Here is a 72,089-nt window from a genome sequence, read left to right as displayed (position 1 = left end):
TAGAAGTTAAGGTTCAGAGTAGGTACGTCCCAAGAATAGCACAAACCATCTCAAAATTACACACACAATTGAATTTGGAAAGACAGAGGCCTTGTTTCCCACCTTCAACATGTATAATGTATCGATTGCCCAAACTTTAATCTATTTATTTTAGCATGTGCAGTCAGTCAGAGTCCTATTTTGTTGTTTGGTGTTTATTTTGTCTCAAACATTGTTTCTTTTGGAGATTAAAGTATTCTTATTAGTCAAAAGTAAGCTATAACACCTTTTATTTCACATGCGTAACCTTCATGCTTAACCTACATTTTGTTCACTCGTTTTGGTTACACATTACATACAGTCAGTACTTGTTTGTAAATTCAATGCAAACAAAGACCACATAACTCTGTAGCCTATACTTATATATTCATAAAGCTTTAAAGCTTTAAAGCTTTGCCAAGCTGATATGCTGCAGTCATGTTGAAGTAGTAGGCCACTTGTTTTGTATGTCGATGAAAATGGTGCCAATGCATCAACATCTGTCTTCATAGTTCGTGCGCCATAGTCCGTCAGTGTGGGCTTTTACGCATGCTGCAAACTTGGGGATTTTGGAAAGTGTCCTGCTACTAGTATTTGTGGCAGACGATTATTTTCTTCGCTGTCTTCGCGCACTTTCCACAAACATATCTGCCGCATTCCGAACATACCTCAAGAGTTCTGTTCCTACAATTAGTCCTAGTCCCCTGACAATTCTTTATTTTCGCTAACTCGTTGGCAGGCAGTGTTGCCAACTTCTCAGTAAGGAAAGTAGCTATTGGCTGTCCTAAAAGTCGCTAAATGACGTCGTCACCTAATTTGCATAATTGGCCATGTGCATGTAATTGTGATGGACGCTGTAGGAGAGAGGAATAACGTCTTGGGAGAGACAAAAAGTGAGTAAAAAACACCCTAAATATGTTTAGAACTACAAATGAGCAAGCTGCAGAGAGTGGCACACATAGTGAATAAGAACCAGATATTTGAGGCCATACTCCTCCTTCAGCACTTTATGGACCCCGTTGTTAATCCCCGTCATAACAGAGGCATTGTCAGTCCCTATCCCCAGGAGTTTCTCTTTAAGACAACACTTCTCGAGGAAAGCCTCAACAGCACGGGCTATAGATTTGGCATCTCCTCCCTCCAACTCAACAAGCCACAGAAATGTTGATACAATTGTCTGCTTGGTGTCACTAAAGTACCTTATCACAACCCCCAGGTACTTAGAAACACTTACATCCGTGGACTCATCGAGGAGGAGGCTGAAACATTAGAACTTCCGGCGGCGACCGAGATGGCCGCCTCGCTTCGCGTTCCTAGGAAAATATGCAGTATTTTTTTTTTTAATGTGTTTTTCCTTACATTGGTACCCCAGGTAATCTTAGGTTTCATTACATACAGTCGGGAGGAACTACTGAATATAAGAGCAACGTCAACTCACCATCGTTACAACCAGGAATATGACTTTCCCGAAGCGGATCCAGTGTTTTGCCTTCCACCCAATACAATGGATCTGATCCCAGCCGGCGACCCTAAGCGACGCCGAAAAAGGGGCAAACGAGGCGGTCTCCTGGTCAGGCTTCGGAGACGGGCACATCGCGCTCCACTCCCTAGCATACTACTCGCCAATGTCCAGTCTCTTGACAATAAGGTTGATGAAATCCGAGCAAGGGTAACATTCCAGAGAGACATCAGAGATTGTAACGTTCTCTGCTTCACGGAAACATGGCTCACTCAAGAAACGCTAACGGAGTCGGTGCAGCCAGCTGGTTTCTTCACGCATCGCGCCGACAGAAACAAACATCTTTCTGGTAAGAAGAGGGGCGGGGGTGTATGCCTTATGATTAACGAGATGTGGTGTGATCATAACAACATACAGGAACTCAGTCATTCTGTTCACCTGATCTAGAATTCCTCACAATCAAATGTCGACCGCATTATCTACCAAGGGAATTCTCTTCGATTATAATCACAGCCGTATATATTCCCCCCCAAGCAGACACATCGATGGCCCTGAACGAACTTTATCTGACTCTTTGTAAACTGGAAACCACACACCCTGAGGCTGCATTCATCGTAGCTGGGGATTTTAACAAGGCTAATCTGAAAACAAAACTGCCTAAATTCTATCAGCATATCGATTGTGCTACCAGGGCTGGTAAAACCTTGGATCATTGTTATACTAACTTCCGCGACGCATATAAGGCCCTCCCCCGCCCTCCTTTCGGAAAAGCTGACCACGACTCCATTTTGTTGCTTCCAGCCTACAAACAGAAACTAAAACAACAAGCTCCCTCGCTCAGGTCTGTTCAACGCTGGTCCGACCAATCTGATTCCACGCTTCAAGACTGCTTCGATCACGTGGATTGGGATATGTTCCGCATTGCGTCCAACAACAATATTGACAAATACGCTGATTCGGTGAGCGAGTTCATTAGAAAGTGCATTGACGATGTCGTACCCACAGCAACGATTAAAACATTCCCAAACCAGAAACCGTGGATTGATGGCAGCATTCGCGTGAAACTGAAAGCGCGAACCACTGCTTTTAACCAGGGCAAGGTGACCGGAAACATGACTGAATACAAACAGTGTAGCTATTCTCTCCGCAAGGCAATCAAACAAGCTAAGTCCCAGTATAGAGACAAAGTAGAGTGAGCTGTTGAATTGCGAGACACAAGAGGTATGTGGCAGGGTCTACAGTCAATCACGGATTACAAAAAGAAAACCAGCCCCGTCGCGGACCAGGATGTCTTGCTCCCAAGACAGGCTAAATAACTTTTTTGCTCGCTTTGAGGACAATACAGTGCCACTGACACGGCCCGCTACCAAAACCTGCGGGCTGTCCTTCACTGCAGCCGAGGTGAGTAAAACATTTAAACGTGTTAACCCTCGCAAGGCTGCAGGCCCAGACGGCATTCCCAGCCGCGTCCTCAGAGCATGCGCAGACCAGCTGGCTGGTGTGTTTAAGGACATATTCAATCAATCCTTATCCTAGTCTGCTGTTCCCACATGCTTCAAGAGGGCCACCATTGTTCCTGTTCCCAAGAAAGATAAGGTAACTGAGCTAAACGACTACCGCCCCGTAGCACTCACTTCCGTCATCATGAAGTGCTTTGAGAGACTAGTCAAGGACAATATCACCTCCACCCTACCTGACACCCTAGACCCACTCCAATTTGCTTACCGACCCAATAGGTCCACAGACGACGCAATCGCAACCACACTGCACACTGCCCTAACCCATCTGGACAAGAGGAATACCTATGTGAGAATGCTGTTCATCAACTACAGCTCAGCATTTAACACCATAGTACCCTCCAAACTCGTCATCAAGCCCGAGACCCTGGGTCTCGACCCCGCCCTGTGCAACTGGGTCCTGGACTTCCTGACGGGCCGCCCCCAGGTGGTGAGGGTAGGTAACAACATCTCCACCCCGCTGATCCTCAACACCGGAGCCCCACAAGGGTGCGTTCTGAGCCCTCTCCTGTACTCCCTGTTCACCCACGACTGCGTGGCCATGCACGCCTCCAACTCAATCATCAAGTTTGCGGACGACACTACAGTGGTAGGCTTGATTACCAACAACGACGAGACGGCCTACAGGGAGGAGGTGAGGGCCCTCGGAGTGTGGTGTCAGGAAAATAACCTCACACACAACGTCAACAAAACAAAGGAGATGATTGTGGACTTCAGGAAACAGCAGAGGGAGCACCCCCCTATCCACATCGACGGGACAGTAGTGGAGAAGGTGGAAAGTTTTAAGTTCCTCGGTGTACACATCACGGACAAACTGAATTGGTCCACCCACACAGACAGCGTTGTGAAGAAGGAGCAGCAGCGCCTCTTCAACCTCAGGAGGCTGAAGAAATTCGGCTTGTCACCAAAAGCACTCACAAACTTCTACAGATGCACAATCGAGAGCATCGTGTCGGGCTGTATCACCGCCTGGTACGGCAACTGCTCCGCCCACAACCGTAAGGCTCTCCAGAGGGTAGTGAGGTCTGCACAACGCATCACCGGGGGCAAACTACCTGCCCTCCAGGACACCTACACCACCCGATGTCACAGGAAGGCCATAAAGATCATCAAGGACAACAACCACCCAAGCCACTGCCTGTTCACCCCGCTATCATCCAGAAGGCGAGGTCAGTACAGGTGCATCAAAGCAGGGACCGAGAGACTGAAAAACAGCTTCTATCTCAAGGCCATCAGACTGTTAAACAGCCACCACTAACATTTAGTGGCCGCTGCCAACATACTGACTCAACTCCAGCCACTTTAATAATGAAAAATTGATGTAATAAATGTATCACTAGCCACTTTAAACAATGCCACTTTATATTATGTTTACATACCCTACATTACTCATCTCATATGTATATGTATATACTGTACTCTAAATCATCTACTGCATATTGCCATCTTTATGTAATACATGTATCACTAGCCACTTTAAACTATGCCACTTTATGTTTACATACCCTACATTACTCATCTCATATGTATATACTGTACTCTATACCATCTACTGCATCTTGCCTATGCCGTTCTGTACCATCACTCATTCATATATCTTTATGTACATATTCTTTATCCCTTTACACTTGTGTGTATAAGGTAGTAGTTGTGGAATTGTTAGGTTAGATTACTTGTTGGTTATTACTGCATTGTCGGAACTAGAAGCACAAGCATTTCGCTACACTCGCATTAACATCTGCTAACCATGTGTATGTGACAAATAAAATTTGATTTGATTTGATTTGAACATCGAGGAGGAGGTGGTCACCCACATCCGCGACCAACTTTTTCAGAAAGTATGGTGCTAGAACACCATTAATAATTTCTGGGCACTTTGTCCTGTGCATTTTGAAGTGGGTAGCAGCAGTGGAGTCTGAGAAAGCATCTCTACATGCTTCTCCAATGTGATCACATGCCAGCATGGAACAGGGTTCAGCGATAGCTAATGCCATGGTGACCTCAGCCATTTTTGCAGAGTCAATTTTTTAAACCATAAATGGCAGCTTGTTTTGGGTGGAACTGTTATAAGGCTTTGCCTTTTGAGTATGTTTTGAGTTGTCATGTGTTTTTTTACATCACTAGGTTTGGCGTAGAAATCACCCTTACAATACAGGCAGTATGCCCGTGTATAATCTCCAATAAATGGCTTCAACCAGCCTTTGAATTCAGGGTTTGATTCCCACTCCTTTCTGTATTTTTGAGTGTACAGTTTAGACTGAGACATGATGAGCTACATTTACATTTAAGTCATTTAGCAGACGCTCTTATCCAGAGCGACTTACATTTTAACCTTTATTTAACTAGGCAAGTCAGTTAAGAACAAACTCTTATTTTCAATGACGGTCTAGGAACAGTGGGTTAACTGCCTTGTTCAGGGGCAGAACGACAGATTTGTACCTTGTCAGCTCGGGGATTTGAACTTGCAACCTTTCGGTTACTAGCCCAACGCTCTAACCACTAGGCTACCCTGCCACCCCAGCCTCTAGCTAGCCAGCTAGACGTTCTACCACCGTCCTTGAAATGCAAGAGAAAGGTCCCAGTTCTAGCCATCACTCTGGTTGTAATTCCGATGGTGTCCACAAGATGACAGCAATGGATGTGCAAAGTTTTAGACGGATAACCTGAAGAATGAGCGAACTACATGACATTTAGTGTGAAGTCACCCAGGTACATTTGGGCAAATCGTGAAGGAGACATTGGCATTCATATTACATTTTTCTGCAAGAATATCGTCAAATCTGTATACTTGGACTTTGATTTAGCTTTTCCAGTATTAGTAGCCATATTATAAGTTCAACATTTGCAAAACAACCAGTTTTCATAACTTCATAACTCGGAATATTCTTATAACTTTTGTCCAAAAGGAAAAGGCATGCTGTAGCAAAAGGTTAGCACCTACATTTTGCGACAGAGACAGGGTTTCCGGATATTCCCGTAAAGCCCAGCTCATTGGCTATCTAGCTAACTTTGTTGGACCCAGATTGGTGCTTATTTGACAATGATACAGTCGATCAAATGAAGACCGGCTGCGTCATCGGTGTGCCATGAAGGCGTCGCTCTCTGACCAAATTTGGTGTCCTATAGGATATAGGACACCCCTAATGATATAGTGAAGTCTGGTTACATCCTAGAATCTCTGACGAATACATTTTCACAGATTCCTTTCTTTGCAAATTGAACGAGTGGAAATAAAAAATGTATCGTGCATGCTATATGGACCTTTTTAGGATATGAAAAACAAAAAACAACACTTCATGTTATCTCTGGGACCCTTTGGATGATAAATCAGAGCAAGATTTCAGAATGTAAGTACACATTTCACCTTCAGAGGTGAATTTATCAAGCCTATCGTGGTGAAAAAAGTGTTTTGTTGTTAGGAGCTCTTCTCAAACAATAGCATGGCATTTTTTTGCAGTAATAGCTACTGTAAATTGGACAGTGCAATTATATTAACAAGAATTTAAGCTTTCAGCCGCTATAAGACACTTATATCTACCGACATTTGTCGTTTCTCTAAAATATGCGATGGTGACATAAGGCGGTGCATGATTTACAACTGTCCCATTAACAGGACGCCTATCCCTAAGAAGTTTTAATCAAGACAAGGTTCCATAAGCTTCAGCACCACACTGGCACTGTCCAGTTGTCTGGCTGTCATCCACTTTCCCCAAGTCGGGGAAACCATTCACGTGGTCAGCATCCACTGCCAGCCAGAACTTGATTCCATAACGGACCAGCTTGTTTTCCATGAAATATGAGAAAACGCACTACGAATCCACGGCAATATTCGGCCCTGGATTGTAGCAGGCGATGCTATTTTTGACAAAACTGTTCCAAACGTGTGACACGGGGGAAATGTGTCATTTTTGATACTTTGACTCTTTATTTCTTTGTGGTCCAATCATAAATATTGCATGATATCTCTAAATCTGTTCCTTGACATTGTTTGCCTAAAAAAGATGACCCCCCCATTGGTCATTCCAAAAGCTCTCCATCTTCATGCAATTGCCACTGAACGTCCCACGAACGTACAGGAGCACAATGAAGGCTTGAACCTCATCCAAAGACATGTCCAATGAACTGTCATCAGTGCATCAACATGTTGATGTCAAACAGGCAATGGAATGCGCTGAGTGGGCTGCTGTCTATGTCGCTTTTTGCATGCACTTTTGTCCCTGGAGTGGACAAAACATGTTGAGTTGCCTACTGGCCTACTGCCTCTCCAATGGTGTTTAACCTATGCCAAAGGGAGCCATCTTTGCCAGTCTCCTGCACCCCATTTTAAAATCAAATCAAATTGTATTAGTCACATGCACCGAATACAACAGGTGTAGACCTTACAGTGAAATGCTTACTTACGAGCCCCTAACCAACAATGCAGTTTAAAAAAAATACGGATAAGAATCAGAAATAAAAATAACAAGTAATTAAAGAGCAGCAGTAAAATAACAATAGCGAGACTATATACAAGGGGGTACTAGTACAGAGTCAATGTGCAGGGGCACCGGTTAGTTGAGGTATAATGTACATGTAGGTAGAGAGTTAAAGTGACTATGCATAGATGATAACAACAGAGAGTTGAAAAGGGGGGGGGGGGGTCAATGCAAATAGTCTGGGTAGCCATTTGATTAGGTGTTCAGGAGTCTTATGGCTTTGGGGTAGAAGCTGTTTAGAAGCCTCTTGGACCTAGACTTGGCGCTCCGGTACCGCTTGCTGTGCGGTAGCAGAGAGAACAGTCTATGACTAGGGTGGCTGAAGTCTTGGACAATTTTTAGGGACTTCCTCTGACACTGCCTGGTATAGAGGTCCTGGATGGCAGGAAGCTTGGCTTCAATGATGTACTGGGCCGTTCGCACTACCCTCTGTAGTGCCTTGCAGTCGGAGCCTGAGCAGTTGCCATACCAGGCAGTGATGCAACCAGTCAGGATGCTCTCGATGGTTCAGCTGTAGAACCTTTCGAGGATCTGAGGACCCATGCCAAATCTTTTCAGTCTCCTGAGGGGGAATAGGTTTTGTCGAGCCCTCTTCACGACTGTCTTGGTGTGCTTGGACCATGTTAGTTTGTTGATGATGTGGACACCAAGGAACTTGAAGCTCTCAACCTGCAAACCTGTCGATGAGAATGGGGACGTGCTCGGTCCTCTTTTTCCTGTAGTCCACAATCATCTCCTTTGTCTTCATCACGTTGAGGGGGGGGGGGGGGGGGTTGTTGTCCTGGCACCACACGGCCAGGTCTCTGACCTCCAGGTCTCTGATTGATGAGCTTTGAGGGCACTATGGTGTTGAACACTGAGCTGTAGTCAATGAATAGCATTCTCACATAGGTGTTCCTTTTGTCCAGGTGGGAAAGGGCAGTGTGGAGTGCAATAGAGATTGCATCATCTGTGGATCTGTTGGGGCGGTATGCAAATTGGAGTGGGTCTAGGGTTTCTGGGATAATGGTGTTGATGTGAGTCATGACCAGCCTTTCGAAGCACTTCATGGCTACAGACGTGAGTGCTACAGATCGGTAGTTGTTTAGGCAGTTTACTTTAGTGTTCTTGGGCACAGGCACTACGATGGTCTGCTTAAAACATGCTTGTATTACAGACTCGGACAGGGAGAGGTTGAAAATGTAAGTGAAGACACTTGCCAGTTGGTCAGCGCATGCTCGCAGTACACGTCCTGGTAATCCGTCTGGCCCTACGGCCTTGTGAATGTTGACCTGTTGTAAGGTCTTACTCACATCGGCTGCGGAACAGCTGGTGCTCTCATACATGTTTCAATGTTATTTTCCTCAAAGCGAGCATAGAAGTAGTTTAGCTCGTCTGGTAGGCTCGTGTCACTGGACAGCTCTCGGCTGTGCTTCCCTTTGTAGTCTGTAATGGTTTGCAAGCCCTGACACAGGGGCTTGCAAACCCCTGTCACCCCTGTGACACCCCTGTTTTGCTAGCACAGACTGACACGTCGGCCATTTTGTGTGAGAATCTAGCGATATCTCTGGGACCCTCAGGATGACAAATCAGAGCAAGATTACTGAATGTAAGTACATTATTTACCTTCAGAGGTGAATGTATAAAACCAGTTGCCGTGATATGTTTTTTGCTGTTGTGCACTCTCCTCAAACAATAGCATGGTCTTTTTTCACTGTAATAGCTACTGTAAATTGGACAGTGCAGTTAGATTAACAAGAAAGTTTGCCCTTACTTAAAACGTCATGCTCTTCACATTAGCGAACGTTAGCATAACCGTCCCGGTATAGGAACACTGATCCCGTAGAGGATTTTTACCACTTACGGTTAGTACCATTTTTAATCCTCCCCCACTTAACATACTGCTAGACTAGTTGGGCCCAAGCTTGCTGCACAACATTAAAACCCATTCAGTCTGTCAACAAACAGGCCCAATAGCCATCATCACTGTTACATTCTCAGAAAGCATGAGCTCCTGACTTGGGATAATCTTGTGCAATACACAGACGCATGTCTTGTATTCAAAATTCTAAATGGCCCCGCCCCACTTAGTACTCTTGTCAAACAGAAAACCCAAACCCTCTGCAGCAGATCCACAAGGTCTGCCATGAGAGGTCACTGTATAGTTCCCTTAAGGAAAAGCACATATAGTCAATCTGCTTTCTCTGTGAAAGCTTCCCATGTCTGGAACACACTGCCATCAGACACACACAATTGAAACCACTTATCACACCTTCACAAAAAACATGAAGACATGGCTAAAGGCCAATCAAACTTGTGAGAACAATCCCTAGCTGTGTATTGCCACTTTCCATGTTATCTGTTTCTTGTGAGGTATGGAAACACTTAGTTGCTTTTATGGATTTTGTTGTGATGCTTTTTGTGCTGTTGCTCTGCATGTGCTCACTGGTAATTGTTTGTCTGTATTGTTATTGGAATTGTTTTTAATAACCTGCCCAGGGACTGCAATAAAAAATTTGCCGGCTGGCTAAAACCGGCACTTTAACTGAAACGTTGATTAATGTGCACTGTCCCTGTAAAGATAAAAATGAACTCAAACTCAAACGTAAAGCTGTTTGATTTGAGTATAAAAGGCATACCAATTCATCCTGTATATACAGTTGAAGTCGGAAGTTTACATACACTTAGGTTGGAGTCATTAAAACTTGTTTTTTAACCACTCCACAAATTTCTTCTTAACAAACTATAGTTTTGGCAAGTCGGTTAGGACATCTACTTTGTGCATGACACAAGTAATGTTTCCAACAATTGTTTACAGACAGATTATTTCACTTATAATTCACTGTATCACAATTCCAGTGGGTCAGAAGTTTACATAAACTAAGTTGACTGTGCCTTTAAACAGCTTGGAAAATTCCAGAAAATGATGTCATGACTTTAGAAGCTTCGGATAGCCTAATTGACATCATTTGAGTCAATTGGAGGTGTACCTGTGGATGTATTTCAAGGCCTACCTTCAAACTCTGCAAACTTTGCTTGTGTAACAGTATAGCTTTCATCCGTCCCCTCGCCGGGCTCGAACCAGGGACCCTCTGCACACAGACAACAGTCACCCACGAAGCATCGTTACCCATCGCGCCACAAAAGCCACGGTCCTTACAGAGCAAGGGGAACAACTACTTCAGGTCTCAGCGTGACATCACCTGATTGAAACGCTATTAGCGCGCACCACCACTAACTAGCTAGCCATTTCACATCGGTTACACTTGAAATCATGGGAAAATCAGCCAAGACCTCAGAAAAAATGTGTAGACTTCCACAAGTCAGGTTTATCCTTTGGAGCAATTTCCAAACGCCTGAAGGTGCCACGTTCATCTGTACAAACAATAGTACGCAAGTATAAACACCATGGGACAACGCAGCCGTCATACCACTCATGGCAGGAGACGCGTTCTGTCTCCAAGAGATGAACGTACTTTGCTGCGAAAAATGCAAATCAATCTCAGAACAACAGCAAAGGACCTTGCGAAGATGTTGGAGGAAACAGGTACAAAAGTATCTATAGCCACAGTAAAACATGTCCTATATCGACATAACCTGAAAGGCCGCTCAGCAAGGAAGAAGCCACTGCTCCAAAACCACCATAAAAAAAGCCAGACTGCGGTTTGCAACTGCATATGGGGACAAAGATGGTACTTTTTGGAGAAATGTCCTCTGGTCTAATGAAACAAATATAGAACTGTTTGGCCATAATGACCATCATTATGTTTGGAGGAAAAAGGGAGAGGCTTGCAAGCCGAAGAACACCATCCCAACCGTGAAGCACGGGGGTGGCAGCATTATGTTGTGGGGGTGCTTTGCTGCAGAAGGGTCTGGTGCACTTCACAAAATAGATAGCATCATGGGGTAGGAAAATTATCTGGATATATTGAAGCAACATCTCAAGACATCAGTCAGAAAGTTAAAGCTTGGTCGCAAATGGGTCTTCCAAATGGACAATGACCCCAAGCATACTTCCAAAGTTGTGGCAAATGGCTTAAGGACAACAAAGTCAAGGTATTGGAGTGGCTATCACAAAGCCCTGACCTCAATCCTATAGAACATTTGTGGGCAGAACTGAAAAAGTGTGTGCGAGCAAGGAGGCCTACAAACCTGACTCGGTTGCACCAGATTTGTCAGGAGGAATGGGCCAAAATTCACCCAACTTATTGTGGGAAGATTGTGGAAGGCTACCTGAAACATTTGACCCAAGTTAAACAATTTACCTGAAACATTTGACCCAATGCTACCAAATACTAATGTGTATGTAAACTTTAAAATTAAAGCTTAAAGCTGAAATATTTTTTTTTCTCTACTATTATTCAGACATTTCACATTCTTAAAATAAAGTGGTGATCCTAACTGACCTAAGACAGGGAATTTTTACTAGGATTAAATGTCAGGAATTGTGAGAAACTGAGTTTAAATGTATTTGGCTAAGGTGTATGTAAACTTCCGACGTCAACTGTAAATACAAAACATGGTCAGAAACAGATAGTTGTAAAACAATACTAAAGAAAGGCATTTGGAAAATAAAGAGTCCATTTTAAAAAGTCCCTCATCCTATCATGAATATTGTATTTGATAAAGGGTCCCATTCCCAACACAGTGTACTAAGAGAATGCACTGGCCCATCCTTTTTAAAACCACCTGATGGTGAGTTAAGTTAACCTGAGGTCAGTTTATTTCTTACAGGGATCATCAACTAGATTCCGCCGAAGGACCGATTTAAAAATAAAAAAAAATAAAAAATAAAAAAATGTATTGAGCAGATGGTCAGATGGTCAACATCATTTTAAATTTTTGTAGACTGCAAATTGACCGCAAGAAGCCCAAACAGATATTTGACTAAAACATAATTTCAAACGATGCTTACATTTGTATTTGATCATGTGCCTCTCTATTATGTGCAGAAATACTTGGGAACAGAATTCCCAAATTAAAATGACTCGGAGCTGATTTCCTGATGTTTTTATATTTTTTTATGTCCAACAATGAAAATGTAAAAAATAAGAATAGTATTGTTTTATACATTTTTTGCTCAGAAAACATGGGGGGCCAAATAAAACCACCGTGGGCCATCAGTTGGGGAACCCTGCTTTAGGTCTTGTCTGTCTGTCATGTAGGGATTAACCTGTCTCTTTGTTTCTGCCTGTTCCTGATCCTCCTCTACCAGGGCCCAGTTCTGGACCTCCCCGGACCCAAACAAGGTGAAGATGAAAGCTCCTACGGCGCTGATCCCGGCCGACAGACAGAACACCCTCCTCCATCCCGCCAGGGATTGCTGTTCCAGGAGGGAGGGGGGACATGGTCGTAAGTATAACAGTCTTCAAGAGTGCAGTAACTTTTAGAAATGAGCCATTGGGAAGTTCTCAATTGCATACTCCTCGCGTCAAGCAGCCCAATTCTGATGTTTCTTCCACTAATTGGTCTTTTGACCAATCACATCAGATCTTTTCACATCAGCTCTTTTCCAGAGCTGATCTGTTTGGTCAAAATACCAGTATTTTTTTTTAACTATCAGAATTGTGCTGCCTGTGTCAACGCAGCCATGGTGTAATAATTTGACAGTATTTAAGTAGATATATTACAAATATTAAATTATTTCTAAAAGTAGTACAGAATGAATACATTTGATTATGAAGGAAATGTCACCAGAAAGCTTAAATCTTTGGTGAGGTAACCCGTGACGATTGGAGCGACCACACCTGGGATAGTCCCGAAAGTGTTGGTGATTCCGAAAAGCACCCCCGCATACCTGAGGAAGAGAGAGAGAAAAATAGAGGTTCAAATACATTCAAACATCCAAACATCCCAAACTCCAAACATCCAAAAGCAGTGAAAAGCAGTGAGTACGTGAGTGACTTCTTCAGTCTTCAGTGACTTAGAGTGTGATGGAATGAGTGCAAGAGAGAGAAAGTTCAGTGAAGGTCCAAAATATGCCAGAAAAGACTGGTGAGTAGGGAGAGACGTGAAGAGAAACAAGTGAAGTGACGACCTCTCAAATCGATTAAACACCCACCGTGGAGCAATGTCTATCTGGTTGATGAAGACCCCGGCTGCACTGGTGCCTCCTACAGTTGAAGAGAGGGTGAGGAAGGTCACTGCCAACACACCACTGCAGCCGGAGTAGCCCACAGCAACCAGGAAGACCTGGGGGACGAGCGGTCAACAATATACATCAATCACAGGAGGTTGATGGCTCCTTAATTGGGGAGAACGGGCTCATGGCAATTAGTAGAACGAGCTCAAATACTACATGGTTTCCAGGTGTTTGATGCCATTCCATTTGTTCCGTTCCGGCCATTATTATGAGCTGTTCTCCCCTCAGCAGCCTCCTGTGACGTCAATATACATGGTCAATGTACAAACGCTGCACTTAATAGAAACACATAGGTATGGCCATTCACACAATTAACAACAACACATGTATACAGTTTATGTGATACTCTAACTGTAAGTCGGTCTGGATAAGAGCATCTTCTAAATAACTCAAATGTAATACTCTATTAGTTCATATTTTGTTACAAAACATATTACTACAGACTAAAATATCCACTGCATGAAATAGCATCCAAAGAATCCCCAAAAAACTGTTGCATGTTTTACCAGTCAATCAATCAAACATCTGGTAAAGTCCATAAGGAACCAAGACCAGTTCTTTTCAAAATAAAAGTCCCCTCCTTGCCTGTGATAGTGAAGATCTTGCGGACCGCTGTGACACTCAACAGCTCCTTCTCCAGGAGGCTGTCTGCTACTACACCTGATATCACTGAGAAGGTCCAGCCACCCAGATAGGGCAGAGCTGAGAGAAAGGCATTCTATATAGACAGTCAGAAAGAAATAGACAATATTAACCGACAACAAAAACAACAACAGAAAGGATTGCAACTGCATTGCAGGAATAAAATATCCCGATAACATGGCATCACTTTCACCAATGTTTTATTACAGCAATGCTACAGCAGCACGGTGTAGGCCTAGGTTACAACCCAACATGATTCAAGTCTCGAGACTCCTGTTCTATCCCTGTACACCACGATATCTTAGTCATTCTCTAGTCCTACCACCTGCATACAGAGCCTAATACCAGCAGGTGGAGCTCTTACCATATTTCTTACACCTATCTGGCCTTTACAGCACTCTGGAATTGAGCGTCTCGCTCTGTCGCTCTCCTCTTAAAGGCGTCATCCATATAAATCATATGTCCATATATATCAATGATGTATGACTTAATGTATGATTTCTTTGGGTCTCACCTGTCGGAGGTCAAAGTGAAGTACCGTGTCCATGTAGGTGGGTAGTGAGGTGAGCAGAATGCAGTTACCCTAGTTGGCACACATCTGAGACACTATGATGGCCCACAGGGGAACAGAGAGCATCATGGGTAACAAAGGCACTGACCAGCCATGGGCACCACCCTGGGTTAGGAGTCAGAGAGAGAGCGAGAGAGGAGAGAGGGGGTATGCTAATTTGGTATAGAGCAGACCTAACTCACTCCATTAAATTAGTCAAAACAGGAACATTTTACATTTGGCTAGGAATTCAAAAGGAAATTATCTTAACAGATAAAAATATCCTCCTGTGTGCTACCTACAGTATATCCCCCCACTAGAATCCCCATACTTTAATGAAGACAGCTTCTCCATCCTGGAGGGGGAAATCAATCATTTCCAGGCCCAGGGACATGTACTAGTCTGTTGCAACCTAAATGCCCGAACCGGACAAGAACCTGACCCCCTCAGCACACAGGGGGACAAACACCTGCCTGGAGGTGACAGCATTCCCTCCCCCATATGCCCCCCCTAGGCACAACTATGACAACATAACCAACAAAAACGGGTCGCAACTCCTGCAGCTCTGTCGCATGCTGGGTATGTACATAGTCAATTGTAGGCTTCGAGGGGACTCCTATGGTAGGTACACCTATAGCTCATCTCTTGGCAGTAGTACAACCCAGAGTCTCTCAGAGCGTTCACAGGCAGCCCACTGACACACCTATCAGATCACAGCAAAATTACAGTCTACTTGAACAGAGCAATAGTCAATCATGAGGCATCAAAGCCAAAGGAACTGAGTAATATTAAGAAATGCTATATATGGAAGGAATGTAGCGTGGAAACCTACCAAAAATCAGTTAGGCAACAACAAATTCAATCCCTTTTAGACAACTTCCTGGACAAAACGTTCCACTGTAATAGTGAAGGTGTAAACCTGGCAGTAGAAAATCTTAACAGTATATTTGACCTCTCAGCTTCCCTGTCAAATCTAAAAATGTCAAGCAGAAAACCGAAGAAAATGAACAACAATGACAAATGGTTTGATGAAGAATGCAAAAACTTAAGAAAGAAATTGAGAAACCTGTTCAACCAAAAACATAAAGACCCAGAAAACCTGAGTCTACGCCTTCACAATGGTGAATCATTAAAACAATACAGAAATACACTACGGATAAAGAAGGAACAGCACGTCAGAAATCAGCTCAATGTAATTGAAGAATCCATAGACTCTAACCACTTCTGGGAAAATGGGTAAACCACTTCTCCAATCTTTTTGGCTCTAACAAAGAACAAACAGCAAAAACATATACATGATCAAATACAAATCTTAGAATCAACTATTAAAGACTACCAGAACCCACTGGATTCTCCAATTACCTTGAATGAACTACAAGATAAAATAAAAACCCTCCAACCCAAAAAAGCCTGTGGTGTTGATGGTATCCTCAATGAAATGATCAAATATACAGACAACAAATTCCAATTGGCTGTACTAAAACTCTTTAACTGTCACGCCCTGACCTTAGAGATCCTTTTTATGTCTCTATTTTGGTTTGGTCAGGGTGTGAGTTGGGGTGGGTATTCTATGATCTATTATTTGTATTTCTATGTTTTGGCCGGGTAGGGTTCTCAATCAGGGACAGCTGTCTATTGTTGTCTCTGATTGAGAACCATACTTAGGTAGCCCTTTTTCCCACCTGTCTTTGTGGGAAGTTGACTTTGTTTATGGCACATAGCCTTTAGCTTCACGGTTTGTTTTGTAGAGTTTATTGTTTTGTCGGAGTATTCACCTAAATAAAATAAAATGTACGCTCACCACGCTGCACCTTGGTCCAGTTCTTTCAACGGCCATGGCATCTGGCATTTTAACATCATGGCATCTGGCATCTTCCCCAATATTTGGAACCAAGGACTGATCACCCCAATCCACAAAAGTGGAGACAAATTTGACCCCTGTGGGATATGCGTCAACAGCAACCTTGGGAAAATCCTCTGCATTATCATTAACAGCAGACTCGTACATTTCCTCAGTGAAAACAATGTACTGAGCAAATGTCAAATTGGATTTTTACCAAATTATCGTATGACAGACCATGTATTCACCCTGCACACCCTAATAAACAAACAAACCGAAACAAAGGCAAAGTCTTCTCATGCTTTGTTGATTTCAAAAAAGCCTTTGACTCAATTTGGCATGAGAGTCTGCTATACAAATTGATGGAAAGTGGTGTTGGGGGAAAAACATATGACATTATAAAATCCATATACACAAACAAGTGTGCGGTTAAAATAGGCAAAAAACAAACACATTTCTTCCCACAGGGCCGTGGGGTGAGACAGGGATGCAGCTTAAGCCCCACCCTCTTCAACATATATATCAACGAATTGGCGAGGGCACTTGAATAGGCTGCAGCACCCGGCCTCACCCTACTAGAATCTGAAGTCAAATGTCTACTGTTTGCTGATGATCTGATGCTTCTGTCACCAACCAAGGAGGGCCTACAGCAGCACCTAGATCTTCTGCACAGATTCTGCCAGACCTGGGCCATGACAGTAATTCTCAGTAAGACCAAAATAAGGGTGTTCCAAAAAAGGTCCAGTCACCAGGACCACAAATACAAATTCCATCTAGACACCATTGCCCTAGAGCACACAAAAAACTATACATTCCTTGGCCTAAACATCAGCGCCACAGGTAACTTCCACAAAGCTGTGAACAATCTGAGAGACAAGGCAAGAAGGGCATTCTATGCCATCAAAAGGAACATAAAATTTGACATACCAATTAGGATCTGGCTAAAAATACTTGAATCAGTTATAGAACCCATTGCCCTTTATGGTTGTAAGGTCTGGGGTCCGCTCACCAACCAAGAATTCACAAAATGGGACAAACACCAAATTGAGACTCTGCATGCAGAATTCTGCAAAAATATCCCCAGTGTACAACGCAAAACACCAAATAATGCAAGCAGAGCAGAATTAGGCCGATACCCGCTAATGATCAAAATCCAGAAAAGAGCCGTTAAATTATACAACCACCTAAAAGGAAGCGATTCCCAAAACTTCCATAACAAAGCCATCACCTACAGAGAGATGAACCTGGAGAAGAGTCCCCTAAGCAAGCTGGTCCTAAGGCTCTGTTCACAAACACAAACAGACCCCACAGAGCCCCAGGACATCAACACAATTAGACTCGACCAAATCATGAGAAAACAAAAAGCTAATTACTTGACACATTTGAAAGAATTAACAAAAAAACAGAGCAAACTAGAATGCTATTTGGCCCAAACAGAGAGTACACAGTGGCAGAATACCTGACCACTGTGACTGACCCAAACTTAAGGAAAGCTTTGACTATGTACATGTAACAGGGTTATATTGGTGATTCCCCTTGCCACTTTATTGTTAAGCCAATGGGTTTTTGGTTTTAGTTTTGTCTTGCCTTCACCTACTCAACATGGCATCTTATTGGCTGGTTTGCGTAGCTTGCTTACGAGGGAGGATGTTTCAGTTAGAATCGTCCCAGTGAACAAGCACCAAACCAGCGGTAAGTTGTTGGTTGCAAAGCACTGTACATCAAAAGTGATTTTTATACTCCCAAGTGATGATTTAAATGTACAATTTATATCAACCGGTTTGTAAATGTTATTCGAACATCACACATAAGATGCAGTGTTTTTTGGAGAATATTGGTTGTGCATTTTGTTGTAAAGAATTCCCGCCAGTACTAGCTAGCAACTTACTGTGTCTGGTGGGGGGGGTTCATATATTTTGTACAGTGCGTGAGTGCAGAGTTGGATGGTGAGCCGTGCATTGCATGACGTGCAATTTTGTGCTGTTCCTATCAGGTACATTGTTAAAGATATTATATTGTATATTGTAATTGTATTATTTTGGTAACTACATGCCCAGTGAACAAGCACCAAACCAGCGTGCGTGAGTGCAGAGTTGGATGGTGAGCCGTGCATTGCATGACGTGCAATTTTGTGCTGTTCCTATCAGAATAAATCTCCATGACTGGTGCTACACGTTGGAGTTCGTGTCGAGGATTGATTGTACACAACGCAAGAAGAGTACTGTTACATACAGACTCAGTGAGCATAGCCTTGCTATTGAGAAAGGCCGCCGTAGGCAGACCTGGCTCTCAAGAGAAGACAGGCTATGTGCACACTGCCCACAAAATGAGGTGGAAACTGAGCTGCACTTCCTAACCTCTTGCCAAATGTATGACCATATTAGAGACACATATTTCCCTCAGATTACACAGATCCACAAAGAATTCGAAAACAAACCCGATTTTGATAAACTCCCATATCTACTGGGTGAAATACAACAGTGTGCCATCACAGCAGCAATTTTTGTGACCTGTTGCCACAGGAAAATGGCAACCAGTGAAGAACAAACACAATTGTAAATACAACCCATATTTCTGTTTATTTATTTTCCCTTTTGTACTTTAACTATTTACACATTGTTACAACACTGTATATATACATAATACCACATTTGTAATGTCTTTATTCTTTTGGAACTTCTGTGAGTGTAATGTTTACTGTTCATTTTTATAGTTTATTTCACTTTTGTATATTATCTACCTCACTTGCTTTGGCAATGTTAACATATGTTTCCCATGCCAATAAAAGCCCCTTGAATTAAATCGAAATGAATTGAGAGGAAGGGGATTGACTGTGAACCGATTTACAAAATGTATGACAAAGGGTCATAAAGGATAGACTGTTGTTACCTCTTTTCCTATGGAGTTGATGATGTAATCTTTTTCTCTTGTGCTGATTCGTGGATGAGTGCCAGGCTGGTCCGACACCAGAATGAACCAGAACACTGCCCAAATGCAACCAGCACCCCCTGGTGATGAGAGACAGAGACAGAGAGACAGAGGGACGGAGTGAGAGAAAAGCCTGATTCTGTTGACATCTTCACAAAGCCAAAGGTTGTGCAGGTACAGTGTTTGTGCTGAACAAGAGAGTGTGCAGAGAAGAATTGTGAATGATAAAAAAATTGGAAGGTATTATGTGTGTGAAAACTTCACAGGAGAACAAAATAAGAGCTGAAAATGTGGGTATGCAGAGACATGCATATATGGTGTGTGTAGGGGGAATGTATATGTTTGAGGGGTGTAATGAATGTTTATGTTTGAGGGGTGTAATGAATGTTTATGTTTGAGGGGTGTAATGAATGTTTATGTTTGAGGGGTGTAATGAATGTATATGTTTGAGGGGTGTAATGAATGTTTATGTTTGAGGGGTGTAATGAATGTATATGTTTGAGGGGTGTAATGAATGTTTATGTTTGAGGGGTGTAATGAATGTATTATGTTTGAGGGGTGTAATGAATGTTTATGTTTGAGGGGTGTAATGAATGTTTATGTTTGAGGGGTGTAATGAATGTTTATGTTTGAGGGGTGTAATGAATGTTTATGTTTGAGGGGTGTAATGAATGTTTATGTTTGAGGGGTGTAATGAATGTTTATGTTTGAGGGGTGTAATGAATGTTTATGTTTGAGGGGTGTAATGAATGTATTATGTTTGAGGGGTGTAATGAATGTTTATGTTTGAGGGGTGTAATGAATGTATTATGTTTGAGGGGTGTAATGAATGTTTATGTTTGTGGGGTGTAATGAATGTTTATGTTTGAGGGGTGTAATGAATGTTTATGTTTGAGGGGTGTAATGAATGTTTATGTTTGAGGGGTGTCATGAATGTTTATGTTTGAGGGGTGTCATGAATGTTTATGTTTCAGGGGTGTAATGAATGTTTATGTTTGAGGGGTGTAATTGCTATCCAACTCTCACCAAACATGTAGAAGACAGCGGGCCAGCCCAGACTGTGACAGATGAAGCCAGTGAGGGGCAGGGCTACAAAGGCCCCAAAGTTGGCCCCTGACCCTGAAAGGGTCATAAGCCGAGACCTCTCTAGAGGGGGAGCCCAGCGAGCCCACATGGCCATCATGGCCGGGAACGTCACCCCCTGAGGACATACAAACACAGAGCGATACATACTGATATAAATGAACCATTCTTATGGCACTGAAATGAACAATATACCTTGGTGTTTTACGGAAAATAATGACCATATGGCTATATGTATACGATAAATACGGTTGTTTATACAATCAAATGCTAATCCAGTTCATTGCTGATGACAGAATGAGATTGACCCCTACTCTGCACACATGAAGCCTCTTACCTCCCCAAATCCCTCCAGTGCCCGTAAGCCAAACAGCCAGTAGGGTCCTAGCTGCGCTGCCAGGGGGGTGAGGAGGGTGAGGGCTGCGGTGCCCAGCACCCCTCCCCCCAGGAAGATACTCCCCCCAAAGTGTCCGGCCAGGTAACCTCCGGGGATCTGCGTCACCAGGTAGCCAAAGAAGAACGCCCCCAGCAGCAGGCCCTGAGTCAGAGAATCCCACAAATACAGAGGTATCTGAGCGAGAGAGAGAGACAGAGAGACGTAAATGAGCATTAGTGTTACGTATGAGTTTGTGAGTGTCTTCGCATGTGCAGTATGTCCAGTATGCATGGATCATGTTTGTGTGAAGCCTATTTATGTACTGTAATATATGAGCTATAATTAAGCAATAAGGCCTGGGGGGGGGGTATATGGCCAATATACTACGGCTATGGGCTGTTCTTAGGCGCAACGTAACGAGGAGTGCCTGGACACAGCCTTTAGCTGTGGTATATTGGCCATATATCACAAACCTCTGAGGTGCCTTATTGCTATTATAAACTGGTTACCAATGTAATTAGATAAGTCAAATAAATGTTTTGCCATACCATTGGTATACGGTCTGATGGATGTCAGCCAATCAACATTCAGGTCTCGAACCACCCAGTTTACAATATATGATATAATATGCATGTAGAGTATACTACTATAGGTCTAGTTGATACTTTGGAAGAGCTGGTACTTACCCCATCTGGTTGGTCTGGGGTTTGGCTGCCATTGCCGTGGGAGGAAACTGGGCACTCATGGCCACCTGAGCTGTTGAGAGATGGTTGGCTTTTGGTCCCATTGACCATGGCGACCATGGCAACACTTAGATTGACACGGAGACCGTAGACGACGGAGAATCCAAAGAACATCATGATGGCCAGATTGCAGCGTGCAGAGCAACATTGTGGCGGTACTGTTAGACACGACGACAACATGTGCCCAATCACACCTCACAGTCTATCTGAAAACACTTAAAGATGACTAAAGATGACACTTAAAGATGACTATTTAGACCGTGTTAGTAGTAAATCTACTCTAGCTAACGAGGAGTACATGACACTTAAATGACATATTTCACTAGCACACTGTTAGTTATGATGTAATAAGCAAAATCATAGGGGCGAATCCGAACTTCCACGTAGGTCAAATGTTCGCTTAGTCACCCACTGACATCAATGCCCCATACTGACAAAACACTTGATATGACTTCATTCAACTATCAGAAGGTTATCATTACATAATGAAGCATTACTAGCACATCCATGCTGCTGAGTGCTGACTACGCAAAAGAGCAACCAAAACAAGTTAAGACACCTGAATCATCAACATCCACCACTTCTTTTTTAAGTAGGGGTGTAGTATCTCCACTCTCGTCCAGTGGGGAGGAGTTGATGGAGTATCCATTTTGCAGAGCCATTGCAACCACCAGTCAGGTGACGGCCAGAGAGAGGAATGAAGTGAGGGTGATCTGAGGTCACCTAACCATAGTGTCCTAAGAAAATCTGCTAGATACAGAAACAGCAAGAGTCAGCATGAACAATTGCTAGACATTCAGCCTCATGCACGTACGTACGCACGCACACACGCACACACACATACACACAGATGGGTCAAGACTACAGATACAGGCTGGACAAGCATTTCGCTACACCTTGCAATAACATCTGTTAAATATGTGTATGTGAGCAATCAAATTTGATTTGATTTCGATATGAGAATGACCATGACTAGGCAGGCCAATGGTCCTTATAGTGTTCAATGTAATTGGCCGAGCATGCCAAGACAAAAGTATTTAGTTCCTTAGCTACAATGGCCAGACGACAACAACTTACTGACTTTAAAGAAATCCATTGGAGATTGTGCAACAATTACAAAACCCCTGACAAGTCAAAGAGATCCAACATAGACACACATGTATATAACATTATGTTTTGCTCTTTATATCGAGGAATGTTTAGATAGAGAAAAAGGTTTGACCAATTACCACAAATTGGATTGGATGGACCAGATAGTTATTCACTTGCGGTTATTGAGGTTCTAGACCTAGATCCTAGGACTGGAGAGCATCATATATACATTCTTCTTCAGATGATGATGATGATGAGGATGATGATGCTCCAAATAGTTTTCCGCTAGCTGGTGGTGTGGATTATCCATGTTGACCCTGCAGACAAAAACAAGACGGGAAACAAATACCAGACTGTGAGTTATGGCCTATGTAAAGTCAGTCACAGACACATGACTTGTATGATTTTTCATAGCTACTTCTTTTAGTGCTGGACAAGTAGTACGCAATACATCTGACCTCAGAATATAGGTCTTTCCACTAAATGAAATGAAGTAGTAGACTTGGCCTCTCCTCCACTCTGTGACTTGTGCAGACTGACCAAAAGCAGATGTGAACCTAGTGTATGTGCAGACAAACAAAACTTTCCCAGGTTACCACTGGAGGAACAGAGAATGTATGTTAAGCAGGTCAGCTGATGAGGGGGGTGGAATAGAATGACAATACCTCTTGACATGGTGTAGGTGAAATTTAAGGTGAATACAATTTTTATTCCGTTTGGAGTGATTAACACAATGCTTAGCATTGTTTTTCCTTTTCTGTAATACACATTCAGATTCAAATTCAGAAAACTAGAATGTCCTCAATTTGTAACTAAACCAAGATGATTTTGATTGATGTGATCAACGACTGCTCTACTTTTTGTTCACCATGAAATTCCAATTACACATGGATAGACTCAAAAATCTATGTGCAAAATCTATTTGCGTGTTTACGATTCGGAGAAACCGGTAGTCACATGACCCAAAAAAGTTTTTTTCTTCGGTGACGCGATTATGAATTTGCACCAATGACTGTATATATTAATTTGCACAAGATAAACGCAGCTAGTTTACACATTGCGTAACAAGCTGCTCCGTATGATTTGGAAATCGATGGTTATTTCCCAAGTTCCTTCCTGGTTGCATTAGTTTGTAATGTAAAAAGTTATTGCGCTCAGTGGTGGTGATTCCTGAACAGTAAGTAGCAGTTTATTGTGTAGTTTCCGTTTTTATCTGTGAAACACGACCAGCCAGAAATGTAGATAAGGCCAACTGTCAACCTATGCTGTTGTCTACTGTAGCAAACCTAACTGGTTTGTTATGAAAGTAAGGTAGCTAGTTTTTTTAATTTAACTATAAATTCTTATTTACAATGATGGCCTAGGAACAGTGGGTTAACTGTCTTGTTCAGGGATAGAATAACGGATTTTTACCTTGTCGGGGATTTGATCTAGCAACCTTTCGGTTACTGGCCGAACACTCTAACCACTAGGCTACCTGCCTCCCCATATTTACACATGATATGCAAAGATGTCATAGACTCAGTCAGACCTTTTGGGAAAATGGGTAATTGTTGTTCATTCTGGCTTTGTTTTGTTCTTGTGAAGCTCACACAGCCATATTTCATGATTTGACAACACGTAAAACCCCTACCAAACAAGAATCGCAGCTTTAAAGGCATAATCTGTCAGTCCTTGCATTCATTGCTACGTCTATGCATCTGAGAGAAGATACATTTCCCCAGCCCCATCACTCAGTTTAAAAAACAAAGTGGCAGGGCCAGGCTGTGGAAATAACATATTTGAACACATGTCCAGCAAAAAACATCACACTCACACTGTTTTATCGTTAGTTCACTAACTGTCTGGTCCTCTTCGTTACATTCATTTCAAGGTTCAAGATGACCACACTTCTTAGCTTGTTCCTCGGGGCTGGTCCACTACTGTTACTTGCCCTAAACCCAGTACATGGATCCGGCAATGCCACCCTCCCATTGGTTCTGTGGCACGGAATGGGTAAGCACTTGAGATGAATAATGCAACAACATCATGTTTCACATACAGCAGTGGTGTTTCTCAGTGTGGCAGAGTAGCAAAATAAGCAACTGATGGCCACTTCCTATATTTGCATGTGTCCCTTAGATAAGTCATGATATGACAGTTAGTGTATATGAATAGTTTTTTAACCACCCAAAACTATATCAATCAATTTTTCACATTTTGTTTTTTCATCAGAAATGATTGCTTTTGAGTTCTCAGATTTTTAGATTCATAGTTTTTGTTGTTGTTGCAAAATGCTTTATATGCGTTGTTTAGCTGGAATGGAATGTTCGTATCCTGTAATTTGACTGTGATATGTGGTTGTCTCACCTAGCTATCTGAAGATGAATGCACTTACTGTAAGTCGCTCTGGATAAGAGCGTCTGCTAAATGACTCAAATGTCAAATGTAAATGATTTACATACAGGCTCATATTACTGTATTGAATAATACCAAAATATATTTTTCAAATATGTCACAAATGTATCAGTTCTTTATCAAAAAAACTGAAGTTATTTGTTACATTTTACTGTGTAAATCCTAGTACTACTTATTTTTCTGAGAGTGAGGTGGATATGTAACATTTAGCAAAAAACACCATTTGTCTGTCATTGAACAACACCGTGCAATGATTAGATAGTGAAAAAACCAATTTCTTGAAACAACAAAAGCAAATTTACCAACATTTCTGAAAATGCATATATAGCAATTTGGATATGAAACTCTTCATATGGGGACTCTGGGTTCTTGTTTCGGTGTCTACATAGGAGACAGCTGTTGCAACCCTCTCAGCATGGGCTCCATAAAGAAGATGATCGAGGAAACCATCCCTGGAATTGACGTCCTGTCACTAATGATTGGCAAGACTGTCAGTCAGGTACTTTCCAATCTGTGGTGGACAGTCATACCCTGTGGTGACCGGTGTGAATGCTTGCCTTTGCTCCAGCCAAGCCTGATTCTACTAATGAAAGCTTTGATTGAATTTCATAAGTAGAATTGGGTGTATTACTGCAAGTAGCTTAGTGGTTAAGAGTGTTGGGCCAGTAATTGAAAGGTTTCTGGTTTGAATCCCCGAGCCAGCAAGGTGGAAAAATCTGCAGATTTGATGTCGATTAAGACACCCCCCGCACATCTCTGATTCAGAGATTAAATGCAGAAGACACATTTCAGTTGAATGCCTTCAATTGTGCAACTGACTAGGTATCCCCTTTCCCTACTGTGTGGCTGGAGCAAAAGCCTGCATCCATGCCAGCCCTTGCAGGCTAAAATCACTCACCCTTGACCTTTTTTTTTGAGATGTGGTGTTTCTGTTTGTCAACATTGTTACTGTCCCAACATGAACATCCTCATATCTACCCCTCAGGACACAGAGAATAGTTTCTTCATGGATGTCAATGAGCAGGTGTCCATGGTGTGCAGCCAGCTGGCCCAGGATCCCAAACTGAAGGATGGCTACAATGCCATGGGCTTCTCCCAGGGAGGACAGTTCCTGTAAGTAGTGTCTGGGTCCGTACTCACAAAGCCTCTCAGGATGCTTTTTGAACGTTTTTTTTTATTTTTTACATGAATTAGAGCTGCAGTATGTGCCGATTCCAGCCCAACACTTGCACACTTATTCAACCAATGTAGTTAAATCAGGTGTCTTAGAGCTGAGGTGGAACAAAAGCCTGCAGAGTTGCCCATCACCTGGTTAAAGTACTTTATACACGAGACAAGAAGCTGTAATTCTCAGTTCTTTGCCTTTTCACCCCCCCCCCCCCCCCCCCCAGGAGGGCAGTGGCGCAGCGCTGTCCATCTCCTCCAATGAAAACCCTGATCTCTGTTGGGGGACAACAACAAGGTAACGGCACCATGGCAACAGTGACATAATCCCTTGCCTTGTCTCTTTTCATTGTCTTTCATTCACTTCCTGACAGTTTTGAAATTATCCTATTCTCCACATTCGCAGGGGTGTATGGTCTCCCTAAATGCCCTGGAGAGAGCTCCCATATCTGTGACTGGATTCGCAAGAAACTCAACTCAGGAGCCTACACCGATATTGTGCAAAAACAGTGAGTGTAGAATTGATTTACAACTCAAAAACAGTGTGTAGAATTGATTTACAACTCAAAAGCAGTGAGTGTAGAATTGATTTACAACTCAAAAACAGTGAGTGTAGAATTGATTTACAACTCAAAACCAGTGAGTGTAGACTATATTTCAACTCATTCAGAGAGTGCAATTCTTATGTTTGAGACGAATCAGCAATATCCAGATGTATATATCCAACAGTATGTTATGACATAGTTACTGTACGTTTTGAGACGAGGTACAAAGAGAAAGGGCTTTGTGTATTGTGCGGTTGTTATCCAGTGAGTCATTTGGAATCCTTGTGTCTTTATCAGCTTGGTGCAGGCACAGTACTGGCACGACCCACTGAACGACGACCTGTACAAAAAACACAGCCTCTTCCTGGCTGATATCAATCAGGAGCGGGTTAGTATGGCTCTAGTATGGTGTTAGTATATATTTTCAGAATCAGACGTTGTTATTTGATTGCTCATACAGTGCTGTTTATATTCAATATTCTCCTGAGAACTCTCCATCGCTGTATTTCAATTCCATTCAATTCATCTGCTGCCTTTCACCCCACAGGTGGTGAACGAGACTTACAAGAAGAACCTCCAGCTGCTGGACAAGTTTGTGATGGTCAAGTTCTTGCAGGACAGTGTTGTGGATCCAGCTGACACTGAGGTAAATACTGGACACATTGTGACAACCTCTCTTGATGTACTGTCCTCCTCCTACACTGTAATTACTGATGCTAATAGGCAATATGTATTTTGTATACAATCTATTTGTCATAGTGGTTTGGTTTTCTGAAAACGGGTCAGGCAAAAGAGACCGAGACGCTTCAGGAGAGTGTTCTCTATAAAGAGGTAAAACCCACATCATGTTTACTCATCTTCAAACACAGACATGTACACTATACAGTATATACAAAAGTATGTGGACAGCCCTTCAAATTAATGGATTCGGCTATTTCAGCCACAACCGTTGCTGACAAAAAAAAAATCAAGCACACCGCCATGCAATCTCCATAGACAAACATTGGCAGTAGAATGGCCTTCCTAAAGAGCTCAGTTACTTTCAACGTGGCACCGTCATAGGATGTCACCTTTCCACCAAGTCAGGGCGTCAAATTTCTGCGTCAAAAGTTGCCCCGGTCAACTCTAAGTGCTGTTATTGTGAAGTGGAAACGTCTAGCAGCAACAACAGTTCAGCTGCGAAGTGGTAGGCCACACAAGTTCACAGAACAGGACCGCCAAGTGCTGAAGCATGTACCGTGTAACAATCGTCTGTCCTCGGTTGCAACACTCGCTACAGAATTCCAAACTGCCCGGGGAAGCAATATCAGCACAATAACTGTTTGTCGGGAGCTTCATGGAATGGGTTTCCATGGCTGAGCAGCCTCACACAAGCCTAAGATCACCATGTGCAATGCCAAGCGTCGTCTGGAGTGGTGTAAAGCGCGCCGCCATTGAACTCTGGAGCAGAGGAAACACATTCTCTGGAGTGATGAATCATGCTTCACCATCTAGCAGTGCGATGGGTGAATCTGGGTTTGGCGGATGCCAGGAGAACACTACCTGCCCCAATGCATAGTGCCAACTGTAAAGTTTGGTGGAGGAGGAATATTGGTCTTTGGCTGTTTTTCATGGTTCAGGCTAGGTTCCTTAGTTCCAGTGAAGGGAAATCGTAATGCTACAGCATACAATGACATTCAAGACGATTCTGTACTTCCAACTTTATGGCAACAGTTTGGGGAAGCCCTTTCCTGTTTCAGCATGACAATGCCCCCGTGCAGAAAGCGAGGTCCATACAGAAATGGTTTGTTGAGATCGGTGTGGAAGAACTTGACTGGCCTGCACAGAGCCCTGACCTCAATCCCATCGAACACCTTTGGGATGAATTGGAACACTGACTGCGGGCCTGGCCTAATCGCCCAACCTCACTAATGCTCTTGTGGCCGAATGGAGTCCCCTTCAGCAATGTTCCAACATCTAGCAGAAAGCCTTCCCAGAAGTGGAGACGAACTCCATATTAATGCCCATGACTTTGGAATGAGATGTATGACTAGCAGGTGTCCACATACTTTTGGCCATGTAGAGTATTTTCATGTATTCAACTCATATTGTAATGTATGTGATATTGTATTGAGACATTGAATATATTTTCAGGATCGTCTTGGACTGGCAGCGATGGATGCAGCTGGAAAGCTGGATTTCCTGGGTACAGAAGGAGATCACCTCCAGTTCACCAGGGAGTGGTTCAACGCCAAACTAGTGCCTTACCTGCGCTAAATACACCTAGCTACCTGCGCTAAATACACCCTGACTCAAGTTAGCATGCTCACAACTATTGCACTATCGCACAACTGTGCATTCCTATCATATCGATACCATCCTGCTGATGAATCTAATGCACAACTTATGATTTTTAAAACCCTGATTTTACCCATTTAATGTACTACCACTGAAAATTAAGTTAAGTCTTAGTTGGTTCCCAGAGATGCATGATGGTCTAATTGGGGGACGTGTATTAAAGTTTACATTTGATCATTTTTGTTTAGCGCCATTTTGGAATAAAAATGTACGTTATAAAACTTAAGGTAGTGTGTGTAATGGTAAATAACAAACTAATGATGTTAGATAATCACTGGTTCTGAGCTAATATTCACTAGTGTTGGTTTACCCAGCTCTCCTTGTGAAAAGTGGTAAACAATGGCTCTCTGGGAAAATTAGCTAAAAACATAAGGGCACATCACACAAATCCCCCCCCCCTCATTCCATATTTAGCCTGAAGCAGATGGAGAAAAATCACCCAAGACTGATTTATTATTTTATTGCAACATTTGTCTTCCTCCAGTACTGATGAGCAAAATGTTGAATTTGACCAAAATAAAGAGGCAAACGAAACACCACAGAGCATGACCGCTACAACAGGACAACCACAGATGTTGTAGACAAGAGTGGCTAGGTGGGTTGATGTGTAGGTGATGGCGACAGTGGAGTAAAGACAACTCTAGCATTAAAAAGATATGTCTATACAGATCATTACAACAGTCATTCAGAGCTTAAGGGAGGTAACCCCAAACTTAGCCAAAAATGATTCTCCAAGAGTATGTTTGTCTATCTCTAGAACCACTCACTTCCAGCTTGTGCTGAAGTGAAGTCACACTCACCTCATTCTCCCTCTTTGCCGCCGTTCACCTCCATATGTCTCAATAATATGGAATGTTCATTTAAAATGCTAAAGGGAATGTCTTGAGAACTAAACTTTTATTTTTCAATATTTTTTCAGCATTTTGATTGTATTTTTTTATTTTATTTTTAAAGACAGTGATCCTGCACGCAACTCTTAATTTCACCGATTTAAGAGCGATGACATGTGTCATAGTTAATCAATCCCTATGAAATGTTAATAACGTCATCAAAGTTGGAAGTGATAGCATTGTCGTCTGTAAAGAGGGGTTGGTTGTACATGTGCTTCACGGATGAATTGCATAAATGAAACAAACCTTCGACCCCTAAACACCTGCCCCCCCCTGACCAGAGGGGAAACGGAAACCCTATTAAATGATTGGTTGAAGGAAACAGGAAGCATAGCCTGATTGGCATAGGAGTTAAAACCACAGAGAAGGTGTGAAATAAACATAATAGCGGGAGCAAGGCTTTTATCATTTGCTGGAATGTACAGATCAAATCAGAAATGATCCTGGTTGTTGGCAAACTCATTTGAATGCGCTCACTGGCCATGAGGATAACCAAATCGAATAACAAGCTGCTCCCTGCAATTGGCTGAAGGAACGCTCCAGATAAAGCAAGCAGTCCTCTCATTGGCTGAAGGAAGAAACAGCTAAAGCTGTGATTGGCGGATAGAAAAAAAAACAATTGGGCTAGGTTGGCATCTCAGTCTACTTTGTGGTTTGGTTAGATGGTTGGTCGGTCGATCAGTCAGGTAGGCATTTGCAAAGGGGAGGCTGTTACGAGTGCTGGCTGCCCCTCTATCCAGCAATCTCTGTACAAGTGGTGACCAGCTTCTTGCCATCCCAGACAGTCTTGAACTGCTCAGGAACAGGGATCTCAGTCTAAGAGAGACAAAGGAGAAAATGTTAGTTTATCATCAACATTTCCACATAACACGTAGTCATATAGTGCCACTAGACGCCCCAAATTCTCCCATAGATGTACTCACATATTCTCCGTCTTTACCAGGTACCAGCACGTTCATCTCTGAGCTCTTGGCGCTGACGATCTCACACTCCAGCGAATCTTTGCTCAGGTACACGTGGCAACCGTCAGTCTTGTTGATGGAGATGGTGGGCACCTTGCCCAAGACCTGAACACATCAGATAGGGTTAAAGCTGCAATGTGTCATTTTTTGGGCAACCCAACCAAATTCACAAAGAAATGCGAGTTATAGATATGTCACTCTCATTGAAAGAGTCCAAGAAGCTGTATATCTGCTCCATGTATGCAATTTCTATGCTTCCTGTTAAGTTATATTTTTGTGTCTTATACTTTCGGTTTTGTACACCAGCGGTTTAGATGGTACAATGATTCTTTGCACTAAAGTTGCTTGTTTCGTCACAAACTGAAATCAGAATTTTAGCAACCAGGAAATGGCAGAGCGATGTCTGCATAGTGCATCTTTAAGAGTGAATCAACTATGATTAAATAATCTCTGTTGGGTACTGTGCATAGATAAAACAGCCACAACAGTTTGGAAAACATGCAAAGTAATGCGCAAAATGTCACGTCCACATAGTCGCATTGGAGACTTTTAATATGTAAATGTTCATGAGACAAAAGCTGATATGATCTTCTGTTGTCACCGTTGTGCGATATCGCCATGTCCATTGCCTTTGAATGACCAGGCCTTTTCACACAGTGTCCATTTCCGCATTAATCAATTTTAGAAATACACACCTGGACCTTGACGTCCCTGCAGTTGATAACCTCGATAATGCCCACAACATCGTCAAAGACCAGGCCCAGTTTCTTACAGTTGTCTGCAAGAAAGGAATCATATTAACAAATGCCCTTCGTTGACCTTTTAATTTGTTCACGCGCGGGCACAGGAACATGGGTCCGCCCTTACCTAAAGTGATGGAGTTTATCTTGCCCTTGATCTGCAGGGTGCTGTTGTTACACTTGAAGGCGTAGACCACCTGCTTGAGCTCTGTGTCGCTGATCACCAGGCCCTGGGCACCCTCCTGGTTCTCCTATAGGTCATCACACAGGCGGGAGAGCGGTTAGGAGTTAGGGAGAAAATATACTGGCTTGGGGCTGTCGTGATCAGTGCGTGCATTCAGTTTTCAGCGGCAAACCAACAGCCCACTTACCTGAAATACACCCATCATGAGTTCACTGTAGTGGAAACTCTGCTTATATAGTAGATATTTTGATAGTACAAACATTTATAAACCACTGGGTTTACTATGACCCATATATAGCCTTTAAAATTGGGTGCACCAAGTAAACCACATGGAGTCATGCACACCACTGTTTAGAAATACTTCCATGTTGCATCTGTTGGGAAACACAGCTAAGTCCTTAAAGTAACTGTCCATTGTTTCCAGATGTATGAAAAATCAACAATCACTTATTAAAATATGAGTCAAATAGTCTTCCAAACAATGGTAATTAAGTACGTTAGAAAGCACCTTTCGGTGTTGGAATGTGTGGGCGTACCCCAAAAACGGGTGGGCGTATAATGGTAATAAAAATATTAATGCGAGTAGACCGCTGATTGGCCAGCTCATCATCCTTTACATCATCCTTTATGAGGAAATAGCATTTTTTTTTTTAAAGGTTGGTTTCAAATATTAAAATAATTTTTTCTCCAATTTATGCTTTGGCCACCGATACAAGTATAGGATGAGTCAACAACATTATTTGGATATGAATTAACAAAATAATTACTTTTAAAAAAGTGAGATTTTCACTGGACAGTTACTTTAAGGGGCTGTGGAGAGAGAACATTGCCCAGAGGAACCTTTTTCCTATAGGAGTAACTGACTGTCAGAGAAGCAGATGTGGTGCACTGATGAAGCTCTCCAGGCCTGTTTGTCAGTCTATTTGTTTCTCTCTGGCTCTACCATCCATGCCCCCGCTGCTGAAGCTACACTACTTTTCCAATCCAGCTCACCACTTTCCACTTTTTGCCGTCAAGCTCCAAAACGGGGGGCAGCTTGCGAGAGGCGGCGGCGGTGACAGCCGGCTTGGCGGTAGTGAAGGGCTTGGGCCCTGTGCGCACCGGGCCGGTCTGAGTCCTCAGGTTGGGGTTCTTGTGAGTCATCTGGTCTTTGGGCACGTGCTTCAGGCCTTGGGACATAAAGTAATAAAGGTACGAGATGGGAGAACACAAATATTTACATTTTAGTCATTTACCTGATGCTATTATCAGAGTAACATACAGTAAGATGGGTGAGACATTTAAAAAATATATATTTTACCTTTATTTAACTAGGCAAGTCAGTTAAGAACAAATCCTTATTTTCAATGGCGGCCTAGTAACAGTGGGTTAACTGCCTTGTTCAGGGGAAGAACGACTGATTTTTACCTTGTCAGCTCGGTGATTCGATCTTGCAACCTTTCGGTTACTAGTCCAACGCTCTAACCACTAGGCTACCCTGCCTCCCCACATGGTGGTACTGTGCTGGTAGACAAGGAGAAATGGCCTCCTGTACTCCCACGACTGCGTGGCCAAACACGACTCCAACACCATAATTAAGTTTACTGATGACAACAGTGGGAGGCCTGATCACCGACAACGATGAAACAGCCTATAGGGAAGTCAGAGACCTAGCAGTGTGGTGCCAGGACAACAACCTCTCCCTCAATGTGAGCAAGACAAAGGAGCTGATCATGGACTACAGGAAAAGGAGGGCCGAACAGGCCCCCATTAACATCGAAGGGACTGTAGTGGAGCGGGTCGAGAGTTTCAAGTTCCTTGGTGTCCAAATCACCAACAAACTATCATGGTCCAAACACATCAAGACAGTCATGAAGAGGGCACGACAACACCTTTTCCCCCCTCAGGAGACTGAAAAGATTTGGCATGAGTCCCCAAATCCTCAAAAAGTTCTACAGCTGCACCATCGAGAGCATCCTGACCGGTTGCAGCACCGCCTGGTATGGCAACTGCTCGGCATCTGACCGTAAGGCGCTACAGAGGGTATTGCTTACGGCCCAGTACATCACTGGGGCCAAGCTTCCTGCCATCCAGGACCTATATAATAGGCGGTGTCAGAGGAAAGCCCATAAAATTGTCAGACACTTCAGTCACCCAAGTCAGACTGTTCTCTCTGCTACCACACGGCAAGCAGTACCGGAACACCAAGTCTAGGACCAAAAGGCTCCTTAACAGCTTCTACCCCCAAGCAATAAGACCTCTGAACAATTAATCAAATAGCCACCCGGATTATTTACATTGATCCCCCCCCTTTGTTTTTACACTGCTGCTATAAGCTGTTTATTATCTATGCATAGTCACTTTATAAATTACCTCTACTAACTTGTACCCCCGCACATTGACTCGGTACTGGTACCCCCTGTATATAGCCTCGTTATTGTTATTGAGAGTAGGCCGTCATTGTAAATAAGAATTAGTTCTTAACTGACTTGCTTAGTTAAATAAAAAAGTAATGTCCTTGTGTTCGTGTTTTTTAAATATTACACCTGTTGTATTCAGCTCATCAAATCAAATTTGATTTACACAACGGGTGGCCCTGGACAATGAATCTAAGGGCTGGGGTCAATCTGCTTCTTACATTATCTTTATCCTTTATTTAACCAAGTAAGTCACATTGAGATTGACATCTTTCTCAAGTTAACTCTGTATGTTTCAAAGTACTTCTTAATCAATTGAGCTTCTGATTCTTGAGAACTTTTGAGGATTCATTATTCGACACGTACCCTTGGTGACGTCAGCTCCCTTGTTGAGGGAAGCGAAGAGGGCGTTACGGGTGTCTGGTTCCTGGTCTCCGCTGCCGCCAGACGACCCGCTGAAGTTCATGGGAGGGGGAGGAGGTCCGGGGGGAGGAGGACCGGCGCGGGGAGGAGGAGCTGCAGAGGCCGAGGCCACTGGACCCTGGGATGGATGAAACACACAGCACATTGGTCACACACATGCTTGGACATGGCCATTTCCTGGTCACACACGCATGCCTAGACATGGCCATTTCCTGGTTATACACACGCATGCCTAGACATGGCCATTTCCTGGTTATACACACGCATGCCTAGACATGGCCATTTCCTGGTTATACACACGCACGCCTAGACATGGCCATTTCCTGGTTATACACACGCACGCCTAGACATGGCCATTTCCTGGTTATACACACGCATGCCTAGACATGGCCATTTCCTGGTTATACACACGCATGCCTAGACATGGCCATTTCCTGGTTATACACACGCATGCCTAGAGACATGGCCATTTCCTGGTTATACACACGCATGCCTAGACATGGCCATTTCCTGGTTATACACACGCATGCCTAGACATGGCCATTTCCTGGTTATACACACGCATGCCTAGACATGGCCATTTCCTGGTTATACACACGCATGCCTAGACATGACCATTTCCTGGTTATACACACGCATGCCTAGACATGGCCATTTCCTGGTTATACACACGCATGCCTAGACATGGCCATTTCCTGGTTATACACACGCATGCCTAGACATGGCCATTTCCTGGTTATACACACGCATGCCTAGACATGGCCATTTCCTGGTTATACACACGCATGCCTAGACATGGCCATTTCCTGGTTATACACACATGCCTAGACATGGTCATTTCCTGTTATACACACACATGCCTAGACATGGTCATTTCCTGTTATACACACACATGCCTAGACATGGCCATTTCCTGGTTATACACACATGCCTAGACATGGCCATTTCCTGGTTATACACACATGCCTAGACATGGTCATTTCCTGGTTATACACACATGCCTAGACATGGTCATTTCCTGGTTATACACACATGCCTAGACATGGTCATTTCCTGGTTATACACACATGCCTAGACATGGTCATTTCCTGGTTATACACACATGCCTAGACATGGTCATTTCCTGGTTATACACACATGCCTAGACATGGTCATTTCCTGGTTATACACACATGCCTAGACATGGTCATTTCCTGGTTATACACACATGCCTAGACATGGTCATTTCCTGGTTATACACACATGCCTAGACATGGTCATTTCCTGCTCGTAACAACTTGGTCTAATTCAATAAGGCACAATTGTTTGAATTGTGCAGATAGGAAAGGGCTGACGAGTAACAAACACATCGGTGGTTTTACCTTTGCCCTCTTATCGCACATAAATCCAAAGACAACACTTGACAACCGAGTGTGACGTTTAGTTCTGTGCTGATAGAACAGTCAAACAGAGCCCAGTCTGACGATTCCATATTCCACATGACAGATCTTCACGCATGTTCGATAAACACAATTAGAATATTTCTAATCGGAAACGTTCCACTTTCCTAAATAAGCCCATGTCATTATTTTACTCCTATGGTAACGGTTAGGATCACCCCCAGCACTACGTCTGTTGAAGCCGATAAAGTGAATCCGTCCTGTACTGACGTGAGGAGAGAGATAGTAAAGTTAAAGGACTTACACTCTTGCTCCAGGCCAGTCCGGTGGTATGGTTCTGTTTGATGTAGTTCTGCAGCTCAGTCCAGATAGACAGGTAGGCCTTCACCCAGTCCACATGCTTCTGATCCCTAAGGTGTAGGACACAAGGTAATTGAATTGAACACAACAAGAGGGAGACCAAAGGATGATGAAAATATACAGTATCCAACTATGAGAGTGTGGAGCTTACATAGGGAACTTGGCAGTAAGAAAAAAAAGTTAAAGGACAGACAGCAGAGTCCTTACTTCTCCTTGTAGTCCTTGAGAACCCGGTTGGTGTAGAACTGGGCAGCATCCTGCATCTCCTTCACATAGGGACCTGGCTTAGGAGCCTGGAAGAGCAAGCACATCATAAGAACATTGCAGGAGAGTTCCTCCTCTTCAAACAGAGCTTGTGTGGACACAGCTGGTGTGATGGCTTACAATGGGTTTTAATGTTGCTTCCACTGGCATGCCAAAGTCTAGGTTTGCCTTTGTTCATTATTCAGATTACAATGCAGAAGTTCTCATTAATATTCATTCATCAAAATGATAATTCCAGAGTTTTAACAATGATGCACTGTTGCTAGATGAACTTTGTTGAAAATTTCACTGCCAAACAACCGTCTCAGACTTCTACAGAATGAAAGACGTGTTTGTTTCCGGCAATTACACACTGCCCCCCCACACACACACTGGTGGCGGTGGAAATGTCAAGCCCCTCCTCTCCCTTCCCTCACCATGGCGACCCAGCCGAGGGCAGGCACGCTCTCGCTGACGGCCGAGAGGTGGTTGAAGAGAGGCGAGGAGCGGTTCTGCTCGCGGAACGTCTGCACCTGCTGGATCACTTTGGAGACGGGGGCCAGGAGAGCAGTCAAGGATGCCTATAGAGGGAAAACAACCATGACTTAAATCATAACATCCTAGAGATGCTAAGAAACAAATGTGTTTGTGCCTGATGACAAAATATTATATAATCTAAGTGTCAACCAGGGTGGAATAGCATGAGTAAAAAGGCAATTAATTACATGAGATAATGTGTGGCAAGAAACATTTAGGGAAACCATGCTATGGGATTGGAATTAGTTGACCCAATTGCTACACTGCTGATTCATTGCCAATACATCTGTTAATGAGACAATTACAGTATATCCACTGTTCAGTTGATCTAAATAATGACGTATTCTGCTGAAAACTCATGTTGAGGGTCAAGGGGATTGATGATGGATGAACCAACTCACATCAGAGGGTTTCTGGGAGAAGGAGGAGGTAACCAGGAGCTGTCTCTGACAGGAGAACGCCTGCTTCATCATGTCCGCCTGAGAGAGGCAGGGAGAAATTACAAAAGATCCAGGTTTGGTTAATTGTATCCTACACATCCACTGATAAGCATGACAGGAGACGTGATGAGCATCCCTAACCAACTTTTCCCCTGTAGTGCAATTCAACTTACATGCTTCTGGACGTCGCCCCCTATCTGCTGGCTGAGGGCCATGTACTGGCCAACAGATCCGGTGATGATGCCATCATAGGCCTCCACGTACGCTGCCACAACTGCAAGGAATGGGTGGCAACAGGGAGAAAAGTCAGATACCAACATTTATGGGTTATGTTTGTTCTGCTTGTGAGTCATGTTTTAATTTCACCTCCATTATGTAAGACAAAACAAACTATGACAACTGGTACTGTAAACCTGTCTTTAGCATTATTAGGACCTGGACTCGCAATGCCATCGCAGTCTTTCCATGATTTCTAGCATTCATGTTTGTGTGAAATGGGCTACAATACAGAAAACTCCAGGTTACCCCCAGAGCCGACAGCAGAGCCACCTCCATCACCCGACACGGCCTCCAGACGACCCACAGCCACCTCCAGCCGCTGCACCAGACTTGCCAACTCTGCCATTCCTGGGGAGAGACGACACATCAGCGGAGGGGGTTCAGTGGTCACTGCTTGTTTACTAACAAAGTATCACGAGCAGTCATTGACAGCAAGTGGGTTTGACTGCAGAATTAGTGATGGGGACATTCTCCCCCCCCCCATCATTTTGGCTGCACATATAAAGTTTCAATTGCATTAGTAGGCCTACATGTCTCAGCATGTTAGCCTATATTTTGTCATTCCGTCAAGTCATACACTGTCTATTAAAACTAGTGCAATTTTGCCAATAAAATCTGAGATTGTAGCCATAGATACAACTGTGACAACAAAAAGAGGGAAGACAATTTTTTTACTTTAACCCAACGTGTGGTTTAAAAAAAAAGAGGCCTGGAATGGGTTTGGGGGACATGTCAAGACCTGCTGAGTACAGGTATGCAGGTAATAAGAGAGCCCTTCCCTCCCTGATATTCCCATTTCCCAATACCCGGCCCATATTACATCAAAGTAACCACTCATAACTACACAGGCTTAGCGCTAACAGCTAAATCTATATATTCTCAACAACAGTCCTCTGTGTTGACAAAGTGGTAAGTGTTAGATCTCTACTGTTGTGAAATGCCCTTGCACGAGTGCACCCCCCCCAGACCTAGAGGCTGACATTGCATAACAGAAACCAGATCCCCTGTTCATCTGAGTGAGTGTCAGGTACTGTCACCTGAGTGGAAACACAAAGACCTCACCCCATTAATGACAGTGGATCCATGTCGCTCTATTCTTCTGGGATAATCCCCTCGGCATTCACTTTCCCAGAGCAAAATGTTGCTTGTAACATAGGGCAGGGGTATGCTAAATGCCACCAAATGATTCTATGGCTTTTGATTTGGTTGGAGAATAACATTTCAGCCTCTAAATCAAGGTCTTGTTCATGTTTGAGAAATACATGCAGACCCACTTGTTTTATGGGGAGCAGATGACAATGGCAATAGGCAAACACCATGACATTAACTATTAAGAGAGACCAGTAATAATCAGCCATCTGCGTTTCCCATCCGGTTACTTGCTTGTCACTTTGCAAATGTTTGTGCTGCCAAGCCGGGCAGAGATGCAGTCTTCATTTTAGATGTCCATAACATTTTGCTGCCTCAGAGACACTAACTCATGCTTTGGAAATATGTTAAGAAAAATGGTTAGCTCTACTATTAAGGGGCTAGGGGTCAAGCAGACAGGTCTGGAGGTCATTCATGATATATTATGTGTTTTTATGTATGCAGTCACAGCACACCATACCTATCCTTGACCTACATGTATGGGCTAGGCCTGTGCTTGGAAGATTGGGTCCACCAGCCCTTATATAGCCTGAGTTCAACTTGTATTTTACTTCCTTGTTGCCATGTCAGTGCCATGCCTCAACCAAGGCCTGCTCCTGTGGTTAAAGCAGGATGGGTCAACTTTTGTTGCTTACATTGACAGTTAGAAAACAGTGCTTAAAGTGCACTTGGAAAGTAGGAAGAAGTCTTACTGCAAACTGCAGCTAAACATCTGTTTTCCAAAGGCTGTGCAGCCTCGGGGTCGCCAACAGCCTCGGGTAGAGCGCGGTTAAGGTGCGTTCAGACATAAAGGGAAAAGGCACTTAGGCGCAGTCTGCTGTGTGTTCTAGTCTGGGATAAAAATAAATAATAGAAAACAGGTCATTTCTGCTTTAGTAAGGAATAAGTAGGGCAAATATACCCCGGCGTCTTGTGCCTACCGGTATCCATAGCCAAACACAGTTTTTGGGATGCCCAATGTTCCATCTAGCTATCATGGCTAGGTAGCTAGCGAAGCACTGCTAATCTTTACAAGCCGATGACAATGATATTGGGACTCGGCCGAGGTAGTTAACTATAGCTAGCAAGCAACAACGAAACAGCTGAGGTTAGTTGTGGCGTATTCATTATGCCGATTCTGTTGCAAAACGTTTCTTAAACGGAAGCAAACGAAACGGGGATGAACCTACCTGAATTTGTCCAATAGAAACTCTAGCTTTGTTTCGTTCGGTTCTTAAACTGTAACGTGAACGGTTTATGTAATGAATAACCCCTTTTACATGAAAAGGGTTGGTTAGCAAAGTAAACAACTACCAGTTAACGATTTATTCAGACAGATAAGAGTCCCGAACTCGACCAAAATACTAATGGGCAAAAATACTCCCGTCCCTCTGTGTTTCGGCATTTCCTGTATTTTTTTTGCACACCCCTCCCTTGTTGCACTAGTCTGCAAAAATGAATCACTTCACATTTGGATTGAAATATTCAATGCATCAAAATATTGCAACCATGGAATAATGTCTTGTTACTTCAAATTGACATCAGCCAGCAATCTACCTTGCATCACGCTAAATCATAATTTCTGAATGATCAATGCAATGGAGTCGGAGGCGCATTATGACACGGACTAGTGTGCACTTCTAAGACAATTTAGGAGGAGTAAAATAAGGTAGCATATGCCCAAAGAGTTATAAACGTCATCCTTACCTGCTAACTTGGACAAGCAGCACTGATTAGGTATTTAATCACCGTCAATTGTCTATGGGAGAGTGCCGAGCTAGCGGACTGACTGCGCTGCTTATTCTTCCTGTATGAGTGTAGCAGTTCCCAGCTGTCACCGCGCGGCGTTTCCGCCCTTATTCGCGCAACCATTCCTTTCCCTTATAAGGAGAAGAGAGTGAAGATAACTGAAAGACAACACAAAACATCTTTCCTTCCTCTTCTTCTGAACTAAACATTTCCTCCCACTTTCTGGTCTCAGTTGTAATTCACAACATCTGTCATTGTTCCAAACACTGTATGTCCCGATGCCCTATAACTGTGATACATTGCTCATTATATCATACTGTACATCAGCGTCTGGTTTGTAGGGTAGGCCTACTGATGTGACGTCCATACTCCGCTCTACTCCTCAGCCTCACCACAATTTGACTGTCAGCACAATTTGGGGGCAGTTTTGAGTACCTATATAATGGAGGTGGTTCAGTCAACCACACTTGCTTGATTAATGCTCTTGCCAGTGAGACCTGAAGGCTTGCGCTAGCTCCCTGGCCAGAAGCAATGCCTAGGCTTTATATCAGTGGGCTAACAGTCTTGTGGTGTACAGACAACCGAGTTCAAACCCAGACAGTCACATTGGTGCTGTGACCTGGATTCAGTCAGTTGATGCCACCAATAACAGGTAATTGTGAAGAGGAGACCTGCAGAGTGATGACCAACCTTGCCTTTAACCTGAAGAGGTCAGGTCTAAACTCAGAAGGCATTGAGATAATCAGCTTTATTTTGAAATGTTTTTTTATTGGCCAACAGTCTTGTTGAACCCGGTTTCAAACCCAGTCAACCAGAAACACACATCCAGCTTATAAATCCCCACTGCCCTTCTCAGCATAGGCTGGCATTAGTAATGGCCATCAAATATATTTATTCAGTGTCACAGCCAGTCACCTGATAGTGAAAGGATGCCATTAATGACCTTAATGAACTGATTTGCTTGGCGTTAGTATTTTCATGAGTGGCAAGCAATTGGTTAATAAACATTTGTTGCAAGTGGTGTGTGAAATAGTTAAACACAGTGTACCCCTAATTCTCGTCTGAACACGTCTCTGTTGAGTTGCTGTTTCAGATGAGGGGATCGCAACACACAACTGAAATAATGGCAGTGTTTGAGAGCATTAGCCAGTGGTGGAAAAAGTACCCAATTGTCATATCTATACTTTAACTACCTTAATAGAAAGTTACTCAAGTAAAAGTCAGCCAGTAAAATACTACTTGAGTAAGTCTAAAAGTATTTGGTTTTAAATATACTTAAGTATCAAAGTAAATGTAATTGCTAAAATATACTTAAAATTAAAAGTATAAATCAATTAAAATTCCTTATATTAAGCAAAGCAGACAGCACCATTTTCTTGTTTTCAATGGATAGCCAGAGGCACACACTCCAACACTCAGACATTATTAAAAAAATATTCATGTGTTTAGTGAGTCCGCCAGGACAGATGCAGTAGGGATGACCATGTGTTCTCTTGATTAGTGCTTGAATTTGACAATTTTCCTGTCCTACTAAGCAATCAAAATGTAACGAGTACTTTTGGGTGTCAGGGAAAATGTATGTATTCAAAAGTACATTATTTTCTTTAGGAATTTTTTATTTTTATTTAACTAGGCAAGTCAGAACAAGAACTTCTTAATTACAATGACGGCCTACCCCAGCCAAACCCGGACGACGCTGGGCCAATTGTGCCCGTCCTATGGAACTCCCAATCACGGAGGATGTGATACAGCCTGGATGTAGCGAAGTAAAAGTTGTCAAAAATATAAATAGTAAAGTACAAATACCCCCAAAAACTACTTTTTACCCCACTGGCATTAGCGACTATGCAGACTGACTGGTCTACAAATCCCCTTGCATCCAAATAACTCATTGTAAATCCGTCCGTCCATCCATCCATTTAGTCAGTGATCAGACTGTGGCATTGATACTCTCAAGCACCAATGTTTGTTAGGCCGTCATTCAATCTCTGATGTGAGTTAGATTTAAAGACATGCATGCTCTGGAATTTTGGCAGCTACTTAAAAATTATTTTCAACATTTTCTCTAAACCTCTGGGTTGAATGTGTCAATGTGGAGTTCCTACATGCATAATCTCTGAGCAGAATTACTGTTTTACCTTAATTTGCCAAGAAATCCCTAGCCGTTTCCCCAACGTGGACCAGCCCCCTAGCAATTTGAGTTCTAGCTAATGAGCTTCAGCCTCTCACCATTTGAGTGACAGCTAGCAAGATGCAGCAGAGTGAGCAATGTTGTGATGCCAAAAGTGGTCTCCGATGTGTGCTAGTGTGCACTACTTTCAGAGCTACTGGCTAAAAAGTATACAAAAGTATTAGATCATCTCTATCTCATTACTGACTGGGTATTCAAAGCCGTTAAGTCAACACTTAGTGGTGAGGTGATTAAACAGACTTACACACTGCACCCGGTCTAGTCTATAGAGAGATCAAAGTCAAGCAGGCTGAATAACATTAAATGGAGACCATCATCATCTAAGATGGCTTTATCTCATCAATTAGTGTTATGGAGCACTAAAGGGAAACCACAGTCCGTAATGGTCAGCCATAAAAGAGAATGAAATCTGTAAGTGGCAACAGAATAGATAGCTGTGTAGTAGCGTATGCCATTACAGCAGCGTTTCCCAAACTCGATCCTCGGGACCCTAAACTGATTCAAAACAGCTGATTCAAATGATCAAAGCTTAAAGATTAGTTGATTATTTGAAATCAGCCGTGTAGCGCAAGGGCAAAAACCAAAACGTGCACCCAGTTTGGGGAAACCCTGCATTAGTGTTGTTTTCTCAAATGGGTCACAGTTGGTCTCTCCTGGGTCAGAGCGCTAAAGGCTTATTTAGACTTGTTGTGACGGGAATAAACAGGATATGTTTAGGGTAGGTCACAAGACTTTTGCAGATGTTTTAGGTTAGCCATAAACCTAAAATACTTTGGGAGTCTTGACAACAACAAAAACAGGTGGACAAATTAAAACATTTGATTTTAATTTACTGATAATCCAGTTTCATCAGGTCTGGTCACATATTGAGGGGAATCCTTCACAAAACAATATTGTTATTAAACAACTTAATTAACACAGAATCCCTTCATTTTGTTGCTGATCCCTGTCTGCCTTCACAGTGGACTCCATGTCCCAGAATGAACGCTACCCATCTTTTATCAAATGTGCTCAACTAGTGCAACGGAGAAACAGCATGAGTGCTTATTTCACAGAGCGTTCCTCTGATTAGATGGGGGCTTTCCTCTGAAAAACATTCAACAACCAAAACAGTAGCTAAAGTCAGAATGAAGGGTCAGGTTCACAGTAACCTACATGCAAAGTGACAACACCATTCATATTTGGAGGGAGGTACATGCTGGGCAATGGAGTCCCACTCCGAATCTACGGCTGAACTGAAGAAATTCCCAATCATTGTGTGGATCAGCACTTGTTCAGTTAGCAGCCTGTGAGAGCAGTGGAGATGCAGACATTGCCACGGTGAGCATGAAAAACAAAGTGCATCAAAATCAAAATAAATCATTCAAAAGGAATCTTAAAAACAGACAAGATGTTAAGTGGTCTTCCAGACTCGAGCAGTCATCTGAGGAGTGAGTAGGAAGCGTTGTCATTGGTGTCATCATCATCATCAACTCCCAGGAACACAGTCATAGTGGTTAGGGGCGTCAATGTTGTGTAGTCCAGTGTGTCATCCAGTGAATTCATACAGTATGAGGCATGGCTCTCGTAAAACAGCATTTCCCAGGATCCTCTGACCAACATGGCTGGCAGTAGCAGTTTCGACTCAATGCTGGTTAAGTGTCAAACAAACACATAACCCTTTTCAGAAACAAGATGTTTTGGCAAAATGGCCAAAAGCACGCATATTCTGATTTTAGACACATTCGGGCACACACAACATGGATAACTCATGCAGACCTAACCACCATTCAAACATTAATACATATACATACGACTGCAGCCGTACCGTCTCATGCACAGATATCTAGATTTGTTTTCATCTAGACAAGTCACTTGTCAATCATATTGTAACCTATGTCAGAGTGGAGTTGGCCAGCGTTGAGTTTTGCCTAACAGTACTTGGAAGTGTGTTGTGTCAAGCATCCTGGGAAGAGGTGTGTGTCTTAGAGGAACTCTGTGTGTGTGTGTGTGAGAGACGGGCTCAGTTTCCATGTGGTTCACATGACATTGGAATGGAGTAAAGTTCCTGTCTGAAGGGAACAGGATCACCTTGACTAGCAGTCTCCCGTTTCTTCCTTCTAGAAGTGAGGGGGGGTACATTCATGTCTCAGGGGTGAACAGCGCTCAACCTGACATTCGTTACCCTATCAACTCCCCCATTTTTCCATTAAATGGAGTGACCTTCTCAAAGGTTAAACCTCATCTCCATCTTGGCTCAGTGTGGGCGCAGGGACATTTTAATACGGGGGTGTGTAGCTTGATCCCGTGTCCAACAGAGTACTCTCTCATTCTCCAGGATCCATGTGTCTTAAGTGTCCTATGGGTGGAGAGGTGCACGGTTTGTGTGGTGGAGAAGAGCGAGAGAGAGGGGGTGGTGAGGGTTTCCCCCACCCTCTGTCGCTATAGCTGCTCCTCTCTTTGCTTTTTACTCCTGGTGGGACCCTGGCCGTTTTTCAGGGTTCCGTTCTGGGGTCGGAGGAGGTGTCCTCGTTCCCGGTCCGTCCACGGGACCCCTCCCTGCCCGTCGTCACTGTCCAGGTCAGAGTCAGAGTGCATGAGGGCCGAGGAGGAGGGAGCGGGGGCTGGCTTCATTCTGCCTGGTGGGGGAGGGATTTGCGGTTTTCGACTTATTCAAAGATAATAGGGTACAGAGAGTAGGTAGTGTGTGTGTGTGTGTGTGTGTGTTACCAGCTCGGGGTGGGTGTAGCTCCAGGCTGTCCTGCTCTTCGCCATTAAGCATCTTATAGCGGCTTTTGCTCTTGTGGCGCACTTTACCCTTACGCCTGCTCAAAACACACAGTCCTGTCAGTCTGCTTATTACACATTACTGGAGGGACAATAAGTATGTTTAAATACAGAGTAGTACGCCATGCAATGTAAAAGAAGCAACATAATATTACTATGCAATATGTAAATCTCTTACCTGCGGTAACAACATACCATACCCCAGACAACGGTCGCGATGACAACCACAATCATGAAGGATGCTATGGTTACGTACAGCACACTCCATTCTGAAAGAGAGAATCAATAGAAGTCGCAGGTTGTCAGAATGAGAGAGCTTGAATTCCAGCACTTTCCGCGCTAGATATTTCCACGACAACGCTCCCTACTGTGTGTTGAAGTAAAGTCGGGAGGTCACATGACTCCTCACAGTATCCTAATATACAATGTCATAATCTTCAATTCCATGAGTGTCCACTCTGCTCCTCACCACAGTTTCTTTCTTGGTCCCACAACTGTGCTTTGATAAAATTCTCCATCCAGAAGGGGTGGCAGACGCAGGTCCGTGTGAATGAGTCACAATCCCCGTGACTAGAGCAGTTCAGCTGGCAGACTGCAGGGGGAGAGAGACGTGAATTCCGTCAGGCCACAGGTTTTCCAGTGTCTTTCTTGACATCTTCTTGGTCAAAGACCACAAACCTATCCTAACTCTCTAGTAAGATTAGTCTCTCTCACCTGGAGAACAATACAACAACTAAAATATTCAACTTGGAAGTTAGAAAATAAGGAAAAGTCAAAAGAAACTAAATTGCCCATATACTTTACATATCACAAACGTAAAAACAATACACTAAACAAATCATTTAAATCATAGAGCATGTTCAATTTCCCAGCAAACTCTCTAAGTGCTTTTTATGTAACTCAACTAAGCTTCAATTCATTAGTCCTAATACATTACTCCATTCATGTATTCCTTTTCTCTTCTCTCGTGTCTTAATACTCACTGACTGTGTCCACCCGCCGTGCCTTGAAGATGAGGAAGTCGTTCTTCTGTTTGCGTAGTTTGTTGCGCAGCCCCAGAGCCACACTGTGACCGGACAGAGGGGGGCGACCCGGACCCCCAGACACCAAGAACACCAGACGAGTACTGAGGAGAGGAATGGAGGCGAGAAGAAATTAACAGATTCGCTCAAGCTGAGGACAAATCAATAGATTCACTCAACCAGCCTAATTATGACATTCTTAGTTATTCTAACTATTGCCTCATGTTCATACCATGTAAGTGTTGCAAAAAAAATAAATGAAGTTACATTGTCCATACAACCCCAAATAGTGTTATCAACTGATTTAAATCAGAGTCAGATGGGCCAAAACAAAACATGCTAAAATATGATGTGCATGTCAGAGAAAGTGTATTCCTGTGTTCTTGCACTCACATTCGAATATAATAACTTATTGTGCCAATAAAGTTGAGTGAGTTGAATTGAAGAGACCGAATATAGTGGAAAGGAGCTGACCTGTGCTCGTTGAAGGCGCTGACCTCCCGTACGATGATGTCACTGTCAAGCACGCCCAGCAGCACGCCCACCTGCCTGAGCAGCATGTCTCTCTGGCGGTGGGACACCTGGGACACAGACACCTCCAGCACCAGCTCCACCAGGTCACGCTGCCACACGTCTGACAGGAGAGAGAGGGAGGAGGACAGATTAAGAGAAGAAGACATTGGGATAACGATAGTGTGTGTAGGAGCCATTTTTGCTGTGTGTGTGTGTGTGTGTTTATATATACACTGCTCAAAAAAATAAAGGGAACACTTAAACAACACAATGTAACTCCAAGTCAATCACACTTCTGTGAAATCAAACTGTCCACTTAGGAAGCAACACTGATTGACAATAAATATCACATGCTGTTGTGCAAATGGAATAGACAACAGGTTGAAATTATAGGCAATTAGCAAGACACCCCCAATAAAGGAGTGGTTCTGCAGGTGGTGACCACAGACCACTTCTCAGTTCCTATGCTTCCTGGCTGATGTTTTGGTCACTTTTGAATGCTGGCGGTGCTCTCACTCTAGTGGTAGCATGAGACGGAGTCTACAACCCACACAAGTGGCTCAGGTAGTGCAGCTCATCCAGGATGGCACATCAATGCGAGCTGTGGCAAGAAGGTTTGCTGTGTCTGTCAGCGTAGTGTCCAGAGCATGGAGGCGCTACCAGGAGACAGGCCAGTACATCAGGAGACGTGGAGGAGGCCGTAGGAGGGCAACAACCCAGCAGCAGGACCGCTACCTCCGCCTTTGTTCAAGGAGGAGCACTGCCAGAGCCCTGCAAAATGACCTCCAGCAGGCCACAAATGTGCATGTGTCTGCTCAAACGGTCAGAAACAGACTCCATGAGGGTGGTATGAGGGATCGACGTCCACAGGTGGGGGTTGTGCTTACAGCCCAACACCGTGCAGGACGTTTGGCATTTGCCAGAGAACACCAAGATTGGCAAATTCGCCACTGGCGCCCTGTGCTCTTCACAGATGAAAGCAGGTTCACACTGAGTACATGTGACAGACGTGACAGAGACTGGAGACGCCGTGGAGAACGTTCTGCTGCCTGCAACATCCTCCAGCATGACCGGTTTGGCGGTGGGTCAGTCATGGTGTGGGGTGGCATTTCTTTGGGGGGCCGCACAGCCCTCCATGTGCTCGCCAGAGGTAGCCTGACTGCCATTAGGTACCGAGATGAGATCCTCAGACCCCTTGTGAGACCATATGCTGGTGTGGTTGGCCCTGGGTTCCTCCTAATGCAAGACAATGCTAGACCTCATGTGGCTGGAGTGTGTCAGCAGTTCCTGCAAGAGGAAGGCATTGATGCTATGGACTGGCCCGCACGTTCCCCAGACCTGAATCCAATTGAGCACATCTGGGACATCATGTCTCGCTCCATCCACCAACACCACGTTGCACCACAGACTGTCCAGGAGTTGGCGGATGCTTTAGTCCAGGTCTGGGAGGAGATCCCTCAGGAGACCATCCGCCACCTCATCAGGAGCATGCCCAGGCGTTGTAGGGAGGTCATACAGGCACGTGGAGGCCACACACACTACTGAGCCTCATTTTGACTTGTTTTAAGGACATTACATCAAAGTTGGATCAGCCTGTAGTGTGGTTTTCCACTTTAATTTTGAGTGTGACTCCAAATCCAGACCTCCATGGATTGATACATTTGATTTCCATTGATCATTTTTGTGTGATTTTGTTGTCAGCACATTCAACTATGTAAAGAAAAAAGTATTTAATAAGAATATTTCATTCATTCAGATCTAGGATGTGTTATTTTAGTGTTCCCTTTATTTTTTTGAGCAGTGTGTATATGTATATATATAGATATATATAGATATATATATATATAGTGTGTGTGTGTGATCCAGTCTTAAATAGATTATTGCTCCTACTTCCCATAGATCTGAATGGATTGGATGTAAGGAATATGGTGGAAATATAACGCTATCGTACCAAAAAGCTAGCTGAAGCTATAGCCACATCCATTTGATTCTTTCAGACCTAGTGTCTAGGGGTTGATTTTGCACTGGGCATGTGTGTTTGTGTGTATGTAGACCATGAGGAGCCCACTGACCTGGTTTGACCTCTAAAGTCCCTCTGTCTGAGCTGCTCTGACCCTTGCTGTCTGTCACAGTCAAAGTGAAGCTGTACTTTCCCTCCACCAGGTTAGTGAGAAACAGCACCGCCTGGTGGTCAGAGTTGTTCAGTACATCCTGGAGGATGGAACACAATTAATTCTTCAGACAAGATGCATTTTATTTGCATGTGATCAATTACAATTATATTGTCTCGTGCTGATGACACATTTCTTAATTCAAAGTCTGATTAAGACATTGAATAATGTGATAATTGCAGAATGTATTTTCTAGCTGCATGCAATGGCCTACATTACTGAAAAAATAAATGTAGAACAACTTTTGTCTGAGCAGAACACATTCTTATTCCAAATATTTCCAAGTAGGTCATTGTATGCAACTATTATTAAGCAGAATGTTAATCATGAGAAATGCAAGAGTATGATAAGAATGCTTTTACTTAATACAACATGAAGAAGGAAATGCTTGCTAGATTGTATTTGTTTGTTTACTTACTATGGGTTCATTGTGCTTGCCTGCCACAGTTCACCTAATACTTCATCATATTTTCTGTAAATATTTATGTTATTCGTTATAGCACCACTGAGTGGACTCGGTCTCTCACCCCTGCTGCAGGGCTACTGTCGTCACGGGTCCACAAGTAGCCGACTCCGCCCTTGTCGTCTGTGGAGTGGGAGCCATCCAGGGCTGCAGTCCGCAGGGGCAGAGAGATGGCCGGCCTGGACTGGACATGGGCTACTGGGGGCTGGTCCAACTCTGGTAGAGAGCAGACAAGACACATTTAAGGACATTGCAGTGCCAAAGAGTATTCTGAAATACTCTGTACGCGGTTTCCATGCACCTGGTAAAACTATAGGTGTGGGAGTTATACTTAGGTTATACTTTAAAGAGTACTGCCATTCAGCTCGACTTCAGTTGACAAAATATTTCAGTGCATCTCGTGTGAGACCATTACCTTGTCTAGCCTGTTTTTGAAAGCTTCATATAGTTCAGTCTCTGATACATTTCCTTGTAGGCAATTCTCTATTAAATAACTGTGTTTGTCTGATAAAACTCATCTCAACACCCAGAAGAAAAAAGAAAAAAAGAGACTAAGGAAAACCTTACTCTTACGAAATCAGAAAACCGAATTTAAACAAAAACACAGAACAAATAAACACACACACAGAGGACAGTTACCCTCTCGGACGATGACTGTGACCGTTTCGGTGCTCGCCAGATCCCTCTCGTCCGTCACGGTCAGGCTGAACTCGTACTCGCCCACCTGCAGCCCCGTCACCGTGGCAACGGCGCCGTCGGCGTTCTCGATCTTCACTCCGTCCGGGCCCCTGAGAGGAGAGAGACGACCGTCACAGAGTCAGACAGGTGGAGAAACAGCAGCTCCACTGTCACCACAGAGCGCTGAACTGCACCATATAACATGAGGTGGAAGAGAAGAGGGCTCCAAAGTGTCATCTCCACTCACCATACTGCCTCTGGTAGTTGAACTAAGTGTCACTCAAGCACAGAGAACAGGGAGTGTGTAATTTGCCAAAGTGTGTGGTGTGTGTGTGTATTTGGGAGTGTGTGCATACGTGTGTGAATACTGACTTGCTCTGTTTCCAGTGGTAGGTGGAGATATTCTGGTCGTCCGTGCTCTTGCTGCCATCCAGAGTGGTGCGGTCCACAGGTAGGGTCAGCTCCTTCTCTGGGCCGGGGTCTGCTACTGGGGGCTTATTGTTCTCTGAGGAGGATGGAACACAAGCAGGCTCGGGAAAACGTAGACTTTGGTGACATGAGGACAATATCCGTATATAACTGTATTTTCATTTACAGAATCGTACCAGTCGTTTGTCTCTGTTCATCAAGGTTAAACCAACATCCATTCAGATATGTTATATAATAGCAATGAATGAGAGACAATGTGTGGCTTATTTCTTGTAAATCAGGCATGATATTCAAGCAATTACCACTGCAGTGGTGTTGACATTAGCCATAGATACACATGACTATATGCTGCTGATTTACCTGGCTGGACGATAACAGTGACCTGTGCCGTGTCTTGCTGTCCGGCTGTGTCTGTGACAGTGAGCTGGAAGGTGTAGTCTCCTTCCTGCATGGCAGATAGCTGCAGAGTGGGAGTCCGCACGCCCTATAAGGCGAAGAAAAGAACTGTCAAGATGGGAGAGAAGAATTTCCCTTTTCTTGTTGGTGTCGAAATGAAGAATTTCCATTTTAAAACTACAAAAAAAGCAATAATGGGGAAGCTTTATTTTCAGAAAAAAAAAACACCTCGAATCCCCATGATTGCTAGGTAAGACCAGTGCATGGTCCCTGACATGGCTACCCCTGGTGCTCCTCTCTCACCTGCATCTCCACCACCTTGCCCTTGCTCTCGGGGCTGAGCGACCACTCGTAGGCCAGCGGCTCGTGGTCGTCCGCGCTCTGGTTGCCGTGCAGTGTGACAGCGTTGCGCGGTAGCGTGATGACCTGGTTGGGCCCGGCGTTGGCCACCGGCCGGTAGTCCATGGCCTTGCTGACCGACAGCGTGGCCTGGGTGGAGCTCTGGGCCCCGTTTGAGTCCGTAACCGTCAGACTGAAGGGGAGAGAATAGGGGGGAAAGTTTGTGATAGGAATTTGTCTAACGTCCTTGCTTTTGTCTAAGACCTAGCCTTCACCTATGGCTGAAATGGGGAGAGGGTGAGGGGCAAATGCTTGTGAAATGGTATGAGGAAAACAGCTGAACAAAGAGATAGACGGGGAATACAAGGAGAATACAAAATGGCATGCCCATAGAAACAACAAGGTATATTTAAGCAATATGGCCCGAGGGGGTGTGGTATACGGCCAATATACGACGGCAAAGGGCTGTTCTTACACGCAACGCGGATACAGCCCTTAGCCGTGGTATATTGGCCATATACCACAAACCCAGAGGTGCCTTATTGCTATTATAAACTGGTTACCAACGTAATTACAGCAGTAACAAAAAATGTTGTGTCATACCCGGGGTATATGATCTGATATACCACGGCTGTCAGCCAATCAACATTCAGGGCTTGAACTACCCAGTTTATAAAAAGCATTATAAACTGGGTGGTTCGAGCCCTGAATGCTCCGCGTCGCGTCGTGCCTAAGAACAGCCCTTAGCCGTGGTATAGTGGCTAGAAAAAGTATGTGAACCCTTTGGAATTACCTGGATTTCTGCATAAATTGGTCATAAAATTTGATCTGATCTTCAAAGTCACAACAATAGACAAACAGTGTGCTTAAACTAATAACACACAAATGATTGTATTTTTCTTGTCTATATTGAATACACCATTTAAATATTCACAGTGTAGGTTGGGAAAAGTATGTGAACCCCAAGGCTAATGACTTCTCCAAAAGCTAATCGGAGTCCGGGGTCAGCTGACCTGGAGTCCAATCAATGAAATGAGATTGGAGATGTTGCTTAGAGCTGCTTGCCCTATAAAAAAAAAACTCACAAAATTTGAGTTTGCTATTCACAAGAAGCATTGCCTGATGTGAACCATGCCTCAACCAAAAGAGATCCCCAGAAGACCTCAGATTAAGAATTGTTGCCTTGCATAAAGCTGGAAAGGGTTACAATAGTATCTCTAAAAGTCAGTCCACGGTAAGACAAATTGTCTAGAAATGGAGAAATGTCAGCACTGTTGCTACTCTCCCTAGGAGTGGCTGTCCTGCAAAGATGACTGCAAGAGCACAGCGCAGAATACTCAATGAGGTTAAGAAGAATCCTAGACTGTCAGCTAAAGACTTACAGAAATATCTGGAAGATGCTAACATCTCTGTTGACGAGGCTACGATACGTAAAACACAAAACAAGAATGATGTTCATGGGAGGACACCACGGAAGAAGCCACTGATGTCCAAAAAAACATTGCTGCATGTCTGAAGTTCGCAAAAGAGCATCTGGATGTTCCACAGCGCTACCGGCAAAATATTCTGAGGACAGATGAAACTACAGTTGAGTTGTTTGGAAGGAACACACAACACTATGTGTGGAGAAAAAAAAGGCACAGCCCACCAACATCAAAACCTCATCCCAACTGTAAAGTATGGTGGAGGGAGGATCATGGTTTGGGGCTGCTTTGCTGCCTCAGGGCCTGGACAGTTGCTATCATCGATAGAAAAATGAATTCCCAAGTTTATCAAGACATTTTGCAGGAAAATGTTAGGGTATCTGTCTGCCAATTGAAGCTCAACAGAAGTTGGGTGATGCAACAGGACAACGACCTAAAACACAGAAGTATATCAACAACAGAATGGCTTCAACAGAAGAAAATACACCTTCTGGAGTGGCCCAGTCAGTCCTGACCTCAACCTGATTGAGATGCTGTGGCATGACCTCAAGAGAACGGTTCACACCAGACATCCCAACAATATTGCTGAACTGAAACAGTTTTGTAAAGAGGAATGGTCCAAAATTCCTCCTGACCGTTGTGCAGGTCTGATCCGCAACTACAGAAAACGTTTGGTTGAGGTTATTGTTGCCAAAGGAGGGTCAACCAGTTATTAAATCCAAGGGTTCACATACTTTCCCACCCTTCACTGTGAATGTTTACACGGTGTGTTCAATAAAGACATGAAAACGTATAATTGTTGGAGTGTTATTAGATTAAGCAGCCTGTGTTTGTCTATTGTTGTGACTTAGATGAAGATCAGATCAAATTTTATGACCAATTTATGCAGAAATCCAGGTAATTCCAAAGGGTTCACATACGTTATCTTGCCACTGTATATTGACCATATACCACACCCCCCCGTCTTTTATTTCTGAAATATGTAGAGAAAATACAAGACCGTGCATGCCCATGGAGAAGACAAAGTGACAACGCCAGGAGGTGTACAAAGGTAATGAAAGTGTAGGCACTAGGTAGAGAAACTACAAAGCGCCACATACCCATTGAGAAGACAAGGGAAGAGTACCTGAATGTGTAGTTCCCTGGGACAAGGCCGGTGAGGGTGAGGATTTGGGTGTCTGCAGAGACCTTCTCCTCCCTCAGCGGGCCCTTCACCTCCTCCCAATGCCACGCCACCACCTTGTCATCGTCTGTGCTCTCTGAGGGGCCGAAACACAGGGAGAGGAGGAACACAGGACAGGAAGAAGAGGGGGGAAAAGAACCGGTTAAAAACCAAACAGTCCATAAATGTATAGGCCACCCTGCCTTTACTTTTGCCCGTCTCAACCCTGACTAGCAAAGTTTCTCTCCCCATTGTTTTATGGAAAAACTGCCCAGGGTGTTGACGGAGGGCCTTTGTGCCAAACCAAAGATAAACATCTAGCATTCTAGGGTAAATACCGGTTCTTGACATAAAACTGTCTAGCTACAATTTCAATGTACGGCAGTAGAGCTATAATCTAAATAAAGACACCCTTGACAAAATCGGTCTTTTTTTGTAAGCAAAGAACTAGACAAGATGCTACACAAAATCCCTTTTGACATCCACAGATGGTGCAATTCCAATTGATCTGATTTGATTGTGACCAACGAGCCAGGTGAACTCACGGCTGCCGTCGATCACCGTGGAGCTGGTTGGCAAGGAGATCTCCTGGAACTTAGGGGAAACCACAGCGACGGGCAGCTTGTTTATCCGCGGCTCTGTGAAGTGGAAGAGGTTAGCTAATTGGCTGAACGGTACAGTTGGGTCGTGTTCATTAGGGCATGAGTAGCAAAACAAAAATGTGCATTTCTTATTGGACAACTCCAGGTAATCCATCCCTGTCTCAGTCTGCTATCTTCTGTTCGGTTCTAACGAACACGCCCCAGGTATGAGTCATTGTTGACATTTCAGTATAAGCCCATTAATGGGAAAGTCAAGGGAGGTGACCTTTAATATGTTACAGTTTACACAGGTTCCTACTAAAGAGAATATCAAACACAGTCAATACAAGTCATGTTAGTTTAACCCCCACCTGGTTTGACTGTTACGTTGACAAAGCCCTCTCCGTGTGCTCCGTCGCCGCCCACGGTCACCTCAAACTCATACAGTCCCACCGTCAGCTGAACACAAGAGCCAGAGAGAGGTTGAATTGGAGTGACTACAATAATAATTGTTTCTCATAGTTTTACAGTACTGTATAAATGGTTCTGGTCATAAATGTAATCTCAGTTAAGAGGCCTGAGTTTGAACAGAGAGAGAGAGATGAGAGAGGTAATGGTTGAACTAATTCAAGGAGCTGTACCTTGCTGAGTTTGAACAGAGAGAGAGAGAGAGAGATGAGAGAGGTAACGGTTGAACTAATTCAAGGAGCTGTACCTTGCTGAGTTTGAACAGAGAGAGAGAGAGAGAGATGAGAGAGGTAACGGTTGAACTTATTCAAAGAGCTGTACCTTGCTGAGTTTAAGTGTCTTGCTGTGTTTCCCCTCCATCTCTCCACTGTAGTCTTTGGGATGAGTTCTCAAGAGCCAGTCAAATACATAGTCGGTCCCTTTCGAGAAGTGAGAGAGAGATCAATCAAAGCCGAGGATGTAAGATCTGACTAATGGCATGCGTGGATACAGAGCTCGCCTCAGTGCCAGTCTCTTTTCTTCGTTAGCTCACTCCTTTGTCGTTGTCATGCCAAATGAAACAGATGAGCTTATACAGAACTCGGGTGAGACGCGGACCACACGGGCTGTGTATAATACAGGTGTATGACACAGTATAACTAAGTGATAACGCAGGTAGGTTGAGTAGTAGTACCTTGCTGGGGCGCTGGCACCACAAAGGCGTTGAGTTCCACCTCGTTGCGCGGCAGCGTGACCTCCACACTCTTGCCTGCCGACACCACCAATTCCCGCACTGTCGTGGAAACCACAGGATTTGCATGGATTGAAACGGAGGGCGGAACACTGAAACAGAAGCTCATTCAAAGTGCAAACAGTAGACGTACATCTGCAGTGGGTGCCAGTTTATGAATGGGAGTAGATGTTTGGTGCTACACGTTTCTTCTTTCCATGAAGACATGCCTCAACACATCCATTTTGTTATTAGTACGTTATCAACCAAACAGTTGTCGAGGGTGGGTTTTGAAGGATACTAGGTCAGAGTTCAGCGTCCACTGCCTTACCAGCCTGCGTTGGTGATGTAGTGATTGTAGGAGCAGTAGTGGGAAGCACAGAGCTGCTGTTGGAAGATGCTGTGTCTCTGGTGTCCTCTGACGTAGAGTTCTGCTGTGAGGGTGATGGAGCTTCTCCACTTCCATTGGTTAGCTGACTGTGGTTCTTATCAGATGCTTGAGGGAAGGTTACACCGCTGGTGATGCCGACTGTTGGAGCTAGACGCTCTGCATCCTTGGAAACCCGCTGTCAAGACATGGATGAACTCAATGAACTTCAGATAAGAATGGAAAGATGACAAACGACATTGGCTACATTGTACTTCTATAGCCTTCGTGAAGTAACCACTGCAGTTACAGTTGGGAAGTATTCAGACTTTTTCCACTTTGTTACGTTGCAGCTTTAATCTAAAAAAGGGAATATAAAGAAAATGTTCCTCATCAATCCACACACAATAACCCATAATGGCAAAGCGAAAACAGGTTTTTAGAAATGTTTGAACGTTTATAAAAAATTTAAAACAGAAATACACTACCGGTCAAAAGTTTTAGAACACCTAATCATTCAAGGGTTTATCTTTATTTTGACTAATTTCTACATTGTAGAATAGTAGTGAAGACATCAAAACTATGAATGAACACATATGGAATCATGTAGTAATTTAAAAAGTGTAGCCACCCTTTGCCTTGATGACAGCTTTGCACACTCTTGGCATTCTCTCAACCAGCTTCATGAGGTAGTCACCTGGAATGCATTTCAATGAACAGGTGTGCCTTGTTAAAAGTTAATTTGTGGAATTTCTTTCCTTCTTAATGCGTTTGAGCCAATCAGTTGTGTTGTGACAAGGTAGGGGGGTATACAGAAGACAGCCCTATTTGGTGAAAGACCAAGTCCATATTATGCAGCGCTATGATGAAACTGGCTCTCATGAGGACCGCCACAGGAATGGAAGACCCAGAGTTACCTCTGCTGCAGAGGATAAGTTCATTAGAGTTACCAGCCTCAGAAATTGCAGCCCAAATAAATGCTTCACAAAGTTCAAGTAACAGACACATCAACATCAACTGTTCAGAGGAGACTGTGAGAATCAGGCCTTCATGGTCAAATTGCTGCAAAGAAACCAGTACTAAAGGATACCAATAATAATAAGAGACTTGCTTGGGCCAAGAAACACGAGCAAATGGACAATAGACTGGTGGAAATATCCAAATTTGAGATTTTTTGGTACCAACCTCTTTGTTTTTGTGAGACGCGGTGTGGGTGAACGAATGATCTCCACATGTGTATTTCCCACCCTAAAGCATGGAGGAGGTGGTGTTATGGTGTGTGGGTGCTTTGCTGGTGACACTGTCTATGCTTTATTTAAAATTCAAGGCACACTTAACCAGCATGGCTACCACAGCATTCTGCAGCGATACGCCATCACATCTGGTTTGGGTTTAGTGGAACTATCACTTGTTTTTCAACAGGACAATGACCCAACACACCTCCAGGCGGTGTAAGGGCTATTTGACCAAGAAGGAGAGTAATGGAGCGCTGCATCAGATGACCTGGCCTCCACAATCCCCCGACCTCAACCAAATTGAGATGGTTTGGGATGAGTCGGACCGCAGAGTGAAGGAAAAGCAGCCAGCAAGTGCTCAGCGTACGTGGAAACTCCTGTTGGAGTTTGGAAAAGCATTCCAGGTGAAGCTAGTTGAGAGAATGCCAAGAGTGTGCAAAGCTGTCATCACGGCAAAGGGTGGCTATTTGAAGAATCTCAAATATAAAATATCTTTTGATTTGTTTAACACTTTTTGATTACTACATGATTCCATATGTGTTATTTCATAGTTTTGATGTCTTCACTGTTATTCTACAATGTAGACAATAGTAAAAGTAAAGAAAAACCCTTTAATGAGTAGGTGTCCTAAAACTTTTGACCGGTTGTGTACCTTATTTACATAAGTATTCAGACCCTTTGCTATGGGACTAGAAATTGAGCTCAGGTGCATCCTGTTTCCATTGATCATCCTTGATGTTTCTACAAGTTGTAGTCCACCTGTGGTAAATTCAATTGATTAGACATGATTTGGAAAGGCACACACCTGTCTATATAAGGGCCCACAGATTAAAAAACAAGCCATGAGGTCGAAGGAATTGTCTGTAGAGCGCAGAGACTGGATTGTGTCGAGGCACAGATCTGGGGAAGGGTACCAAAAAAAGGCCGGCAGCATTGAAGGTCCCCAAGAACACAGTGGCCTCCATCATTCTTAAATAGAAGAAGTTTGGAACCACCAAGAGACTCTTCCTAGAGCTGGCCGCCCGGCCAAACTGCGCAATCGGGGGAGAAGGGCCTTGGTCAGCGAGGTGACTAAGAACCCGATGTTCACTGACAGAGCTCCAGAGTTCCTCTGTGGAGATGGGAGAACATTCTAGAACAGGGGTTCTTAAACTTGTTAAGCCTGGGACCCAAATGAGAAATCCTGTGTTTTCCTGGGACCCAAGCTTATGAAAACATGCAACTATTTGTAAATATTGGTACATTTCATTGGCCTTATCCCTAAAACAAATGCAATATAGACAACTAACAATGAGATACACATATAAATAGCTATTCATGTTTCTTTTTTCCCCATTAAAAACACTCTTACAGCCTCCTGAGTGGCGCAGCGGTCTAAGGCACTACATTGCAGTGCTAGCTGCGTTACTAAAGATCCTGGTTCAATACCGGGCTGTGTCGCAGGCGGCCGCGCCCGGGAAACCCATGAGGCGACGCACAATTGGCCTAGCGTCGTTCGGGTTAGGGGAGGGTTTGCCCGACCGGGATGTCCTTGTCCCATCGCGCCCTAGCGACTCCTGTTGCGGGCCGGGCGCATGCACGCTGACACGGTCGCCAGGTGTACGGTGTTTCCTCCGACACATTTGTTAGGCTGGCTTCCGGGTTAAGCACGCATTGTGTCAAGAAGCAGTGCGGCTAGGTTGGGTTGTGTTTCGGAGGACGCACGGCTCTTGACCTTCGCTTCTCCAGAGTCCGTACAGGAGTTGCAGCGATGGGACAAGACTAACTACCAATTTGATATCACAAAATTAGGGAGAAAGGGGTAAAAAATATATATAATAACAATAATAAAATGTATTAAATAAAAAACACTTACAAATCTGTCTAGGTTGGAACTGTTGCTGTTAAACTACAATAAATAATTTTAATTCTGAACTGGAACAAACTGATTGGCGCAAGATGTTTGAGGCATCACACAGATGTAAACCAGAAAACACACACAGTCCTAATGAGAGGTGTGTAACTGGTTGAAGTTTTCAACAAGCAGGTCTATTCTGGGCTCAGTTTTGTTCAGTGCAATCCTGAGGTCATGCTCAGCATTGAGACCGTTTCTGTACTTGCTTTTTAAGTAGTCCAGAGTTGAGAACCCTGACTGACATAGGTATGTGGTGCCAAACCGGATCAGAACATCTACTGCTTCCTGCAGTAGATGCGCAACCCAGAACTGTGTTTGCCTCAAAAAGCATCTTGCAATCAATCACTTTTTTGGTTACTACATGATTCCATGTGTTATTTCATAGTTTTAATGTCTTCACTATTATTCTCCGATGTAGAAAATATTAAGAAAAACCCTTGAATTAGTTGGTGTGTCCAAACTTGACTGGTACTGTATGTAAATGTGATAGTTTTCTAATTTGTATAAATGTGCAAACATTTCTAAAAAGAAAAGGACATTTCTTTGTCATTATGGGGTATTGTGTGTAGATTGATGAGGAGAAAAAAAATATTTAATCCATTTTAGAATAAGGCTGTAACATAACAAAATGTGGAAAAAGTCAAAAGTCAATACTTTCCGAATGCACTGTATGATTGCATAGCTTACATTAATTAACACATAAGTTAGGGAAATATAGATGTCATCTATGTATAACTTTATAGGAGGGTATTTAGTCTTTGTTTTTATCTACTCCGTCCCAGTGATCCCAGAAGGAAGGGTAAACAGGCATCTATGACTCAACTACAATACTAGAACTTTCCGTTGACTCACAGTGCTAGAAAGTTGGTCCGACCCACTTCCCTTTCCTGTTGGTGCCCGCCTCTGCCTTCTCCTTCGAGCTGTGGTGGTGCCCTTTGAAAGCTGCTGCAGGAGCCCCAGGGACTCGATGTGGGGCTGGGGTAGAGACGTGACTTGACAGAGCCCTCTGTTGGAGCAGCTCAGTAGCACACAGCGCCCCCCCAGGCTCCACACGGCACTGCAGGCGGGCTCCAGGCAGCATGATTCCCAGCATCTGGCGCTGTTCCTCCCCACAGCCAGGGGGCGCCAGCCTAAACCAACCACACTGCTCCAGTGGATCCCCAACACTCCCCCTGTCACCCGGCAGATCTCGGCAGATACACCTGGAGAGGGAAAGAAGATGAAAGAGAGTTGTTATAGAAAGTGTGTATATATTTTTTCATTTAACTAGGCAAGTCAGTTAAGAACAAATTCTTATTTACAGTGACGGCCTACCCCGGCCAAACCCGGACGATGCTGGGCCAATTGTGCGCCGGTCTATGGGATATAAAGAGGACGTGATCAGTGACTTTGCCATCTGGGACAAGGATTGGTATTTTCTGTGGGTACTTGGGGCCAATGTTCCCTCTAAGCTGGGTGCTTGCGAGCAGTAGCCCCGAGAATGCCTCGCAGCTCCCCCGTGACTGCTGTGTAGAAATATCAGCCCACAGAGAGAAGCACGAGATTGAACTTCACTCAACTTTCTAGAGCAGTGGTCACCAACCGGTCAATCTCCAAGGCAATCCTAGTCAAACATTTATGTAAAAAACAATGATAAAGCCTTGTGTTCCTACTTTGTTTTATTCGTCTCAGGCTGTTGGAGGTAGGTGCACCTCATTCACCGGCCCTGCACGCCGGGTAGGTGAACTGTTGCCATTTTGAACCATTTCATGTGTCTGAAGGTACAAACTCTGCCTTCCTGGCTGGCCCGGAGAACAAATCAAGTGCACTATAGGCCTACCGCTGGCCAATTGGCTCAGATTGCCATGGCTGCAGTGACGTAGCAGACGTAAAAGAAAGCTACAGCAAAGTTGATACTGTGAAATTTCAAAACGTTTAAAACCATGACTAGAAAGAGACTGTCAACGAATACAGCAAAGAGGTGCTGTTATTATGAGTGAGTTCATGTTTAAGTTCTTACTCAGCACTGACAACACTTTGTATTCAACACTTTTAGAAGGCCTAAAATGAGCGTTCTATTTCCACTCAGCACTACAACAAGCAGTAACGAATGAGTATGAAAGTGTATCTATTGGCTTGTGTTGTTGTTGTTATTATTAGCGGCTTGGGTCTTATTTAATATTTCACTTCCTCTATTCATAGGAGTAACATGAATTTGTGCACGAGGCAGTAATAATGCGGTAAGACGCGAGTCGCCCCATCAGCTAGAAGACGGTGTCCCTTTTGGTCAGCGGAGGACAGGGAGAGCGGAGGGATGTTGAGAGACGGACTCTCAGCCTGCTGCCCTCTCCCTCCGCTGAGACTGACCATCAGATGCAGGCACCACCAGCCCAGTAAAATACAAATAAAAAGCAAATGATTTAAATGTGTGCTCACTCAGCTGTGCCTCACAAGTAATACAACAACGGATCTATTACCGGTGTGATCATATAGCCTACCTCGAACTTTGAAATACAATAAAACAAAAATGGCCAACAATGCCTTGGCAGGGCAATTCAAGCAAAGCCAATATGCAGAAATAATGCATTTGGCCTATAGCTTACTTCACATAACTCATTGCTACAGTACTGTTTTTAATTGGATAATGTTGCACAGGCTTAGGTTTTGTAAGTAGGCTTGCATGTTAACTCAGTGATTTTGACTCTTAACTCATGAGTTTTCCCTGTTAACGTTTCCCTTTACTGTGGAAAATGTGATCGCGTCAACGCAACATTAGGCACTTTCAATGCAACATACCGAAACAAAACCAACTACGCAAGATATTTGTTGTAGGCATAACGCATCTGAGTAGCAGTCTATTGCATTGACAGGCACTACTCAGTCCGTACTGTACACAGACCGGTGAGGCATAAACAAATCAGAGCTGCAGTAGGCCTATATGCAAATATCCATATATGGCAATGGTCTCTCTGCCATTTACTTTCACCTGGACTGTGTTTACAGCATGAGTGGTCGTGAGTAGATGTGCTTGTTTTGAGATCAAAGCGAGAGCTGCATGTACCGACGTGTGCACATTTTGTTCATATCCTTTGCTAGTTGAGTTACTAGCCCAGTTAGATTATTTGTAGTCAGAAATAGGGGACTGATTGCTTTCTACAAGAGCACAAAACATGCACATTTCTAAACATCTTTTAAAAGCAAGTGAGGTAAAGAGCGTTTTTTTTGTCTTAAAAGGGGCATTGTTGTATTTTGAGACAGGCTTAAATAAGCAAAGTAGCCAATAGGCAGAGACTAGCATAATTTGTCTGATTCTCTATAATAATGGTATGGGAATAATTATACATTTTATTTTGTAAAGTGGTTTCTTGCATCAAACACGTCAACATTTTCAGTCACCTCTTTGTCTGAAGGACAAGTGGATAAACAGGTTCATGTCAAACCCTGGATGTTATTTTCAAAAGTCTCACGGACTGTAGGCCTACACCGAACACAATATATTGGCTGCTGGCTGCTACTGTAGACTGAATAGCTATTTCCATGTTAAAATATTATGGGATGCATTTTCTCCATTGTTTTTGATGGTAGGCCACACTGTTAGGTCTCTTTTATGATCAAATCGCCACAGTAACCTACATGGCCAGTGTTAAAACGGTAACTTAGAGTGTACAGCCTCAGTGTTCCCAGTGAACGCATGCTGGAAGTTGCACCGAATTTTCACAATGTTAAAGTTTGCGCTCAGCAGACCGGAAATTTGCTCAGTGACAAAAGAAATTAGAGGGAACCTTGATTAGGGCCCTGAATGTTTAGATTTGAGATCCTTCTTTCTTAGCTCTGGGAAGCCAGGTGTGTGCAGTCTGAGAGCAACCAGACATTAATGTGCTAAGCAGATGAGAAAAGCAGCCGACACTGGTTTTGCACCCCACTGATTTAGGGCATAGATGTTGTGTCATTGACATGAATGACCCTTCTCAACTTGTAACAAGCCTTAGCCTTCTATGTCATCTCTCTATAGCCACATGTACCTCACAAATGCAATCTCTTAACATACAGTAACGCTCCAGACATGCCTGAAGCTCAACTGCCCAATCAAGTCACAGCGGTAAAGGGAAATGAGGCCTTTCCCTGACAAGACGTTGATTAGGCTTTATTATCACCACGGTCAAACGTCCTATCATCAGGGCTTCAAGAACATAATCAAAAAAAGGCAGGATGAGTGTCTCTAGACAAGACATGGCACCAACCATCACCAACTCAGACACTCACTGACAGCGCAGCTGTTCCCATGGCTATTGTTGCCATAGCTCCGGAGCTGAATATTATGGGATGCGGGTGTAACCTAAACTCTGTGTAACACTGCTTGCAGCGATTGGGCCCCTTTGCTTTCTTTTAGAGAATGGAGCCTTTCGCCTCTGTTTAGTCATTCCCCTCCTACCCGAGCGACACTGACTCACAGAGGACCGATTGTCCGGCCTACATTGTAACTCACCATGCCTTGTGGCATCCACACTGTAAAAACAGCCATTCGGAGTGAGCCACCACCGAAACATGCATACACGCCTCAGAACCAACAGACAGTATAAACAATTACTAACAACCCGATAAACACAGAAAGTAAAGATACACACAAAGTAAAGATATGCCAAGGTGTAAGACACACCCAAAGTAATAAAGGCAAGCATCTATTGTTAGACAATGTTATTCATGTTTTAATGTCTTCGATTCAATAAAGTGTATGGTAAGTACAACAAAACAATCAAATCAATGAATATATCTCCTTCATTCTTACATCTTGGACAACCATGACACCGTGAATATTTCCAGAGAAATGTATTGGCGCATTTTACCTGTGGGAGGAACTAAGTAGCACAAGAAGCCCAGTAATAGGAAGAGGAGATGATGTGGTCGTGTCAATCGAGGTCGACTCCAGCTGAACAGGTTCTGATATGCATAGGACATTCTCCAGGAGGACCAAAGACCTGGACAGAACAGAAACAGTTGTCAGGATTGTGTAACATTACTAGCCTGGAAATCCAGACTGAATTGCCGCTCAACAGTGAAACAATAGTAAAGCGTAGCATGCTTCAGTCTAGAATTCCAGGCCATAACATCACACTACCTTGATGTAATTCAACACCAGCACAAAGGCGGCGCTATGAAGGGATTGACGTTTAAAGTCTGAACGGCACTTTGCCCATCGGGCAAGTCAGAAGTCTCTTTGGGCTGCCCCGAAGATTATGATCATTTGCACAAAAATTTAAATTGGCTATTTCCACGCAGAAGTGCCATACATTGCCTGCCTTTCACTTAAACATGGCAGAGGAATCAGAAAGATCAGTACTGAAATTCTTTATATTTGGTTGTTTTCAGTAAACAGAATCTCAGAGCAGGCTCCGATGGCATAAATTGTCCGTCTTTTACTTAAACAATGGGGAGAAACCAGAAAGATGAGTTTAAGCTACTGGAATTCTTGGTCGGTGGTTTTCACATGTATTTTTTCACCACCTGCTCAAAAGGGCAACCTTAGAGCAGGCTCAACTTGTGTGACTGCTCAGTTCACTTATCCCAAGCAATACAACAACCCTTAATGTCAATCCTAGCTAAGACTATTGTACACATTGCATCATTTCCAGACATGAATGAGTCAGACAGCACAGCAGGTGATCAATGGGTGCGTTAAGGTCACATACGATTTTATAGTACAGTAGATTTACCTTTCTCCGGGCCAAGTGGACGAAGAGGGTGGAGACTGAGAACAGCTGGAGTTAGCTTACGTTGGAAGGGAGGTACAGTGAGGTGAATGGTGAAGACAGGTCAACACCAGCACTTTGTGGAAGAGCAGCTTCAACATGACACTCCCCCTGGCCCTGGCAGACTAGAGAGCAACCTGGCGGAGGAAGGGGGGAGGGGAAAGAGGTTTCACCTGAGATGTTTTAGAATGTAGTAACGAGCGGCTGTTCTATAAGCACTTGTAACAGGCTTTGGTTGAACAGAAATTCTGTTTAAAGAGACTAATGAGCATTGTTAAATATTTGAGTGACAGGTGTTGTCTGTGTTATTTCTATATGTCAACGTGCCGGTCCCGTGTGGCTCAGTTGGTAGAGCATGGCGCTTGCAACGCCAGGGTTGTGGGTTCATTCCCCACGGGGGGACCAGGATGAATATGTATGAACTTTCCAATTTGTAAGTCGCCCTGGATAAGAGCGTCTGCTAAATGACTTAAATGTAAATGTAAAATGTATTCACCCACTGGCATAAGCTTTCACTTTCATGCACTTCTTCCGAACACTGTTTATTGTAAATGGTGAGATGGACTGCATTTTATAATGGTTATTAGTACTTAAGCTGAAAACAAAAAAGAAACATCCCTTTTCAGGACCCTGTGTCTTTCAAAGAGAATTAGTAAAAATCCAAATAACTTCACAGATCTTCATTGTAAAGGGTTTAAACACCGTCTCCCATGCTTGTTAAATGAACATGCACCTGTGGAACGGTCATTAAGACACTAGCAGTTTACAGACGGTAGGCAATAAGGTCACAGTTATGAAAACTTAGGACACTAAAGAGGCCTTTCTACTGACTCTGAAAACACCAAAAGAAAGATGCCCAGGGTCCCTGTTCATCTGCGTGAATGTGCCTTTGGCATGCTGCAAGGAGGCACGAGGACTGCAGATGTGGACAGGGCAATAAATTGCAATGTCCGTACTGTGAGACGCCTAAGACAGCGCTACAGGGAGACACAGCTGATCGTCCTTGCAGTGGCAGACCACGTTTAACAACACCTGCACAGGATCGGTATATCCGAACATCACACCTGCGGAACAGGTACAGGATGGCAACAACAACTGCCCGAGTTACACCAGAAATGCACAATCCCTCCATCAGCGCTCAGACTGTCCGCAATAGGCTGAGAGAGGCTGGACTGAGGGCTTGTAGGCATGTCGTAAGGCAGGTCCTCACCAGACATCACCGGCAACAACGTTGCCTATGGGCACAAACCCACCGTCGCTGGACCAGACAGGACAGGCAAAAAGTACTCTTCACTGACGAGTCGCGGTTTTGTCTAACCAGGGGTGATGGTCAGATTCGCGTTCATCGTCGAAGGAATGAGCGTTACACCGAGGCCTATAATCTGGACAGGGATTGATTTGGAGGTAGAGGGACCGTCATTGTCTGGGGAGGTGTGTCACAGCATCATCGGACTGAGCTTGTTGTCATTGCAGTCAATCTCAACGCTGTGCGTTACAGGGAAGACATCCTCCTCCCTCATGTGGTACCCTTCCTGCAGGCTCATCCTGAGATGACCCTCCAGCATGACAATGCCACCAGCCATACTGCTCGTTCTGTGCGTGATTTCCTGCAAGACAGGAATGTCAGTGTTCTGCCATGGCCAGCGAAGAGCCCGGATCTCAATCCCATTGAGCACGTCTGGGACCTGTTGGATCGGAGGGTGAGGGCTAGGGCTAGGGCTATGTACCCATTGATTCTTAAAGAACACATCACAAATGCCTCATGAGCTTCGTTCAACTGTACTCCATCAGAACCCAAAATATAAGCTCGTTTTACAAATGAAATATGTTTGTCACATGCAGTGAATAAAACAGGTGTAGACTTTACCGTGAAGTGCTAGTTTTTGAGCTCACGAGCCCTTCCCAACGACACAGACTTAGATAATAATGTTAGCACAAGAGGAATAAAAAACACAAGAATGAATGAAGCTGTATACGGGGAGTACCAGATCAATGTGCAGGGGTACGAGCTGTTTGTAAACAAGGTAAATGTAAGCAAACACTGACTCCAAACAAGGTTAAAACTATAATTTTGATAACATGGATGGTCAGTCCTTACCTCTGCATTCATACATACCTCTGTCTATGAATTTGAGAGTGGTTACATTTCTCCAGCCCCACCCCTCGACTGTTTACAGAAACAGGGTCGTGGAAAATGCTTTGTTATTGTTTCAACTGCTGATTGCCGCTTTTTAAAAAAAAGGTATTAGAAATACGTCGAGACACATTAATGTTGAAGTAAAGACCACTATCAAAACGTATATTTAAAAAACATTGCTCTGTGCCTTGAAATTCCATGACCAAATACTGTACTCTGCTGCAGGGGTATTCAACCGGGGGTCAGAGGTACTGCAGTGGGTCCGCAAAAATATATTTTTGCAATGTTTTTATGAATATCACCAGCAACAGAATAAACAGATATTTAATTACATTGTTGTGTTAATTCAGTAGTGAGAGAGATTTGGTCATTTCTTCAAACAATCATCTTTATTTGATTTCGATTAATTATTGCAATAATGAGGCTGGTCGATCCCCCACCCTTGAGTGTTGGACCGAGTAACCTAACCTTTACACAAATGCAGAGTACTATTTATAGCTGACACTAACAATGCTCAGCCATGGTTGGTTCAATCCCCTCTCATGCAGACCAAGGAGCATCATAAGCCACTCTGGGTTCATCCTGTCGTTACCTGCACGTGGGTATTGTCTTAACCCCTCCCTGGTTTAGTTTCCCAGGTGCAAGGATTATTTAGAGACAATGAGGAATTGTTCTAAACTCCTCCTGGCTATCTCTATCTCGGTTACACCCACCACATCTTGCCTATGTAATGCAGTCTAACTCCTTTGTCAGCTCAAGCCATCTCTAGTGACCATACGCACAGATTAGCTGCAGGGAACTTGAGTGGAGACCATAAAAAACAGCATTAGCAGGACAGAAATATGCTACTGTTGGTTAAGTAAATAATCGTTTACTATTAATAGAAAAATGACATACCTGACTTGTTTGATATCACAACATACATACAGCAGAAGAGGAGAATCTTATTTATAATGATGTCAACTTTGTTTCTCAACTCCTAATATTGAATAAATTACACTCACTGGAGTATCTGACATAGGTTTTGAAAAATCACCCAGTGTGGCAAGTTCTACTGGCTGCCGACATGTTTTCTTGACTTAAACATGAATTTTTGACAACACATGGCTAACCAAAACAGCTGTTCTTAGAATGTGAAAATGTGTTTGGAGTAACCTTCTAGCTAATAGGCTATGTTAGAGTTTACACTTCCAATCCTAATGTGGGGAGGTCAAAATAATGAAAAATGATCTACTAAATCGATTTATTTTTTAATTGTTGATTACTTCTCCTTGCCATTATCATTCACCTGCTAAAAATAATTTTTTTCTAACGTATGATGGGGGTCCCTGGGTTGCCGGTTTGCCTGGGAGGGGGTCCCTGGGGGGAAAAAAGGTTTAAGACCCCTGCTCTATATTCTACCGAGCTGTACTTTGATGTCCAAACTTGAAAAACATAGTCGTCTATGATCATTCAAATAATAGCCAGTGGTAGAATAATAGTCAAATATGCAAAGGAGGATATTTCATATTTATACCTTTGTGTACCTATTCAGGATACATCACCATGAAGAGAATGATATTCACACCCATAATTATGCATGTCTGTGTTGCCCAGATATGGGACCCATGATGAAATTCCGTTACCGCAATTCTGTTACCGGGTGTAAATCCACTTCACTTAATGTAGTCATAAAAAACAGAGGAAAATTTTATTGAAATTCTGTTACCAAACTTTGCATCTGCACGGTTCTTCCAGAATGTGTTTTTGTAAAACGTTCAGTGTAAATTGATAAAAGTTGTCCTTGTGCATAGAGTTGTGCGGTTTGTTAAACTTCGAAATCAATGGTTTTGGTTTGGCATACATTTTAAGTGAAAAATCTTAGTCTCAGCGAAATTCCACTATCGTGGAATTGCCCAACTACAGTAGGAAGTCTTTCTGGAGTCCACAGAATTTCAAATGAGCTGACAGGAAAGCGCATTTCAGATAAGATAGACAATGACTTAGCGGTAGTTGACACAAAAGTACGAGCATCCTCAAAACGTTCAGCTGCAGCTTTAAGACGGCGCTGACTTGTCTGACCAAAATAACACAGCATTTTCATACCTATGTTTTTGCTTCGGAAGTGAGTTCCAGCACTTATTGTGGCCTTCTCCTAGTAAGTACAAAGCTTAGCTTGAGACACAATAACAAGTATACCAGAATAACATGGCAGCAACAGTTGGTCCCACAGGTTTGCCTGGTGGGACTGAAAACGGTTGCCTTATGAGAATGGATTCATTCCAGCAACTGAAAGCTGTGTAGAATTATATCTATTATACTGCTATAGAATTATAGAAGGTGGAATGCTTGCCACATGCTGAAAATCTACCCCGAGGAGAATAGCAGTAGACTACTATTTTTTAACTTCACAATTCCTCAGAAAGTTCTTGCAGGAGGTCCAGGGGGAAAAAACGAAACAGATCAGCATGAGAACATTTTGTTCAGGTTGGAGTAGAGTGCATTGCCATGGCATTGGACATAGGCTTCTCTCACATTCACAGCAGTTTCTGACGAATTATCTAAGTGAGAGTATTTGGCAACTGCTGAGCTATTAAGTCATTTAATATTAAGCGTCCACTTACTAACCATGACAAACAAACCTGCATGATATAGGTCAATTCCTAGTAGTATCCGCATTCAAGCACGCAGATCATGCCACACTTCCATCCGCCTCAGTCTTATCAACTGCTGTAACGCTATCCTGATAAAGAAGCCGACTGCAATGACGGATGTCACAAAAGCCTGGCTTTAAGAAGTTGTTTACGGCGTTTAGAAGTCCAATTGGCTTTGTTTCCTGTTAATTTAAGTTCCTTTCATATAAGACAAACAGGTGAAAGTAAAAAAAAAAACACTTGGCTGTCAGTTATTCTAAATTATAACCGCATTTGCATTTTGGCAGCGCAGTGGCTTGAGACCAGTCGTGACGTGGTGCCCGCACAACTGCGCTCGCTCTGCCATGTGACGCGGTCACTGGGATGCCACCACCGTCACCGTTTTTTAGAAGCAAGTTCCAATTAGAAAAAAATGCAGACAAGGATCTCTGCGATGGTAAACTTCAGATCCGATAAAGGTTTCCCCGACTTTTTCTTCCTCTTCCACCTCCCATTCTCTCAGCAAGGATAATCAAAAACACACTAGTAAATCCTCTGTTGGCTGCTGTAGACAGACAGTTCAGAGGAGCACTTTCTCGGATTACTGAATGCCCCCCTGTCTTTGGCACTGCCTCGCTTCAAATGAAGACACATTCAGATATGTAATTGACATTTCCATTTGAAACCCTGCAAATTAAAAACAAATGATAATAATCATGAAGATGCATGAGTAGCCTAGATTTGTGGCCCATAACTAAGGTAGCCAAGTTTTTATTTTATTTTTACAAGCTGAACATAGCCATAGGCTAAGCAAGCTAATCATCTCTAAAAACCTTCCTCAAAGTCGACATCAGTAGGCAAGGTTGCGCAGTGGACACACTGACAATGATTTATGGCATTCTACCATTATAATCATGCTTAAATACATATGTTATTGATATTCAACATGACAGGTGTAAAATGCCATATATCTCGGTATAAACCTGAAATGATCACCCCGTCCAGGCACCAGCTGTTTATACTGGTGTTGCTTTGGAACCTGGTGTCATTAACCCAAACACTGATCGAATGCATGCAGTTTATCGTGCCTGTCACGCCACTGTATTATCGTATGAGAGCCGAAAATCATACTCACCAATCGTCGTATTAAATATTTCGGTTTCTGTCTTTGAGCTAGGATACGTCGTCGTTGCTCGCTGTTCACTATTTGGGTCAGCGCTTCCTTACACCGCTGTCAAACACGCAAGAATAACTAAGTACTTCCGGGTCGCGGATTTTTGGAATCCTTCAGAATAAGATACCCTTCCTTAGTATATTAATAATTAGGGCGAAAATAATATAACATTGGTTATTGTGGCAAATCCTCTTAAATCCAATATTTTTTTCACATTGGACATACATATTGCACCTTACACAATTGTTGTGTAGCCTATGTTGTGTCGCAATAAATGGGGGTCCATTCTACTCAAGAGCACCTCTAGTTTCCAAATCTACAGAGTTATACCCAGATGAGCATCTCTGCTCATTTTGCAGCCAGGTCACCCGTGATACAAGTCAGTATTAGACATCCATCATCCATGTCTGAGGACAATCCGGCCAATAGGGGCAACAGTGAGCGCTAGCCATAGAACGTTGTTTTGATATTTTTGTATTAAGCCTATTACAAACTTTAACCTTTACCGTAATCTTTTCACACATGAGTTCCAAATATATCTAACGGTTGCCCCAGCATTAGTTTTTTTTTAATGCATGTGATGTGGAATGCAACTACTGTTCCAAAATGTGATTGTTATGCAACAGGACAGTTAA

General features: G+C 43.5%; 3 protein-coding genes across 4 annotated transcripts; 1 reads left to right on the top strand and 2 right to left on the bottom strand.

Annotated features, from left to right (window-relative positions):
- Positions 1-23,877: 23,877 nt before the first annotated feature.
- LOC120026877 (palmitoyl-protein thioesterase 1-like) lies at positions 23,878-29,513 on the top strand. 2 transcript variants are annotated; one of them, XM_038971606.1, is made up of 10 exons: positions 23,878-24,021; positions 24,718-24,839; positions 25,631-25,740; positions 26,227-26,354; positions 26,633-26,703; positions 26,812-26,914; positions 27,248-27,338; positions 27,498-27,596; positions 27,710-27,781; positions 29,084-29,513. In XM_038971606.1, the coding sequence occupies exons 2-10, from the start codon at positions 24,725-24,727 to the stop codon at positions 29,204-29,206; spliced, it is 912 nt and encodes a 303-aa protein (XP_038827534.1). In that variant the 5' UTR covers positions 23,878-24,021; positions 24,718-24,724; the 3' UTR covers positions 29,207-29,513. The 2 variants fall into 2 exon arrangements, with proteins under 2 accessions (XP_038827534.1, XP_038827533.1); XM_038971605.1 differs by lacking the exon at positions 23,878-24,021 and adding an exon at positions 24,069-24,155.
- Positions 29,514-29,731: 218 nt separating this feature from the next.
- On the bottom strand, positions 29,732-41,076 carry LOC120026876 (adenylyl cyclase-associated protein 1-like). The gene is made up of 13 exons (XM_038971604.1): positions 40,956-41,076; positions 38,367-38,468; positions 38,015-38,115; positions 37,803-37,880; positions 37,302-37,445; positions 36,829-36,914; positions 36,566-36,671; positions 34,826-35,000; positions 33,057-33,232; positions 32,007-32,130; positions 31,835-31,917; positions 31,101-31,244; positions 29,732-30,993 (listed from the first exon to the last, which is right to left on the bottom strand). The coding sequence occupies exons 2-13, from the start codon at positions 38,464-38,466 to the stop codon at positions 30,910-30,912; spliced, it is 1,401 nt and encodes a 466-aa protein (XP_038827532.1). The 5' UTR covers positions 38,467-38,468; positions 40,956-41,076; the 3' UTR covers positions 29,732-30,909.
- A 1,682-nt stretch (positions 41,077-42,758) lies between these two features.
- LOC120026897 (dyslexia-associated protein KIAA0319-like protein) lies at positions 42,759-71,518 on the bottom strand. Its single transcript, XM_038971630.1, has 22 exons — positions 71,416-71,518; positions 65,496-65,668; positions 64,629-64,760; positions 60,658-61,007; positions 56,641-56,875; positions 56,274-56,372; positions 55,922-56,019; positions 55,504-55,591; positions 55,097-55,189; positions 54,516-54,648; positions 51,930-52,158; positions 51,591-51,714; positions 51,174-51,306; positions 50,763-50,911; positions 50,188-50,339; positions 49,562-49,700; positions 47,451-47,610; positions 46,938-47,080; positions 46,424-46,546; positions 46,133-46,223; positions 45,898-45,992; positions 42,759-45,806 (listed from the first exon to the last, which is right to left on the bottom strand). Exons 3-22 carry the CDS (start codon positions 64,738-64,740, stop codon positions 45,610-45,612), a joined length of 2,943 nt encoding a protein of 980 aa, XP_038827558.1. The 5' UTR covers positions 64,741-64,760; positions 65,496-65,668; positions 71,416-71,518; the 3' UTR covers positions 42,759-45,609.
- Between the last annotated feature and the right edge of the window lie 571 nt (positions 71,519-72,089).

Source organism: Salvelinus namaycush, chromosome 32 (assembly GCF_016432855.1).
Source record: "Salvelinus namaycush isolate Seneca chromosome 32, SaNama_1.0, whole genome shotgun sequence".
NCBI lineage: Eukaryota > Metazoa > Chordata > Actinopteri > Salmoniformes > Salmonidae > Salvelinus > Salvelinus namaycush.
Note: the sequence above shows the minus strand (reverse complement) of the source record. Positions and strands in the feature narration are given on the sequence as shown.

Coding starts and splice junctions, on each gene's coding strand:
- LOC120026877 (XM_038971605.1), top strand. Junction 24,840..25,630: donor GGTTCTGTGGCACGGAATGG/GTAAGCACTTGA, acceptor GTGTCTACATAG/GAGACAGCTGTTGCAACCCT. Junction 27,782..29,083: donor AGAGTGTTCTCTATAAAGAG/GTAAAACCCACA, acceptor ATATATTTTCAG/GATCGTCTTGGACTGGCAGC.
- LOC120026897 (XM_038971630.1), bottom strand. CDS start 64,740: ATGTCCTATGCATATCAGAACCTGTTCAGCTGGAGTCGACCTCGATTG. Junction 47,611..49,561: donor GACTTTAGAGGTCAAACCAG/GTCAGTGGGCTC, acceptor CTCTCCTGTCAG/ACGTGTGGCAGCGTGACCTG. Junction 46,224..46,423: donor GGACCAAGAAAGAAACTGTG/GTGAGGAGCAGA, acceptor TCTCTCTTTCAG/AATGGAGTGTGCTGTACGTA.
- LOC120026876 (XM_038971604.1), bottom strand. CDS start 38,466: ATGGCAGAGTTGGCAAGTCTGGTGCAGCGGCTGGAGGTGGCTGTGGGT. Junction 37,881..38,014: donor GGGGCGACGTCCAGAAGCAT/GTAAGTTGAATT, acceptor TGCCTCTCTCAG/GCGGACATGATGAAGCAGGC. Junction 31,918..32,006: donor GATAAACTCCATCACTTTAG/GTAAGGGCGGAC, acceptor CCTTTCTTGCAG/ACAACTGTAAGAAACTGGGC.